The 72089-nt window shown below is 32.5% G+C and overlaps 2 protein-coding genes and 1 long non-coding RNA gene across 5 annotated transcripts in view; 2 read left to right on the forward strand and 1 right to left on the reverse strand.

The window, feature by feature from the left end:
* The first annotated feature begins 7366 nt into the window (after positions 1–7366).
* On the forward strand, positions 7367–31868 carry LOC143229473 (delta(9)-fatty-acid desaturase fat-6-like). The gene is made up of 5 exons (XM_076461839.1): positions 7367–7712; positions 26591–26774; positions 28359–28489; positions 28711–28916; positions 30467–31868. The coding sequence occupies exons 2-5, from the start codon at positions 26594–26596 to the stop codon at positions 30927–30929; spliced, it is 981 nt and encodes a 326-aa protein (XP_076317954.1). The 5' UTR covers positions 7367–7712; positions 26591–26593; the 3' UTR covers positions 30930–31868.
* Positions 31869–36296: 4428 nt separating this feature from the next.
* LOC143228094 (uncharacterized) lies at positions 36297–40231 on the reverse strand. The gene is made up of 2 exons (XR_013015187.1): positions 40094–40231; positions 36297–37885 (listed from the first exon to the last, which is right to left on the reverse strand). It is a non-coding gene; the product is annotated as an uncharacterized LOC143228094 (long non-coding RNA).
* A 17230-nt stretch (positions 40232–57461) lies between these two features.
* Positions 57462–72089, forward strand: part of LOC143229474 (acyl-CoA Delta-9 desaturase-like) — a 15240-nt gene continuing 612 nt past the window's right edge. Inside the window, exons 1-6 of one of the 3 annotated variants that reach the window (XM_076461840.1) lie at positions 57462–57634; positions 58153–58288; positions 60715–60887; positions 64050–64180; positions 65261–65466; positions 71096–72089. The exon at positions 71096–72089 is cut by the window's right edge and continues 612 nt beyond it. In XM_076461840.1, the coding sequence (XP_076317955.1) occupies positions 60716–60887; positions 64050–64180; positions 65261–65466; positions 71096–71519 (933 nt within the window). In that variant the 5' untranslated portion in view covers positions 57462–57634; positions 58153–58288; position 60715 and the 3' untranslated portion in view covers positions 71520–72089. Of the gene's footprint in view, positions 57635–58152; positions 58289–60617; positions 60888–64049; positions 64181–65260; positions 65467–71095 lie in introns of all 3 variants that reach the window. The other 2 variants (XM_076461841.1, XM_076461842.1) reach the window with 2 other exon arrangements.

Consider the following 72089-nt stretch of genomic DNA (forward strand, 5'->3'; position numbering starts at 1 on the left):
AAGTGTAAAGTTTTGTGAAGGAGGAATGTTCTCGGTCAGTTTTTCATGGTTTGAGCTAAACTCTTTAATTTCAATAAAGAGAAATATTAATGCTACAACATACAATGACATTCTAGAGAGTTGCATGTGCTTCAAACTTTGTGGCAATAGCTTGGGGAAGGCCTTTTTTTGTTTCAGCATGACAATGCCCCCGTGCACAAAGCGAGGTCCATGAAGACTCGATTTGCCGAGGTTGGTGTGAAAGAACTTGACTGACCTGCACAGTAACCTGACCTCAACCCCATCGAACACCTTTGAGATGAATTGGAACGCTGACTGCGAACCAGGCTTTCTCGTCCGACCTCACTCATGCGCTTGTGGCTGAATAGGAGCGAATACCCGCAGCCATGTTCCAAAATCTAGTGAAAAGCCTTCCCAGAAGAGTGGAGGGTGTTATAGGAAGACCAACCCATGGTTTTGGAATGAGGTGCTCAACAAGTACATTTGGGTGTGATGGTCAGATGTCCACATACTTTTGGTCATGTAGTGTATTAGCACAGTGGGAGTGCAGAAAGATATTTCCATGCCTGTAACAAAGTTGTTCTCACACTATAAGAATCTATTGCCCTCTATGGATAAGCCAGTTGACAAGTCAGCCTCCACTTTTATCTCTGTCAAAACTATTCCTTCCACTGGCTCTTCGGATCCACTTCCTTTAGCCACGACTTCTGGCATCTGCTCGGGTCCATTTTTCGTTTACACCCTCAGTCGCTGGTATCTATGTAAAACGACAGAAACCTGCCCACTCGAACGAGAGCAGAAATCATAGAGGTCGACGGACATCCTTCTACTGAAGAAAAATAGTGTGGTCGAAAACAAAAGAATTCTCTGTCCATTTCTTTTCCACTTAATTAAACATAGGCACTTTAATGCCGTGCAAATGTTAAGCTTTCCATTCTACTGTAAATGACGTTAAGGCTTTGATTTATTCTTATCATCCTGTGTGTCTTTCTTTATAGGAAACATTTCTAAAACCTGCCGTTTCAGTCACCTTTCGACATTTTTATTTACAGCGGAATAACAAGTTGTGTGATAGATTAGTGCATGAAGGAGCGGCACTACTGTTCGACCGGCATGTACCCACCATATCTTTGTCATTCGATACACTTTTGTAGGTCGTAGCCATCCGTGTTTCCCAGGGTCGTACCATCACTGTTTGTTCTCCCTACCTGTCTTCTGAGAAGACTTATGATGAATCAGACCTTGATGCTCTCGTTGAACAGCTGCCATCTTCCTTTATAATCTTGGAAAACTAATGGGCACAATTCAATATTGGGTGATGCTGATATTAATAGAAATAGTTGCTCTGTAGCTTATATTCTTTTGCCTCTCAACTTGATTTTCTTCAATACTTGTTTCTATATTTATTTTTATGCACCTACTCTTTTGATGTTTTTTATCTTTCTTACTATTTTCTTTCACTTTTCTCTCGCTTTTCTTGGAGGGTTGACAGTGAATCACTGGCAGTTATCACTTTTTTATAGTTTTGAAGAATGTTAGTCGTAATCTATGTCACCCGACCCTTGTGCCAGAGAGAAACGTGAACAAATACAACTGGCTCTCTTTCACTGTTTGTTCGGAACTTGATTCTGCTGTTGTCTGTCTTCCATCGATAGACGACTGTATAGTAACAGTGACTTACTGCGTCGTCTAGGCAGCTGCTCAATCTATTCCTAAGACCTCGACACATTTCTTTTGGTATCCTCATCTTGCCTGCCAGGAGGCATGGACAGCTCAGAAACGAGCCTTGAATACTTTCCTGCAATATACTGCCTTGATTCATTTGTTGAAGTGGACCACACAATCGATTTTACTGTTTGTATGCACTGTCGTCACCATAGTATATACACACTGATCCCCAGTTCCGCCTCGGTGATACTGTTCTTCGCGAAGTTCCTGAAGAAAATTCTTGGGGCATATCTTTGGCCATATGCTTACTTTCATTCCTCGTACGAAGCTGCTACATTTTGTGTGTACAAGGGCACTAAACTTCCTCCATATCCTCTCTTCCATCTCTTGAGGAATGGATTGCTGTTCTGTATTCAAGATCTATCATACCCTTATTCACTTAAAAGTGGAATATGTGTCTTTAGTTATCCAAAGACATGAAGATGATCCACCCCATCATTATCTAGAACTTCAGCTCTGCCGAAGACCTTTCTGCACTTCTGCAGTCCAGAATTTGTACCCTAAGTCCCACAAATCTCCTCCTAACCTCTGCCATCTGCAACTTCCTTTGTATTATGCTTCTAAACTTCGTTCCTTACCATACCATCTCAGTGAGCTATGTTTTTTTAGAATAGACGGTTTTCCATTTTTCCCTCGGGCCTTCGTATCCAGGTGCAGCTGGCCAAATTGGGTTTGACCTTGGTTGACGTTGCTGTCTCCACTGATCAACCCATCCTGCCATGGCTTATTATCATCCCAACCTGTGACCTTTCTTTGTACCATCTTCTATTTGCTAAACCTCTTTTGAACTATTATTCTGTCCCCGTGTATATGAATTGTTCGAAATCAGGTGACTCTTTCTGCTCTGCCATGCTCTCTTGTGGCTCAGTGGTTGCTCACAAGATCCCCTCTAGATATTCCGTGTTCACTGCCGAGTTGTATGCTGTTTCTTTTAGAGCTCGTAGGAGTTATGCAGCTCACCAATTTTACTATTTACACTGCCTCTTTTAGCTCTCTACCGGCGTTGGAATCGCTTCACGTTAGTTGTCACTTTGTTCTCACCGATATTCAAAACCGACTGTCCTGTTTTTCTCTATCTTCTCTTTGTATCCGGTATTTCTGGACACCTGGCTACGTCGCTATTCACGAGAACGAGTTTGTGACACTGCAGTTCATTTGTTTCTGTGTTGTTACACTACAAATATTCCATATATGGACTATAGTTCTCTATTGAAGGCTTGATTTCGTGCCAGTTGGCAATCTACTTGAAGTGAGCAATGTCAAAAGAATTTCTTTCAGAACAAACCTTCCGTTAATATTTGGCCGTCTTGTTTCCATAAGGATCGGAAGGAGAAAGTTATCTCGGATAAAGTACACATTGGTCAGTTTTTAACCCATTGTTTTCTTTTATCTGTGACTGATCCACCATCGTGTGGCCTTTGTGACACTCATGTCACTATAGCTCACATTCTACTTTCGTGCTGTTGTTACGACTCTGATGACGGCACCATTTTAGGCACGTGTTTTATAAAGGCTTAACCCTGGCATTGATGGTGTCATTTGAGATGATGACACTATTAAAATATTAGAATTTTTATATTTTAAGAGCCATTGGCCTTTTTAATACTATTTATTTTTTCATCTGAATTTTGAACATTGTTTAGATTTAATTCATTTTTACATTTCATAACAATTTTACTTTTACTGTTTTTACCATTTGTTTGGCGCAGGTAGCCTAGTTGCTTTGCGCCAATAAACGCCAAAAAACTAACCTACCAATAAAATTATTTATTTTTCTTCATTATAATATACTATCTAAAAAGTTTCCCACTATGATGATTAGTTTTGGGTTCGGTTTAATGCAATTTATATACATATAAAACAGATTATAAATGAAAAGCGACATATTTACTTGTGTTTGATGTTCATTTTAGTGAATGGTTGCCAGTCAAGAAAGAAATCGTTTCACTCAACCTCTGCTTAACTTCTTCACAGCTACGATGAGCAGATGAGCAACTTCTCCGATGGGTCCGGCATGGCCAGGTGGTTAAGGCACTCGACTCGTAATATGAAGGTAGCGGGTTAGAATCCCCGTCGCACCAAACATTGTAGTATCAAAAATACATAAAAACAATACCAGTTTAGGCCCATAGTATCAAGAATATATACATTATGTTATGAAATACCAACATTTATAACACGAACATATTCTTTTTTAAGAAACAGAAATAAGTATACTGTAAAAAATTTTTTAGATTTTGTAGCGAAGATCATAAACATAAATTATAAAAGGAAGGTCTTCTTGTATCAAGGCCCGGCGTGGCGAGGTGATTAAAGCGTTCGACTCACGATCCGAGGGTCGCGGGTTCGAATCCCTGTCGCACCAAACATGCTCGTCCTTTCAGCCGTGGGGGCGTTATAATGTGACGGTCAGTACCACTATTCGTTGGGAAAAGAGTAGCCCAAGAATTGGCGGTGGGTGGTGGTGACTAGCTGCCTTCCCTCTAGTCTGACACTGCTAAATTAGGGACGGCTAGCGCAGATAGCTCTCGTGTAGCTTTGCGCGAAATGCAAAACAAACAATCTTGTATCATTTGATGTGATATTCTTATTTACTTAAACTCCGGTTAAAGAAACGATCAGATATTTTGAGGATAAACCAACACAAAACAGAATTCCATTATTTTAAATTACAGAAATATTCAAATTAAGATGAGTGTGTGTAGAAAACACATTTCTCCAAGTTAATCAAAATTATTATAAACATAAAAAGGGTTTATCTATGGGATCCCATTTGTCACCGTTATGTAACCTTCATATGGATAGTTTTGAAAATGAAGCTTCAAATAATTTAAACGAGAAAATTAGATGTCACATTCTTATTATGGCCACATGGCAAGAATAAACTACAAGAAGTTTCTAGTTATTTAAATCGAAGTATTCCCTGGTTATATGTACGAAAACACAAGTTGTCAACAGCTGCATATGACAAGCACAGAAAAACATATTGTCTTAAACTAAGCTGTTTTATGGCTATATTTCGACCTTGTGAGTGATAACTGCTGTGTGAAAAAAAAATTCTGCCATATTCTACAAAAGTTAAAATACCTAAAATTTCTATCCACAATCAAAAATAGGTTTTAAATCGATATTTCTAAAATATATTAGATGAAATGATTTGTAAGACAATTTCTTCCAATTTATTTCTACGTCTGCTACACTTCAGAACGCTCAGAAATAACTCTACAAACAGAATGAGACATAATAAGTCTACAAAAAGCAGGTCGACGATCCAGCAACGTGTGTAAATTATAAGGTTTAAGAAAAAAACAACATACGTGTCTCCACGCACGAGAAATGTGTGTCACGTGATCACGTTTACATGTACGACCCAATAACCCGTAAGAAAAACCACAATGAAAAAAAAAAAAGAAGCAGTAAGTACAATAAACTATAACAACAATCCTAACTCATTTAGCTTGTGACCTAACTTTCCCAATCATGAAATGCATAGGTCATTCTTCTAGGTTTATTCTACACAATTTTTATTTTAAAGTTTCAGTGTTTCGAGACTTTATTTCCATCAAAATTGCCATATATTTTTATTGTTGTTCTTCAGGCATACTAAACAGACATAACAACAACTACTTAGCGAATACTTTACAGGTCTATTATAATCAGTGATGTCGAGAAAACCCACTTGTAGAGAAATATATATGCAAAAACGGCTCGTTTGGGTTAAGAAAATATTTTACATAGAAGAGCGAACAACGTTTCGACCTTCTTCGGTCGGAAGCTGACCACAAACTGACCGGTCAGTTACCTCTTTCTTTGTAAACCTGACGATGACCGAAGAAGGTCGAAACGTTGTTCGCTCTTCTATGTAAAATATTTTCTCAACCCAAACCAGCCGTTTTTGCATATATAGGTCTATTATAAATAATGTTACTATTATGACTTTACGACTTTGCTTCTAAACTATTAAATTCATTCAGTAGATCATAGCGCAGCTGGCCTGTTCTGCTCACTGTGTATCTTTGAGCTACAAAACAACAACGTTTCAGTTCTCTTACAAACTTTATATGTATTTGATAGTTAGTGATTATGGTACCGTTTATAAGATATATAATGCATGCCTATTACATTCTATATTCAGCATATCACATACTAGATTGTTTGTATACTATCTTTGTGTATTTATATTATTCTACGCATACGTTGCATATATATATATAATTTATAGTTACGTTGTGTGTATTTAGTCTCTATAAGATGCAAAGTATACACAAGCTGTGTATGTTTAATATTTACCAGTTAAATTAGTAAATTTATGAGCTTTACATATAAGCTCTTATGTTTCTAGCATTTCACATTTAACACCGTTTACATTTACAAGTTCAGTAGTTCTTTATTATATACATTGTTAAAGTTGTATATTAACATTCATTACAAGTTTAAGTGACTATTACACTTGTAGAAAACATAAATTTGATACACTCGTGGCACTTAGTAATCTTTTTGTTGATACCCAATATTTTATCACATTTATTTTTCTTGGCTATATGTGTATAATTCTTAATTTTTATATTTTAATTATATTTAGGGGAACAGTATTTGTTAAATTATTCTAAATAAAGTTTGTTTTCTGTTGTTTTTCTTATTCATGTTTAACGAAATAAAATCCAAACATCACAATATTGGCAAAATGTTAATGCTGGTTATCTTGTTGTAACGAGATTTTACGAGAACACGAACTTGCATTTCTAAGAAAATAACGATACAAAAAATACTGATGCCACTGTTCTGAGCACGTTCTTAAAACGTCTTGCTATTAGTCATTTGATACAAAGGGTACTTACACCAGTGTTTTGAGCACTATCTAAATATGTCTGTTCTTAGTTATTAAGTCTTTAGCATATCTTATGTTCTGTGTCCAGAATCAGCCTGTGTAACCAGAATATTCAAGACACTTGTATTACGTTGTTGGTTTTTGCTATAATGTCTTACATTTATTAATAAAATGCTAAATCACATATGACTACATATACTATGAGATTGGACAACATTCAGAGGTTAGGAAATTCTTGGAAGTTATATTTTTCATGTCTTTAAAAAAAATCTTTGTATTTCGTTCTGAAAATCTGATATTTCGATTAAAAATCAACATTTATTTGGACGAACAAAGAAAGGACATGTAGCAGTTTTTGTTTAAGCCAGTTGTTATTGAACTTATGTAACATAGAAGCTGAACTTTAAATGAAAAAAGTTTACTTCTGATAAATACTCTGCCTAAACAATCTATTAAAAGTCTACTCTTATATAAAAAATGATGACTAGAAGATATTCTGTTACAGTTATCTTCGTGAGAATTATATTTTACCTATACATACATAAAAATAAAGATAAGCACTTCTGATCTTTTCGTTTTGATTGTTATCGAAACAAGATGCGTAATTGAGATTAAATTTATCACATTACCTTAAAACACTTTTACATTTACCTTCCAACATTTCTCTGAAGGCATTATAATATATATGTAAAATGGTTATTAGTGTTCTATTTTCAGAAAATTGGGTAACACACATATATTATATATAATCTTTATGGGCTTCATGCCACAAATGTAAGATTTGGAGAAAAGCCAGCGACTATTTTATATGACATACCAGTGCCTTAAACAATCCTGTTTCAAGAACTTTACAAAATTTGAGAATGTGATCGTGTACACGTAATAGCTGACTTCACCCGTAGTAACTATTCTTTTTTTAGCAACGAAAACAACCTCTAAATAGGTCAAAGAACCTAACAGCTTCAGGTAGGCACGCTACTAAGACATATTTCTCTGTTCACGTTTCTGTTAACACAAGTGTTTTCAGTGTCGACCAGGACGTATGACATAATATTCTATTAGCAAGGGAAATAAATATTCAAGGAAAATTAGTGAATTATTGAAGGGATTAGCGGCTTAAAGAAGAAAAAATTGTTGTTTTATTTACGTCGTAACCGTAAGTTCTGTTCCATCTTGTTTGTATTGATAGTTAATTAAGAGATTAATTAATTTACCAGACTAAAGCTGTCGCTATTGAATTTATGAATATAATGATCAGTTGGTAAAGTTTCCTGGACTGATTTTAGATCCATTATTCACTTTTGTTTTGGTTAACATATATCTCCATTTGTATGAGGTAAACACTCTTTTAAAATAATATATTTATCCGGTATACCATCAAATATTTTAAGAACAATGGCTTAGGTGTTATTTTATTAAGTAAGCTGCAAACATATGGTTGTAGCTTAAAATATAACATATAGAGAGTTTTAATTAACCAAATTATTATTATTACATTATACATTAACTTTCGTACGTTTGCAGCTTTACATATTAATTTAAAAAATAAACTTATTTCCTCGTTTTCTTCTATTAATTGATTTTGTAGCCAGTGTTCCATTCAAAGGTGGAACTCATAAACATGATGGCCCCGCCTATTGGATGTCAAGACGCATATAAAAATTAAAGCAAAATAAATAGCACTTCAGCATATAAATAACGTCACTTTTTGCATTATAAGCTTTGAATAATAATATTTTATGACATGTTTTGAAAGGTTTATACAGTTTAATGTGATTTTAGGGCTCAGTAATTCTGCTACACTCATTACGTTATGGAATAGTACATGCAATCATCTCACTAAATGAAGACATTATACTCGCAAATATTTTGTTAATGTTTCAGTAAATAACATACCTTGTTTAAATGAATTTAATCATAGTATTTTCACGAGAATTTATAAACTATTAAATGCTCGATTGAAACAAATGAATTTTAACTTTTTCAAAATTTGATGAATTTAATGTTGTTGTTTTTTCGTTATGCCAATGTCACATTCACTATTTAATTTTAACAAATGATGCTAGAAAACTTAAACTTAAGAAATGATTGCTTGCAGTAACATTTGCTACTTAATGTAGAATATGTTATAATACATACATGCAGCTTTATTCTAGTTCATAGAATAATGTAAAAATACTTTAATATTTCATCATCTAACTTCGATGTAGTGATATTTACGAAGCCAGAACATGCAGAACGTTTAGGAATTCTGTTGTTAAGTTTTTTGCTCTTTCGATTTCATAATTAATTTAAGTGTTATCTTTTTTTGAGTTAACGAACGTTTCACTAATATTATTTCTGCTACAGAAGAATCCCCCACTGGGACAGCAGTAAATCTTCGGATTTGCAATGTTAAAATCAGGGATTCTATTCCTCTCAGCGGACACAGCACATAGCTTGATGTGGCTTTGCTATAAGAAAAACACACGCTAAGGGAGAACAGTGATTTGTCTGCTGATAATGGTCGACCAGGAATTTTATTTTTTTTAATATATATATATATCAACAAAAGTGAAAACTTATAAAAATATAAAATCATTATTTCCATAACTTCATAGGATTATGCGGGTCCTGTAATAATATAATCCTGTTACTGCACGTAGTATTCTATGCAGCTTATTATTTAACTGGATTTTGTGATACAGGACTTTTACATTTGAGTAGCTATGAAAGATAATTAATTTCAGTTAAAGAATTGTAAATCGAATTCCATTTTCTAAAGTTCACAGTCACGTTTTACAACTTTTTTATGATTTTTATTTTTACTCAGACACAAATGGAAGAAAATATAAATAAAAGAATTAAATCTACAGCGTTCTTAAAATGAAGCTAAGCAGTTTCTACTACATGATATCATGACCGTACAAGAAGAGTGACACACATTCGATGTTTATTTCTCAATATAAGTTTTAAACGTCGGTGAAGAGCTATATAAATTTTTTCTGTTCATCAAACTGTACAAGACTTCTTCGTCAATAAACCTGGATAGAAAAATATATATATTATTTGCATTTGTAAAATATTTTAGGTTTAACATCTCGTAAAGTCGTACTTAGTAAGTGGATTATACATGTACAATTAGGCTTAAAGTATTTTGAAACTTTGGTGTACATTCAAATTCAACATGGAAATGTTTATCATCACGAAATCCTTTTTTAGTCCAAGTTTCACAGAAGAGTGTTGTTTTAAAAGTAATTTTTTTTGCGACGAGAGCATACAGTTTACCAGAAGCACTAAATTATTAAATGTAACAATATAATTATTATAATTAAACTTGTACATCGTTGTAACGTCCTAAAGCAGTATGGTAGTTACACGTAAGCAATTATGTGAACAAGAAATATACAATAAAAAACTAGAAACAAAACATTAATGTGTTTCAGTTCTGTATTTTATTTTGTTTGTCTTTATATATGTTGTCAAACTATGAACAGTATAGCAGTCACAAGTACTGTTTTGGCACAACTAGTTAGAAAAACGCTAATTTATATAATTGTATTTGATACAAAGTGAGAAAAATCCTCATCAGACAGCGTAATAAAATCACAGATCTGAAAGCATAAATTAAAAGGAGCTTTTATTTAAATGTTGTCATCAAATGTCCTTACAGTAGCTATAAAAGTAATTAGGACTATATTTCAAAAGAATCTTCTTTCTTGGAAATTATTGTTACATATTTGTGTTTGAACTAACATAAGAGCTTTTGTGCATCTCAAAACAGCTGGTATGGGTAGTAACACTTTTATTGAAAAGGAGAGAAAAAATTTCGACCTTCCTTGATCATTCGTTTTCAGGTTAGGAAATATGACCTTAACCTTGACCTAAAGATGACCTAGGAAGGTCGAAACTTTGTTCTCTCCTTGAAAATTAACGTAATTTTTGTGTTTTATAAAATGTCAGAAATTATTTATTAATTGTTTCTCCGCACAAAAAAAAAACATTTTTATGACATCTTATTTTGTTTAATATCTGCGTTGGCTGTTTACATTTTTTTAATTGAACTGCAAAACAGAAATGTCTGTAATTTTCAGCAAGAAAATTTCGGCGCATTTAAAAAAGTGTTTTGTATGTTACGTATTCTTACTATATATTACACCTTTATCTAGTTATTGAGAGTAAAACGTAAACTTTTATCCTCAAATATTAAATTTTCAACACGATTAAGAAATTGTATTTGTCGAGTCTATTAACATGAAATAAGACCGTTTGACTCGACTAACATATATATATATATTAAAGGTTAAAAATAGTTCATCAGCAACAGTACATTTTATAGTTTTATTTTTCCTAGTCATTGGTGTCCTATGATACTTACCAAACAAACACATGGTAATTAGTTTTTTCGCTTATATTTTAAATAAACTCGAAGGGTTATACCTGCAAAAAACAAATTCTTGTTTCAATTTTCATCCAATCTCACAGCTCCTTGTGGTAATTGTAAAACATTGCACTAAACATTAAATATCATTTTTCATAACTTTTTAAAGTGATAAGACAATAATAAAAATGGCGTAAATTGATTGTTTTGTTTTCCCTTCATTTATGGCTTATCCGTTTTATTTTTTTAATTTGCTTATTTTTTCCCCTTTTATATTTCAATGCTCCCTCCAGGCTTTCGACGCTGAAGTTCAGATTTCGATAGCAGATGCCGTGGTTGGCAAAATTCAGGTATCCTGATGTGAAACGCTGTTTTTAATAGTAAGAAACCCAAATATTTCAAAGTTAAGATGCTCTGAATGTAAATGATTCAGAATTTGTTTCTTTATTCGGAACGCTATAGAGATTCTCAACTTGATGAAGGTGGGGAAAAAAACATCCTTATGAACTTCATAAACATTTACCTATATTTACTTCAAATATTTACATCTTGTCCATACATTCATATGATAACTCATACATAATAATAATAAAAGTTTCAGTTAAGCCATTAGCTAAGACAGCTTGTCGTCAGGAATGACACGACATCAAAACCTGCACCTAATCAAATAAATTAGTCAGCGAAAAACAAATATTGTTAATGTCTATTTTAATGTATGGTTGAGTATTAACTTGAAATCCCAGCGCCCTCAAATTACCATAAGACCTAAATAAGTGAAGTGTTTACTTAAAATAATGCTGTATTTACTAAAGCATATATATGACACATTCTGGTATAAAGTAGATGAAGACATGAACTAATTCTCGTATACGCTCTGTTGATATTGCATCTTTTTATTTCTTTCCATGCATATATATATATATATTAATTCTGTTTCATGGTAGCAGACTGGGACTTTTTATAAACATTATTAAACAAAACTCTTTCATTGAAACCGACAGTTTGGAATGTACATCATCTTTATATTAGTCCAAATAAATACGAATAAAAAATGATGTGGCGAGAGATTACAATTTAATATTGACCACAATGGTAGGTTATTTTTTGTTGAGATGGTAATATTCGCCCCATTTCGATCCCTCTATACACATATTTCAGGAACCTCCATTTCAAAGGGATTTCTCCATAGATCTCCAGAAAGTTACAGGTACTTTCAGAACACATAAGTACAACCATGGTTTTAGGGAAATAGTTCGCCTATTAATACAATTCTAATATGCTCGCGGGACTCTTAGCAGGTCGAGCCGACTAAACAGGATGATTTCGAAATACGGTGAAGGTACATTTAAAATGATTTATTCTGAACAAAACAGAAAGCTCATAAAAATATTAAGACTTGTTTTAACTTCCCAAAATATACCAACTTGAAGCAGGTCCTATGAATATTTTTACATGTATTTCACATTACGCATTGCTATTCAGTACCAAAAAGAACTAAATATGAAGTTCAAAGTTTGGATTTAATAGTTATATGTTGCATATTTGTGTAGATGAGCCCATATACATTGGATAACAGCGTAATGCTGTATTCATTTAGTATTTGGTTCTTACATCATAAGTTCAGTTTAAAATCCTGCTTGTTTTTTTATTGATTTATTATTGAATACATCAAAATCAAACAGCGTTTGATAATATCCAGTATTATAACGAACACATTAAAACAAAGAATTTTATTTGTGTAAAATATAATAAAGGTTTTTTTACTACTCTTAAATCAATAAAAGAAATAATTAAGCTCAGAAAAGAGTAAATATTTTTATTTTGTTATGGAAGTAGTAGAAACATATTGCTGAATTCCACGTGCTGTTCTGTTCTATTAACCTAACCTACTGTCATAATTGCTGACTAAAAACACAACTTGTCTAGAATATTTTACTTCAAAATATAGTTTTTCTATTCACACACTCAAAGCATTACGTGAATTTCACATGCAGTTTGGAAAGAAAACAATAGAAAATTTTTCCGAACACATTAAAGCAACTAAGTTGTGGGACTTAGTGTGTCCCTTTTTATTTGTTAAGGTAATAATTAATTAATTTTATAGCCCAAAAAGTGTTTTTTTTCTGTTTTTGACCCATTATTATTTTCAAAGTAGCTTAAATCCTTCTCTGTTCTCACGCATCTTTCTTCGTAACTTGTATCTCAGAACGGCTGGTATGGGTATTAACACTTTTACTGATAAGGAGAGAAAAAGGACAGTAAAAGTGTTAACACCCATACCAGTCGTTTTGAGATTCATTTTTTATTTCGAGTGGGTTTCTCCTCATCAAGAATTTTTTCATAACCTGTTTTTATTTTGTAAAGTTATCCGACATTAGCATAAGTTTATTATCAATGTCATTTTAACGTAATATAACAACAATTACTAACTGTTTAGTTGGCTTTCACTTTATAAACCATAAGGTCCTGCATTCTTTTCGTTTTAATTTGCTGCACAACAGATAACTAACGTTAAGTAATTATTATTTTAATCGATTGCTCCACATGGACACCTTTACATTTGTGTTGGTTCTATAGACGAATAAAAATATGTATTTGATTCTTTTTGTTTTAACTTGCAGACTTGCGATGCGTTGACTTTAGATATAAGTTTGTTGATACAGTTGACGTGAAAGAAACAGGTAAAGGGACGTGTTGAATCTGTGAAATTCTCTCGTCTGATTAATGGAAATATTTCATTTACAAAACTTTAAGATACAAAATAATAATGCCCGACATGGCCAGGTGGTTAAGGCACTCGACTTGCAATCTGAGGGTCACGGGTTTGAATTTTCGTCATACCAAACAGGGCATTATAATGTGACGGTCACTTTCACTATTCATTAGCAAAAGAGTATTACAAGAATTGGCGGTGGGTGGTAATGATTACCTGCCTTCCCTCAAGTCTTACACTCCTAAATTAGGGACGACTAGTACAAATAACACTTGTGTACCCTTGCGCGAAATTCAACCAAACCATTTACACTATCACCATTGGCATTAAGTTTAGAATTATTTACACTATCATAATTGACACCAGCTAAGAGTTATTGAAATTGTCACCGTTTACAGGGCAGAACGTTATTTACATTGTAACCATTGATAAAGAGCTGTGACTTATTTACATTATCACAATTAGCATAAGCTGTGAGTTATTTGCATTATCACAATTGGCATAAGCTAAAAGTTATTTACACTATCACAATTCTCACGGGCTAAGAGTTTTTTTACACTGTCACCATTGACACAGGGCTGAAATTGTTTACTCTTATCACAGCTGGTACAACACTGAGAATTCTTATAGTGTTTCCTTTGTTACAGGCTTGAAAGTTATTTAAACTATCGTGATTGGTGCAAAACTGGAGCAAGAAAAAATTCTGTAATGTTAGTAGAGTCAGAAAAGAAAAGTTGTGTTTTTCTACCTTTAATCTACACTTAAAACATCGCCAAATGACCACTCTGTGTTCCAAAGGGACTAGGGAAAGTAATTTTTCATCTAAGAGCTCCAAATAAAGTTAACAAGACAGGTGTGCCTGTCAAAAACACCACGACTTTGTCGTTAATGTTTTGTAGTTGTTTTGTTTATGTGAATCTAAGAATAGTACCAAACTAACGAGCCCCATTGAATTGCATTAGTCTTCAGTAACTGGTCTGAAATGCTGAGGCTGAAATGTTTCGGATTTGTTTTATATAATAGAAACTTACTTGTATAAGTAAATATTTAATTTGCATTAGTTGGGATCGTGAGAAAAAGTTAATATTTTATTTTTTTTTCTTGATGTTGAGTTATTCATTTGACACAAATACATGTCGTATTTGTATCTACTCATATAGCATCAATACGTTTCAATTGAAAATACGGTTTGTCCTGTTAAACACCTATTTCATTGTAGTTGCAGGTTAAGGTTGTATTGACCCAGGAGCTAATAACTTTTGTGGGCCCTACATCCTATGTAATTTTACATAGAATAAAATTATCAATAGGCCCTCATTGAGACCATGGGCACTAGAGCTGAGCTCCCTCTATCCCCTAACTAAATACATCAGTTTTATTGTCGGTTTTATTAATAAGAAGCATATAGATCTAAGTAAAAATCGAATTTTCCGCATTTTTTTATGGAAATAGTTGACCCATTTTAAAGCTTATTCATAGATACCAAAAATGTTAGTCATCCGGAAATATTTAAACATTTTCGTGGCTTATTTTGTAATATATCTTCTTTTGAATGTTTGCAATTTGGAATTGTAATCATATAGATCCATACATTATAGAGATACTACTTTAGAGAAATTGTGGTCTAAGAATATTTTCAGCAATTAGAAACAGTTTATCCCTAATGCAACAACAAAATGTTAAAAACATAGTTAATTACAAACTACCTTTTGTCGCGTTATTTATGATGTTTTAACACATAAATCTTTTATTATCATTTGAGCAGAAACAACGAAGAGAAGCTATCCAGTTTACTCCAAAAAATCTTATTTCTTATTGTATTATTTGACATATCAAACATTTTATATTTCAATAACAAGGGATTAAAGATTTCTCTTCTATCTCATACTTGTGTGGGACTAGTGTGGTGTGTTGTGATATATAAGTGTGTTTGTGATCGTATTTGTTTTATGGTTTTTGTTCAGCGTTTTCTAATTTGATACGAACGTAAGTAGGTTGTCCTTAATAACGTTTCATTCTGTACAAGTCGGCATGTAATAATTGACTCATGTTTGATTTCAAGTTAATAACGTAAACGTTCATTTGAAACAACAACTATGTTGTTATGCAAGAGTGCTTTGGGAAAACTCGGACCTGTGTTCCTCATTCTTTGCCAAATTTAAACGTAGAGCTCGTATGATATTCAGTGTTTTCCCCCAACCAATTAGCACCAACTATCGTCCTCATTTGATAGATAGCTTATATCTACGAACGTTATTTCCGTTATATAAAAAATAAATTGAAAATTCCCTCTTCAGTTAAACATCTTAACAAACCACTACTACATGATATTGAATGACTTGATGATAACATTGCACATTGCTTAGCTTCAATAAAAACTTTGTAGCTGACGTTTACACTATTTAAGAAACAAATAGTAACAATTATCAGATTTCAAACCATTGTTATTCATCAACAATTACAGGATTTCAGACCACTGTTATTCATTAACAATCATCGGATTTCAAACTATTGTAATTGATTCATTAACGTATGTCAATAATTTATAGATGTTCAGTATTTGTTTAAATATTTAGAGTGAATACTATTTACTGAAGAAAACCTATGTTTCTAAATTATATTTTCATTTTTTTACACACAACGTTAAAATAAATAAACAGTTAAAAAGGTTTTTTAATTCAGCCCCTAAACTCTTTATTTTACATATTTTAACGTTTTTCACGACATCATCAGAAGTGTTTCTGATGTTTTTAATTGTGTATTTATTTTAACATTATGTGTATATCTATTTGTTATTCTAATATTATACACAAGTGTCAAGAAAACAATATCTAGTTATTTTCGTAGCACCCCAGTGGTACAGCAGTGGTCAGTAGACTTACAATCCTTGACACCGCATTTCGCTCCCTGCTGTAGACGGAATACCGATAGCTTCTTGTGTAACTTTGCGTTTAATTAAAATCAAACAAATCTTTTTGGTATCTTTAAGTTCCGAATTAATAAAAATAATTAATAAAATTAATAAAAATAAAAAAATATAAGAAGATGATGAATTTCATTTATATATAATCAAGCTTTCTGTCTTATAGCATATCCCTTATGTAGTCCATAAGTCATTTAATATATAAGTAGGTGTTTAAATAGCAGTGTGTTGCAACTTTCTTTCGATGCCTCTATTTTCTTCGACTTTACCTGATTTTTTTAACACATGTAAGGTCCCTGCATGCACAGGTGGTTAAGGCACTCGACTCGTAATCTAAGGGTCGCGGGTTCAAATCTCCGTCACACCAAATATGCTCGCCCTTTCAGCCGTGTGAGCGTTATAATGTGACGGTCAATCCCGCTATTCGTTGATAAAAGAGTGATTATGACTAGCTGCCTTCCCTCTAGTCTTACACTGCTAAATTAGGGACGGCTAGTACAGATAGCCCTCGTGTAGCTTTGCGCGAAATTCAAAACAAATCAAACCAAACACATACAGGTGAATAGAGGGCTTCAGAAAACTATTCGGTCTTTTTTGATACAGTTTGTTGAAAAATTGAACATGTCCATTCAAAGCAGTGAGTCATTTAGTGAATTGTTTCGCTTCAAATACATTCACAACATGATAATTTAATAGCAATTTTGAGGGCATTCTTGAAATTTATTATCTGAGTCATTTCATGCCTAAGACCACCTATTTTAGATGAGAAAAACGTTTCACTTTGTTAAGAAAATTTAGAGGATTAAACCGTAAGCCTTCTTTTGGTATTATAAAGTATTTCTAGACAAATATTGGAATTAATAATAAAACGTGCTTTCCAGAACTTAAACTTTAAAAGCCTAACAGGTAAGAAACAGGTCTCACGTGTTTATGTTTTTGATTTTTAAAGCATAAAAAGGGTTTTAAAAAAAGCCAAAATAATATAAAAATACCGTTTGTTATTATACACTTTGGATACAGTTTGATGATATAATTTCTTTAATCGTGAAAAATTAGACCAGATCGTTAAATTTAGGCAAAAAGCTACGCAAACAAAATGACTTACTGAAGTGAAAAACCTTCAAAGCAAATAAATGTTTTTGTTTTTCTTCTACTAAAAGAAAAACACTGATGGTATCATTTTTGTATTAAAGAACATTTTAGAAAAAATCTTTTATCGAGTTTCGCTTTCTATAAATGATATGAATGATATTCTAAAAGATCACTGTATGTTTGCCCACCAGAGGTATCAAAACCCAATATCAATGTCATAAGCCCGCATACGGAACCACTGCAACGTGTCAACGTTATATTAAAACTCTTTTGAATATATTAATAGGCATGCCACATAAGAATGACCTTTGACCTCAACTTTGCGAATTATCCCCATGTATACCGCAATGGGGTTGAAGTGCACATGTCTCGACCTTTTTTTTTAATCTATAAAATTATATTTAAAATTAAATTAGCTTTATTTTCAATACATGCCTTCAAAGGTGGCATAGGAACGTGATTTATACTTCAAATTTCAATATTGTATGAGCTTAAATTTTAATTCCAAAAGGAAATGTTTCAATAAATTCTCAAATTTTACTTCTCTAGAACATGACTCTTCTTTTTTCTGAATTACCTGAAATGATCTTCTGAGTTCAGCACATATTACACACTTATAGATACTGCTGAGCCATATGATAAGTTTATAGTCTACAAGCGTCTTGCATTATTGACAAATAAAAAAGGAAGCCAAACTCGCGTGCTACATCCCTCCTACCACATCTTGCCTGACAAAGAAAAATCAAAGATGTTCTCTAATATTTGCTGATTATCTATAACCAACAGAAAGAAAATGTTCTGATTTCCTAACTTTTTCAGGAGGCTAATTCGTTCGTTTGTCTTATTTTAAAATATTTGGTTTTGGTTTCATCATTACGGTCAGCTTTTGTAGTGTTTCTCGCGATCGGTGAGCGGGATGTTTTACTGCATTTATGGAGTAATTAGAAAGCCAGTTGAATTATAGTAATTTTAGGACATTCGTTTGTGTACGTGATAATATGTTTTTTTCTAAACTGTATATTTTAAATGTAAAAAGTGTTTTTTTATTTCGCGCAAAGCTACTCGAGGGCTATCTGCGCTAGTCGTCCCTAATTTAGCAGTGTAAGACTAGAGGGAAGGCAGCTAGTCATTACCACTCACCGCCAACTCTTGGGCTACTCTTTTACCAACGAATAGTGGGATTAACAGTCACATTATAACGTCCCCACGGCTGAAAGGGAGAGCATGTTTGGTGCGACGGGGATTTGAACCCGCGATCCCCGGACTACGAGTTGAACGCCTTAATCCACCTGGCCGTGTAGGGCCTATGTAAAAAAATGATATTTTACAATACCAACATCATTACAAAAGTAGGCTTACAGTGCTTCAGGAATCTAGAGCAAAAGGCTTGAATTCCAGTACTGAGTATTAATTGTCTTGATTTTTTAACGTACATTTTTTAGTTATTGTTATAAAATTAACTAAAATGTGAACATTAGAAACTTACTAGACTATCTGTCCAAAAAACTTAAAAGAAAAATCGTAGTATGCTGTGTGGATGTAGTGAGACATGTTTGTAATTCAATAGTGTTGAACTTTAATTATTATTTTCAACTCGGTCGTTTGTTTTACATAAAGCTGACCTGATCTCATAAATAGTATTTGGAATGCTCTGATAGTGATAGGGTATAAGAACAGCTGAAAATCTATAATACTAAATGAACCCAAAACTGAAAAATGTTTTAGCTTTGAGTGTAATAATAATAAATATGCAGTCATTCTAGAAAGAAAAAGAATGGGGGCATTTTAAATATATTTAAAGTTTTTCAACATTTAATTTTACAAACATTGCTGATGTTGCTACAATCAGTGTTAGCATAGAGAAAATATAAATTGTTTTGATTTTCATATCGATGTTTATATGATTTATGCAAAGGGCATATGAAAAATGTAAGATTAAATCAAAATTTTCATTCTTAACACGAATAACACTTTTCACTTAGACTACTTAGAGCCTATTTAAATGCCACAGGATATGTACATCTGTGCTATCCACAATTCGTCTTACATCTTAACATGGGCAACTTACGTTACATGTAGGTCATTCACATACTTTTTCAGAAGCTCCTGGAGCATTTGTTATGGTATCCTATCTTTAATGGAATCTCCTATTGTACAAATAATTTAAATAAGTTTAGCAAATGTTAAATGATGTGGGGATGACAGTGCCAATAAAAATGCAAATGAGAATAAATAAATGATACAGCTGTACATTGAACATCTGTTTAAAACTGGTTTAAACTGACGTTAGTTATAAACTAGTTGTAGAGCTATCTCGAGTAAAACGAGAATAAGAAATATGAACAGTTTCGTGGGTTGGTCTCTTTTTGGTTTTCTATCTTAGCGATGGTTTAATTCCTTATTGTTGCGCTTGTTCGGTACAGCAACAATTTAAAGTGAGAGAAAAATCCATTCTTTATGGCCAAAGACTCTGTCATTGTTGACTTTTTAACGTGTATATTTGTATTATACCTATTCAGTACCTGTGTGTGTGTGTTTTCTTACAGCAAAGTTACATGGAGCTATTTGCTGTGTCCACTGAGGTTAATCGAATCCCTGATTTTAGCATTGTAAAACCGAAGACTTATCGCTGTCCCAGCGGAAACTTTCAGTAAATGTTGAACCATGGGTTGTTAACTCTTGTCCTGAGCTACATGACATGAAATATTTGTGTCCATGGTTTCTGCATGACCCTATCTTTACCATGACGTAAAGTCACACCTTTAATAATAAAGGAGCTCTCGAGTATCCAATAGATCACCACTTTTATCAGTTATTTCTCTCTTTCTCAACTACTTGAAAAATAGTGTAGACTGATAGATGCTATAGGTCAGAAGCAACTCTACTTTTTTTCTTTATCAATTTGTCTTAGATGGCACTGACTAAGATATTGATTGGGACTGGGATAATATAGTTAGTTAATGCCTTGGAATCGTGCAAATTCTTACCTATATGGTCACAGACTCACCAGATCAAAATGACCCTCAATCATACCTTCTCTCCACCAAGAATGACCCTCATGAGTGAAACTTGATCAACAGGTCTAAAGGTCCCAGGCTGTAGCACTATCCCCTGAATCTACTGCTGCAGCAAGATTGCTATAAGAACCTTTGTAGCATCAACGAAAGTCTGATTTCTAGAAGAGGAGTTCTATTAGATCTACCTAATCTCTCAGACAGCCAACTATCTTCTGTGACAAAATAATCTTTCTTTTGGATGTAAATACTGCTTTTGGAAAATGTCATTTTCTCATTCTAAGGCAATGGTGGAATGTACACCTTGAGAAAACAGAGAAATATAATAATCCGTCCTGTAGTCACAACTAACATTTCTCCTTGAAACTTTAACCTTCGATTTTTCTAGATATACATTTCTCCATTGCATATGCGAAATAGTAACCAAAAATAATAAAATAAAGTACATAAAAATATATCACAGAGTTAAACTGAATTTCTTTAATATGAATGTTTTTAAATCAGAAAGGAGACTGAACATAATGTTAAAACAAAACAAGAACAATTTTTATTACTAAAAAAACAATGAAAGCCAACTAGTGCACAGAATTATGGATGACACCTATACTGGAAATCTCGAGATATATCTGTCTATGGTTCAATGTCTACATTTTTATATATCTTAGAGATCTAGACTGATATATTATGACACTATACACACAAAAAGAATAAAGACATTCTTCTTAGTACGCAGGTGCTATCCACGTGATCGCGTATGTCATGTCAAAGTAAAAAAAAATTAACCTCCGTGCATTTGTCAATTGAAACACATTGTATTATACAAACCCTGAAGCACCTTATGAGTTAAAACTCAATGGACAGTACTCTGCAACACAATTTAAGAACCACATTTAGACGCTTCACATTAATTGCACAATGCACGTTCATGCTCTTTTAACTTTGATACAAGTGCCAGAAGTTATGTGCATTTGTGTTACACTTCACAATCCATGTTTCATCTTGCTGCATAGTCATGATAAATCCTGGACCTTCACCTGCTCTTCCGTCTGTATGATTCCGTGTCACTGTTGTAGAAATGACCCTAATGTTGAGAATGGGGCAGTCCATGAATGAATATGACAAATTTATTATCACTCCATGTTGTATACCTCAGAAATGATATACAACAAACTCTTGCACTGTTGTGATCCAACATGTAATAATCCTTTCAATATTTTTAATTTCATGGGTCAACTTCAACAGTGTGTAATCTACATGAACGGTGAACTTTCTGCCATCCACACAGTTTCAACAAATATTACAAATGTGAGCACTTCTTTCTTCAGTGTATGCAGGAACCATCAATATACAACTAACATTCGTAAACATACGATCCATTCCCTTCTGCAAATATGCACATTAACAAATATAATACATTATATTGTATTATAACTTGCATTTGCTTATTTAAAAAGTGCGTTGGTGGAGTTATCCATTAAAACAACAGAAAATATTTTTTCGCTCAAAGGCACGTGGCCTCTACAAGTGTTAACATAAGAACGTGAGCATAAAACACAGAATCGATCTGTAAAACGTAAAGTTTGCTATGATAAACAAGAACTACGAGAGAAATACATTTCTTTTCTTATACATAATTTATGTATTTTGATGTCAGTCGAGGGAAATTTAGGCAAGATGCGTTTTTGCTTCTTGAAAAGCCAAAAACCCTCAAAAGAGAGTTTTGTCGCAATATGTCGTAAATGAATAGAAATTCGTCTTGATTAAACAAGAGCCGCGGCTCATGAAATTCTTTTACGAAGGATTACATTAATCTATAAGATATTAATCCTAGTCAAATAAATAAATAAAAAGGGTTTGACTTCCTGAGTCCAAAATTGTAATTAGATCTCAAATAGCTTAAGAGATGACGGAGCTATGAGCCAAAAGTTTGTACTTGAAAAACAAAAAGATTACAACCATTCTATGAGCTGCTATGTCTTGGCTAAAAAATATAATTTTGGTAAAGTAGAAATCCCTTTTCAGTATCGTTTTTTCCATAAGTTATAGATTTAAATATATTATACACTCTCTATTCCTAATCTGCCCTCCGCTAGTACAGCGGTATGTCTCCGGATTTATATCGCTAAAATCAAGGGGTCGATTCCCATTGGCGGTCTCAGCAGAGAGCCCATGTGGCTTTGCTATAAGAAAACACACACATATAATTCCTAATCTGAAAAAAACACACAGAGACAAACGAAGACACGTCAGAATAACAAACATAACGTTTTTCATAATGGAACACGACTTTATGTCAAGAATTCCTATTCACGTATATCAGTGACAAAATTGTGTTTTGGCGTACTCAATCGAGAGTTTGTAGCGACGTCATTTAAAACAATTTCCATACACTACTAATGCGAGGTAAAAACACGTCATACTATTACGTAAATGTGTAGTCGTATGAATTATATGAATGATTAAGACATTATCAAAATTAACAATCCATGTGAACAGATCGGTTGTTTATTTAAGGTTTGGCATATTTAAACTGCTAGCTGTAATGCTTTCCTTGGTAAACTAGTTCAGAAACTCAGTTTCTGAACATCAGAACACAAACAACTACTAACAATTGTTAGAATACAGTGAGAGGTAAAACCTGTAGCAGCTGCTTTTAATGGTTTACTTCAATAATTTCTGTCTTGCAAGTGATACTGATTTTACGTCTTATGATTCCTCAAGATTATGTAACACTGAAAGGTTCGAATATATTAAGATTCAAATTATGTACCGAACGATTAAAGCAAGTGAAAGGTGCATTTGTTCATGGCGCACGTACTCTTAAGCCAGTTCACGTATGGTAGTTATAATATTATACTAAAGTTGTTGTTTTTTTTTGTTTTTTCATTTAAAGTTCAAAGTCAGGGTTGCGTTTTATAACGTTAAATAAAATTTAACTAGGAATTAATTATAAGTGTTTCAGCTGTGGTATTCCAAAACTTATATTCTGTTTGTTGAACTTTTAAATATGTTGATAAAAGTAAAGCAGTGGTAAGAAAAAATATTTAATTCTTTCTATCATTATGAAATAAAAAACTAATTTTGAACTTATTATAAAGCTATAGAATTAAAGGTGTTAAAAATTGTGATATTCACTATGAAGTTTAAACTAGAGCATTTTGTGTGCCTGCTTATATGAGAGCTCTGTTAAAACTTGTGCATGGCACCGCGTTGTATCAATACAACAGTAAATTAACGAATGACTTATAGGCCTAATAAAAGCGAATTTATTTCGGGAAAGTGTTAAATGTTTTAACATGGATATGACCGAACAACACATATACTAGAAGCAAACAGAACTTATTACTCCTACAAAGATGTAATTGTTTTCGAATATTTCATGAAGGAAGTTAAAATTATATATAATGAAAACCATATTTAGTAAATAAACGAGTTACCACGACGATCCATGTGAACTGCAAGAAGTGTGCTAACACATACGTAATAAGTTGAAAATCAACTATTTATAAGAATAATTAAAATGATTTTATATAGAATGTTTCAACAATCACTGACTTGTATAATTCAGTTGTAATTGAAAGGGAACATATACTATAAACGACAGACCAACGTTCTGTTAAAATGCGCAGTATGTTTTCAACATACAGTAATTTTCAATATGCTTACAATTTGTTGTTTAATAGTACATTGTACGTTACCAGCTACATCACCGTACACATATTTCGCCATCTACAAACTAACTAACAATTTACCTTTTCTTTTAACTTTTACCCGCCGTTAGCACAGCGGTAAGTCTACGGATTTACAACGCTAAAATCAGGCGCTCGATTCTCCTCGGTGGGTTCAGCAGATAGCTCGATGTAGCTTTGCTATAAGAAAACACATCTTTTAACTTTCAAAAAATGTAGTATTTAGTAATAGTGAAATTTAACTTCTTTTACAAAACAATCGAAAATATTTATTATTAGAACAATAAGATAAGGAAGACATTTTATATCGTTAGGCCTTCTTTTCGCAAGATAAGCTAAAACAGCTAATTTTCTAACACGTTCGAGCATGATGACCTTTATACAGCACACACTTAAATGACAGAATTACGAACAATAACTGCATAAAGCGTAGCTCACAGATTTATAAATTCCAAATATCAGGATACAAGCAGCTCTAAGACAGAATATTTCAAATGACAAATAAGCAGAATTTTCTTAATACGTCTTCCAGTATTCTGATAGACATGAGAAAAATCATAAAACTATAGTTAGAGTATTTTTTAATGTGTTTATTAAAGTTTTATGATCGAAATCTATATGCTTTATCTAACGTATGAAATCGAAACCCAGATTCAATTTACGATCATAGTAACTGCTTTAATTAAGTAAATTTATTTTTTAATATCATGAACAGAACTGATTACAGAAATATCATGCAAAATATCAATCTGTTTCATGCCATAGAAATACAGATTATATCTTTGATTTGTCATTTTATTTTCCTGTTTCATCGGCGACTCAACGATAAGGTTTGAAAATCTATAGAGTTAAATTCAGGACTCGCTTTCTGCAATAAGCACACTTTAAGAAGTCCATTGTAATTAATAGTGAAGAAGACTTAAATATAAACATATGTTTATTCTTTCATAACTGTTTAAATATCCAGCAGTTAAATTTATGCTCACAGCATAATAACAAAAATTCTGCTTTGCCTTTTTCCTAGATTTAAATATTTTTCATTTTAATATATTAATATTTGTTTTTGCTTTAAGAATAACATAAACCTTATATTCTCGTGAATATTTACTTCTTTAGTGCCAAATATAATATTTTTAGACTTTGTTTGTTTGTTTTGGAATTTCGCACAAAGCTACTCGAGGGCTATCTGTGCTAGCCGTCCCTAATTTAGCAGTGTAAGACTAGAGGGAAGACAGCTAGTCATCACCACCCACCGCCAACTCTTGGGCTACTCTTTTACCAACGAATAGTGGGATTGACTGTCACATTATAACGCCCCAACGGCTGAAAGGGCGAGCATGTTTGGCGCGACACGGATGCGAACCCGCGACCCTCAGATTACGAGTCGCATGCTTTAACGCGCTTGGCCATGCCGGGCCTCTTAGACTTTAACGCTCAAGAGTCGTTTATTATTCTATCTGTCTTTGGTACTTTTCAACACATTCAACAAGACATCTTACGTCTCAGTGTTTAGAAGTCTTCCAATATTCATCAGTACTGCAACATAAAGTTATATGGTGTACTAAATAGTTCTGACTTCGAAATTGTATGCCATGCAACAGATTAAGTGACATCATGCAATAAGAAAATTAGCTTTGTTTCTTCAACTTTTGAAACGAGTTTTAAAAACGAAATGTGAGGAAACTTGTGCACAGCATGAATTAGTTATTGTAAGGTGTGTATATTCAGAGCATCATTAACTTGCAAACAAATACTCTCTCAGAATATGAAGTAAAATCCATGTCCTCGTTTGTTTTTGCAAGAAGATAACAAGTAAAAAAACACCTTATAATTTTTAACCAAATGCTGAATCATTCACTTCATTGCTTTCAGATCTATAACAAATTTCAATATTTTTTGAACTCTTAACAGTAGTTTATAGAAATACCCCTCTTTAAAGTAGAAATTTAAATCTAAACATAACCTATTTTTCGTTTATTATTCGAGTATGAAATACAAAAATTAATTATGTTAAGATAAGAGTTTCTTTATAATTCCGTTTTTTTAAAAAAAAGAACAATTCGTTTCCAGTTTCAGAAGGTATCACTGACTAAATGAGGTTTACCTCTTTATATTTTCTAAATCAGTTGAACATATAAAGGAGTATTGATGTTGAATCTAGGTATTGTACAATACTGTAAACTTTCTTGACAGTTTTAAGATCTAATCGTGAGCTGTAATTCTTGTAGTTCTGTTTTTTTCAGGAAATGACTCCCAAAGCATCAGAGAAAATGTCGAACACAGTAGCAATGTCAACAGAACAACTCAAAACTGAAGAGTTGCCACTTGTATGGACGAACGTCACTATATTTATTTTCTTACATGCTACTGCCTTCCTTGGATTGTATGTTGGCGTGACTCAACCCACATGGCAAGGATGGGTCTTTGGTAAGTAAAAATTATACATACATATGTAAGACACCTAAAACAAGCTGTTATTGAAAACAGTCGTTCATCGTGAAGATACAAATAACAATGAAATGTAGATAAAGTTTGTTAAAATCTAAAAACTTTGTTTGTTAGTTGTTAAGTGTTAAGTGTAAAGGTACACATTGAGGCATCTGTGCTCTGCCTATAGCAGGTATCGAAACTCGATGTTTAGCGATATAAATATCCTCCCGCTTATCATTGAGCCACCTGGGGAAAGGGGCAAAAATCTAAAAGCAATAGCAAAAGTGTTTAAATTGTTATAAGGGAACAAAAATTAAGTGGTCTATATTTTGACCAAATAAACTTCATCGGATGTAATGAAGGTGTCTAAAACGATGACCCCTTCATTATTTTTCTTTTATATCAATTTTAGCTATTTGTTTTCTCACTTTCCAGGTCGTTGTAATAGTCCTTTTAACAAATAAAAATTAGGCGTGGATATCTAATTTATCCTTTCAATGTGGTAAAAACAAATTGTATTAACGGTCCTGAGATTCGATAAAAAAAACGTTCAGTTGTTTTCGAAAATAATAAACCAATGTTGGAATAGTGGTGCGTTTTAAATAAAAATGTGACATAAATATTTCAGAAAAAACATAATGAAAAGTATAATACTCACACACATTTCAAAGCCAGATAGTTGTCAGGGGGAAATAAGAATGACACTTTTTCATATCTCCCTCTATGTTATTGAATCACTAGTTAAACTACCCGTCCCCTAGACGGAAATTGTTAAATTAATAATTAATGGAAGGTTATCTGAGGACATGAAAAGTTATTTCCCTTATATGTAATTGTGGAAAATGCCCATAAGAAATGCAAAACTAAAAATTTGTATGTATATCCATATGGACCCAACAAACCTTCATACTAAATTTTGTGAAGCTCCATCCATGCACGTACATCAGACAACAGTATTACATTTATATAGATACATACTTATGCAAAGTTAACCACATGATTAAATTATACTTGCTCGGGTAATAGCAAAATCAGAGAGAGACAAGCTCCCATCGTTTCACTGTTTAGGTATGAGTATAATATATAATGTTTATACTCTTAACAGCTCTAAAAGATGTACTACAAATGCAAGGACTTGCTGACTATTCCATGCTGTTTGTGCTGCCATCTCTGATCTATATTAAAAACTAAAGTTTCAGAAAAACAGCTTATCAAAATGTGTATATTTATTCACGTTAAATATTTTTGCACTCGTTTACTTTCTCTTCATTGTTAGATCATTTTTAAATGACGTTACCCCGAATAACTAAAAGGCGCATTCTCTGCTTAGTTTTTAAAAAGCTTATCTCATTACTTCCAATCGGTATTTATTTCTTCATGTAATTAAACAAAATCTATGTATTTAAGAATTAACTGATGTATTAAATCCAACAAAGGCAAGTGGAACTTTCTCTTCAATTTTGAATCAGATGTTGCATTAAATGCCGAAACAAATAATAAATATTTGTTTAAACGTGTATGCACTGCTTATATTTCAAAAAACATTTTTTCTTCATTATTGAAATATGACTTCTTTTGTAGCTGTTGTATCGTCTGTTCTGTCCTGTCTTGGAACAACAGCTGGTGCCCATAGGCTTTGGTCTCACAAAGCTTTCAGTGCAAAGCTTCCACTCAGAATTTTCTTGATGCTTTTATTCTCCTTGGCTGGACAGGTAGGATAAATAAAAATACGTTTGATTCCCTGTAAATTATGCTATTTATTGTTGTAATATACTGTTAATCTACAATGTTTCGCATAAAATACTTCCATTCTTCATTTCAGTTAATCTAAAATGAATTTTAATGCGTTATGGAAATGTTGCGTTTTGCATAAATGTCAACTATTAGTTCGTTACCATTTTAGTAAACATATACATTATTATTTGATTATTAGAACGACATCTATGAATGGTCACGTGATCACCGTGTCCATCACAAGTTTTCGGAAACTAATGCTGATCCTCATGACATTAACCGTGGATTATTCTTTGCTCATATGGGATGGTTAATGAGAAGAAAACATCCAGAAGTTATCAAAAAGGGAAAGACTGTTGATTGCAGTGACCTTCTTGAAGATCCCGTCGTACGTTTCCAACGACGGTAAATTTCTCAGTCTATTTACTTACTTTTAAACTAATTAACCAGTCCATGCATCTAGCTTATATTTCTAAGCCAAAACACGTGAAATCTAGTGTGTTGTTCAGTTCGCTACGTTACTGATTTAGACCAGTTTCGGGGAATTCTATTCTTTATAAGTAACACTGGAGAAAAGCAATTCGAAAACCTAAATATTATTAAAGACATTTTTTTAGACTTATTTTTTCGTCTGTCGTTTCTGATGAGGGATGGAATTCCTCTAAATTGGTCAAGCTCAGTGACAAGTGCTGGAAAGAAAGATATATTATCAACATCACGTTTCATTTTCTTCAGAATTTAGGTAAAGAGAGAACAAAACAGCTTGGTTCCGGAATCATTTGAAAAAAAATGAATTAGTACCATCATTGCTGAGCATTGTTTAAATATAAATGCAGGTTTACTGTTGTAAATAAATGACAACTTTAACATCATACACAAACCAACAGGTATGTGCAAAGTAGGCTCAACAGCAAACATAAGATAAAACCATTAACACTCAAATTACATATTCTACTCTTTACACAAGAGAGTAAAAAGTTGAAAGATGCAAAATTAATTATTAACTTTTAGATTTGTGAATAGAAGTTGAATCTTATAAATCACACCTTATTACAAGGTGGATTTCACTTTTTTATATACCTCTACTACATAGACTATTTTACATTTCTTTTTCACTTTTTATATACCTCTACTACATAGACTATTTTACATTTTTCTTTCACTTTTTTATATACCTCTACTACATAGACTATTTTACATTTCTCTTTCACTTTTTTATGTACCTCTACTACATAGACTATTTTACATTTCTCTTTCACTTTTTGTATACCTCTATCACAAAGATGTAATTTACTCTTCTTATCTGAAACTTGTGGTATTTGATTTATTTGTCTCTTTATACAATTTCCTAGTTTCAATATGGCTGTTGAAATTGTACTATTATTTAATCATAGTTGTGAAGTTAGTTATTGCAGTACGATCTCTTTTCTTAATTGCTATAACTGTTTGTTTTAAATATGTCTTTGTGATGGAAAGTAAAACACATGTATCAAAATATTCAAAGTTTTTTTTTTTAGCATGATATTACAATAGGTCGGGAGCAAGCAGGACATGAATGTCTTGCGAGATACGCCCATAAAACAGTCATGCACTTTGAATATCAAAATGTCTTTATTTGACAAACTATTTTTAAATTGGTTTTAAAATTTTGATAAAGAGAAACTTTCTACGATATAAAATTGCAATCTCAATACAAATTTATCAATGTAAATAAACATTGAAAACAAGAGCAAAGAAAACAATTTTATCTCACTTTAAAAATCAATCAGTAGATGTCACTCCTTCGGTAAAATGCCAGTCCAAATAGTTATTAAATATAAGTTTTTGTGAAAGATTTAATTTGCTGTGTAAGAATTACAAAAGCTTTAAGCTAAAGTTGAATTACAATTCATTAAATGTGGATAATTAAAGACAGAGTGTAATAATAAACGTTTTGTTGTTGTTTTTTTCAACAGCTTCTATGTACCATTGGCTTTTCTGTGTAGTTTCATAATACCCACAATGGTACCAGTTCTATGCTGGGGTGAGAGAGTATGGTTTGCATTTGTAACTAATGGTGTTGCTCGCTACGTCGTTTCTCTTCACTTAACATGGCTCATCAACAGCATCGCCCACTGGCGGGGGAATAAGCCTTACAATCGCTTCTTGACTGCCGTAGAGAGCGCCAATATTACGTGGTGGGCACTGGGAGAAGGATTTCACAACTTTCACCACAGTTTTCCCAACCACTACGCCGCCAGTGAGTACGGATGGAAACATAACTTCACAACAATGTTTATCGACATCATGGCCAAATTTGGTCAAGCCTATGATCTGAAAACGGTGTCAGATGAGGTGATTGAAAAAACAAAACTGAAAAGTGGTGATGGAACTACTACCTTTGGGCCCTCTGTTGAAGAACTTCGGAAACGGTGTTAACAATATCATACAAAACGACAATTAGTTTTTATAAGTTAGACAAGAAGTGAAACTAAAACACGTGAACAGCCCAGAAAATCTCGGATTACACCTTTGAGCTAGTTTTAAATCATTTATAGTTGCATGTTGTGTATATGTTTTACCTCAGAAAAAAAACAACAACTGTGATATTAAACTTTCCAATGACTTCAGAGGTATAAGAAATTGACTCATTCAGTTAATAGCACTCGTAAAATAGACGCTCAACATAAGCTTGGAATATCACTACTACTGATCACACGGATATGACTTACTTTACATTTATTTGCTATATTATTTCTTACACTGAATATGCCGATGATACAAAATCCCAAAGATATACTTTGTAAAGTATGAAGTGCAGTGTATAAAGTAACCATAATCCCTTTATTTTCTTTGAAATTTAGTTTATGGTTAAAAAACAGACATTTCTATATAAGTCGTGACCTACAAAAGTTTAAACATTACAAAGTAAAACACTTAAATACTGAAAACTCAGAAAATGGAAAAATATTATTCATTCTTAATAGTATAGAAGGTAATGACAAGCAAACTATGCTGTCGGTAGCTAGGGACTTCTTATAAGCAATGTTCAGAAGAAGGCTAAAATGGTGCCTGGTGAAACTGGAATAAATTTAATTCGTGGTTTTCTTTTGCATCGTTTTGTGTGTTGCTACATCTAATAAGCAATGAGTTTCATCCAATTTGACAGACCTTGTGGATATTTTATTCTACATTTTTCGTTGGTTTTATATCATTTTTACTTTAACGTAAATAGAAACTCCATTTTGTACGCCTTTTTTATTAAGTTTTTGTTCTGGGAAATATTGATTACAAATATATCTTTTTTTCCTTAGATGGCAGCTTTTATAATATTCAAACCAGTTTATTTCTTTTTTATTACGAAAGAGTATTAAGAAATAAATTGAATTTCATTCAAATAAAATATAAATTGAGGCGTTATGTTTTTTTTTAATTATAATGTCTTTTTAACCTATACTGAAAAAAAACAACTTTACCGTGAATTATGTATTTACGAAATCCAGGAAAGAAAAATGCACAAAGGAATTAATATTTTTAGAATAACTATAATACCAATAAATGACAGCCAGAGCATCAACAGTGTTAAAAAATACATCACCCTTACCTGTGTTTCATGTTCGTTATGGTCGTTTGTTTGTAGAATGTCCGTCGTAATACTCGAGCGATTCCTTAGAAAGCCATCCTTAATTTTGAAGTGATAGACATGGGGAAGGCATTTAGTCAACACCATTCATCGTGAATTCTTTTCACCAACAAATATGGAATTTACTATCACACTATAATGCTCTCATGGTTGATAGCATGTTTAACGACGAGTTTCGAACACACTATCCACAATTTGCGAATTGAGTTCCCTCCTCGAGCTATGCCAAATGATAATTTTGAATATTTAACTGCGCACTTTCTTTGAAAGTATATGATAACTTTTGAAGTAATTTTCAAATACAAACCAATAATAAGGCGTGATTATTTTGAATCTCATTTACAATAAAGAAAAAATAATGCTTAAAGTAATATGATATATAAAATACACATACTTTTAGTACACCATAGTATAAAAAATGTTTTATAAAATTGACTAAATATTGTATTGTCCTGGCTATGGCTTCTAGTATCTTTTAATCCCACAAAAAATAATTGAAGTAGAACATTATTATTAAAATCATCATTTATAACAAAAATATGTTGCAGAGTAACAGGTGTTATAGTTTTAAGTATACTGACATTTGTAATGGTTCACTTGTTTAATTTGTTCTACAAATTGACTAGAAACTGGTTTTTCTTTCTCTGCAACACTTAGCCTCTCTAAACAACTGAACGTTAAATACAATAGTTTGCTCCCCAATACTTAGAAAAAGTTGATCAACAATCTCTCATTCAGCTAACGAGTGCTTTACCACTAATCTTCCGATTTAAATAAATGAACCAGAAATGTGTTTTACTAGCATATGTGCTTGTAAGACATTTTTGGCAAAAGAGGAAACGATTCATGAATACACTATAGTATTCCACCATGTATCAGCAGCAAGTTTGTACACTATTAGCTCCTGGGCTAGATAATATTTCCACGAGGGTTTTAAAGAAGATCAAAGATTGTATATTTAAATAGCTTGCCAAAATTTTTTATAAGTCCTTGAATAGTGCGTGTGGTATTAGTATTGGTGGGGCAAATAGGATTTTAAGATGTATCTACAGAAGTATTGAATACAACTCTTAAAAGGTTATAATTTCATTGTATAAGTCACTGGTTATGCCACCTTTGGATGTTGTTAAGGCAGTGAATTTAAAAGAAAGTTTTACAGATATATGAATGGTAAAGGCTGGCTTTAAATTTTCTATCTAATAGTTTTATTTTGACTTAGAGGATGGGACAGCCGAGGTAAGCCAACAGGTCCTTTGTTGTCCCTAAACACTGGGTTTGATTTCAATCAGTACAAAGAACAGGTGGCACAAAGCAATTCTGAGCCGAATTGAACATCACTGCAATTTGTAAAAAATGAATAAATTGTTTGTTTGTTTTTGGAATTTCGCACAAAGCTACTCGAGGGCTATCTGTGCTAGCCGTCCCTAATTTAGCAATGTAAGGCTAGAGGGAAGACAGCTAGTCATCACCACCCACCGCCAACTCTTGGGCTACTCTTTTACCAACGAATAGTTGGATTGACCGTCACATTATAACGCCCTCACGGCTGGGAGGGCGAGCATGTTTGGCGCGACTCGGGCGCGAACCCGCGATTCTCAGATTACGAAGCGCACGCCTTAACGCGCTAGGCCATGCCGGGCCGAAAATGAATAAAATCCTTTTGACTTCAGTTATACGGGAAACAGATTGAAAATATGTAAAGTTAACATATTTAAATTCATTAAACAGTTGCTTCAACTTTTTACAAAATCTTCAAAGAAAGACGAAAAAAATTGTTTTGAGATTTTGTAATGTGGATTCCTTAGTATAAAAAATTGCAATTAATTTGACGTGATTTAAAAGCGAAATAGTATACTTTATCCTAAATTAATTCTTATTTTAGCCAAGCCATTTAGAGTCTCGAACTTCACGCACTTCTTTTTCATTTTATACTTACATAGATCGCGTACGTTGTTTATAATTTTTACGCTACTATAGCATACTATTAGTATAATATAATAGTAAATTAATCGAAAGTTGAATGTATACAAATTCATTTATTAGAAACTTTAACTGGTTACCTCAAATCTTCTTGTTGCTCATTTTCTTCCTGTAAATTTGAGTATGAAACCATATTTTATAATATGTATTCTACCAAAGCCAAATATATTTTTCTCGTACTGAAGTTAAATATGCCCACTAGTTCTCACTAAATAGATTCTAAGCAAAATAACAAAAGGAATTTAAATTACTTTTTTATAATTTGAAACTTGGAAAGTGCAACTCCACTTACACACCAGTGTCCTCAGGCAAGGAATGAGTCAAATAACCTAATCGACAAACTGAGAGGACTGTGTATATAAAAAAAACACAATAAAAACATCTGCAGTTTAAATGATTTATAACACAAATTTTAGATCTATTGGTTACACATACTTCGTCAACTTTCGGCGTTTACATTGCACAATTTAATAGTTACAGCGTGTAAAAGTATTCACCCCTAACAATAATGTCACATTTTGATGAAATACAAATAACGTAAAGATTTTTTTTAATAAACTTGTTTATATTCAAAACTCTAATAATCGACCTTAAGAATTTTATGTGCGGATGAGGTTAAATGTCAGCAAAACCTGCAAAGAAATATATAAATTGAAATTTACTAACTACATAAGCATTCAGCCTTCTAAGACAGTACTTGGTGGCAGCATTATGTTGTGATGCTTCCACCACCAGTTGAGATGATGTATTATGTTGAGCTTGTGCCCGAAGAAATGCTTTGAATTTAGATCAAATAGCTCAGTTTGTATCTCGTATAATAATAAAACCTTCTTCTTTAGTGTCATTTACATGTATTGTCGGAAATTCTATATAGGCCAGCTTTGTTTAGGGACCGGGATATTGTCGATGTATGAGAAGATTCCCATCTCAGATATGGAACTTTGTAAATCTTTCAAACTAATTATTACCTTCACAGTAGCATCCCTAACCAGCTTCCTGCTTGCCTAGCTGCTTAGTTTGGAAAGGCAGCCTCATCTGGGTAGTGGCTGGATAGTATGAAGCATATTTCACTTCTTAATTATAGACTTCATTGTATTTAGAGGATAATCAGCGATATTGAAATTTTCTCTTAACCTTCTGTTGATCTGTGCTTCTCTATCACTATGAGCTTTCCGACTTGGAAAGCTCTTTCGTCTTTATAGTTGGTTTGTTGTAAAACTATAGTTGTGGATTAAACAAATGCGTTTACTCTGAAATCAAGTTAAACTACGTTGATTACACACAGACTAGACCATTGCATTAACTTTTTGACCATTCAAACTCTTTTTTTTTTTTTCACGTGAACTGATTTAGGATTGTCGTAGCAAAGGGGTTGAATAGTTGTGCAGTCGAGAATATACTAACTTTTAGTGTGCATTTTTTTAATTTTCCCCAGTTTGGAGTAGATTGTGTAGATTCTAATTATAAAGTATCATTTGAAAGTTCATACTAACACTCAGGCGGCAAGAAACTATGCAAACTTTGCAGGGGATAATAAAACTTTTGCAAAAACACTGTATTCCTCTTGAATATAGTTGTCCAGACCTCAAAATCAGTTGTAGAGCTTGCGGTATAATAAAATCAACGCGATTATTACAGTTTTCAATGCCACGTAGGCCTTTTTTCATTGTAAAAATTAATATAAAATTTTTACCACTTAAAATAGCTTTAAATTTAAAGAGTTAACGTAAAATTAACCTGATGATGCCTAAGCCTATTTCAATTTTCATAAAATTATTTTCGTGCAATACTAAAGTTGTAACTGGATAGTGGTAACACTAACAATTAACATATTTTAAAAAATGAAGACTGAAGGGTATATAAATTGCTGTATATACTATATAATATAGGCTTATACATTATTGTAACAAATAAAACTGGATAGGTTTTATAACCTAAATATACAGTTTATGTTTATCCATTTTATGATTTTTATCGCATTTTTGTGTAATTTAATCATTACTAATTTTCTAGTTACCTTAACAGCTCAGAAGTAAAATTTTGATAAGGTATACTAATTGAAAATAATAACTTATTTTTTAAGCAAGGTGTATACCAGTTACAAAATAGAAGACAGACCAATATATTGAAATGTATTACATTATTTCTTGTTTTATCCATTCAGTCAAATAATAAGTTCGATCAAGTATATTTTATGATGAAAAGGTAAAAATTATTCATTTTATTCTAACTTTGAAATAACCACTGTTATATGAAATAAATACTCTTAGTTCACCTTATCTTTTTGGCTTTTGTTATAACTGGTGCCCAGTCTCTATATTATTCTAGCTGAAATATTGATACATAAGATTTATTTTTTGTTTCGTCATAGTGAATATTACCATCTTCATACATACAAGAGATTCAAACTTTTTTTTTGGGATCCTATTATTCTCATTATACCAATTCTGAGGAGTCTTGTTCAATAACTTTACAATCCAGTGGGGTATAACGCTGTGATTCATATGATATTATTAATAGAGGAAACACTTTCAGAGGAGCCACTGTGCTAATGTTCCAGTAGAAGTGAGAAAAATAAAAACATAATTTATTGAAAATTCATTCATATCATGTGATAATTTGTATGATTTAGAACTTAGATTTTCTAATTCATTTGAACAAAATAATTAAACAGACATAATATAAAATATAAAGAACAATACAAACTATTAGCTCACAGTATTGTAACTTCTACAATTAAAGATGCATCTCAAATCAGTGAACAACAAAGGCATAGAAACAACTATTAGAAGTAGAATTACAAAACCAATGAATTCACTTAGAGGTAAACAGAAGACCAAACAAATGACTGAATTATAGTGTTATTGCATGTGTTTTACAGCTTCTAATAACACTTTTAAGAAAAATACTTGAGATAATATTTACACAGATCCAGTGAACAGACTCTGGAACAAATATATTACAGTTTTGGAAATACTGGTGAAAACTTTTCTTACTATTTATGTTTGTCAAAACAAATTAGATCAAGTTTACATGTGACAGTTCTTTAAATAACATTTGCTATGGTACTTATGTCACTAAGCACTTCATATTTAGCTCAGACAAGAGTGCACTTAAAACTTTCTTATGTACTTACAAATATTTATAATTGTCAACTCTCTAGGTCCAAAAAAGAGGGAAGAACAAAATTTGTGCTTTCTATTTTGCTGTGGGTAATCTTGAAAGCAAACATCCTTCCAAGCTAAGTTACATATATTTAGTATTATTGGTCCATACAAGTACTTATTTGTGAAGAACCACATAATATACAAAGGGCTTGGTCTGAATTATGGTAACTGACAATCTTGCAAGCCACCAGCTGAAGGGTTTCATATAGCATTTGTAATACATACAAGAAGTCTAAAACGTCTGGAACCACAGGAAGTTCAATGTTTCACATGTTTTCCTTGTAATTCAAAATAAGTTTAGAAACAGTATTTCCATTCTCTTTGAACATTGCAAAGAATATTCATGCTGTTGTCAGTGGCCCATATTTTTGGTCTTCTTACATTTAGCTCATAGCTATCTAACAGCACTGTGAGTGATGTTTCTCTCTGGATGACATGCATTAAATCCAGTAGTAACCTTCCACTGGGACGAACCTTCTCTGAAACACAGGAGGATTAATTCATCCTTCTCATGTTTTGGTAGCACCAAAGTCAGTGATATATCTGTGTTTTTTCTTGCATGTAGAGATGTCATTACAAAATTTTTCACACAGGAAAGTTTCTCTCTTGGAAAAAAACAGATATGTAAATACCATTTATCATCAGTGTATCAGATCTTTCACTAGCATTTGTGTATGGAATCAATGGCAGTTTTACATTTTTAAAATTAGAACGTTTGATTGATAAAAGCAATGTCTCCTGCTATCATGCATGATATACTTCAAAGTGTCATTCTGTTGGTAACCAAACATGTAGATTTAATAAAGAAATACATAACAAAGTTGAAGATTTTGAAACAAACTTGTAGAATTATCACACAAAAAGTTGATGGAAATGTGAGTTTCAAGAGAATAGTAATGGAGAAATGTTTTTGTTTTGTTTTTAATGTTCTGGAGCAGCATCAACAATAACCATTTTAGATGATGCAAAGATATTGGACATAGTATTAGTTCCAAGTGTATCTATCTTTTGTTAAAGTATTAGTAATTGAATTGCTATTGGAGCTCAAAGAACTATTTTCAGTAAAACAAAAATTTCAGAGATGAGATTTGAAAGCAAGCATAATTATTTCAAGCAGATAGCAAATAAAATTAAAATTTTTCATAAATTATCAGCTATGCTTACAGTATGGTACCAAATGCATCATTTTTTTTGTTATCTGCTGATAAACTGATTAGCATTAAGACACACACATACAGCTGGATTCAAATCAATAAACATGGAAAATATTCCTGTTAACTTGTTTGACTTGTTACCAAAAAGTTTACCCAAGATTGTCGGGAGTAGTAAAAAATTTACATTCTCACGAATCACATACCAAGTATGCACAGTACTGGTGATCAGCAAAATATGAGGAAATGCTCATATTTATGAAAATACTGGAAATGGTGTTAATAAAAACATGTTTATACCTTTGTAAAAATTGTAACTCAGTAACATATAGTGAAAATCTTCATACATATGAAGTTAATGGAATAAAAGAATAGATTGTAAAAATTATATTCCCTTGTAACAATATCTATTATTTTGACTGAATTAATGTAAAACTAGCTGTCACATATGGTTATTTTCCTTATATAACTTACATTTCTTTGCATATATAAACATATAATGACAAAAGTATTTGAATGTGTTACATGGTTCACAAATAAATTTTAATACTTATGAAATAGCTACCTAAAGATATGAATTAATGTGCACTTGATATGAGTATATATCATATATAATGTGTATTGTTGCCTTACTATCAGATTTTCATCTGAAAATAAAATCATGCTACAAACAGTTTATCTGTTGTCAAGCAATCTGTGTTGTATTCAACTGAAGTATGAAAATAGGATTTTTAACTTTATGAGAGGGGGAGGTGTTAGGGAAGACTGTGGGTTGCCACTGGTATACATAAGGTAGAAACAAACAGAACCTCTTTCATTCCTGTTCAATTCGTCTTATCAATACTTTTAAAATTTAAAACTAAATCGGTACTTCTTACATAATAACACTTAAAGCATATCATAATTATTTGTTTTTACTGTAAATATCTAAAATAAGTCCCAGTGTGCCATCCATTATAAAATTGATTTTTTTTAATAACTGACAGAATGCATGATATGGAATTAGGTGTGTGTTTTCGTAAGTGTGGACAATTTTTATGTCTTAAAAAAGAGCACTTTGAAACATAAGAGCAAAAAGACATGAACTTTAACCCTACTCCTGCATGCAAATCCAGGCAATAAAGACAAGAGTAAAAAATGAGAAAGGTAAAAAAGACAAAATAATTTACTTAGGTAGAAACATCAAAAATATATTTTGGAAAACAGTATCAGTAACAGCTGAACTAAGCCTAAGCCTTAATAATGAAGTTTTCTTAATTTGTCATTTTATACTATTCCTAAAATATAGTAGTGTCTTTTTTCATTGTCTTTATTACTGCCATTGTTTCTATGCATGTCATTGTTTTCCAGACATGGAATATTTTTTATACTATATCATTGATTCTTAAAACCAAGAGGTGGAAGTATACTAGTAAATTAATTAGTTGACAAAGTTTCAACTGAGTTTAAACAAAAACAAACAGCATTAAATGTGTTGTTAAATATATTATTTTAAACAGGTATGCTATTATTTACAGTAGTTACACACGTTCAATAGTAGAAAGAAATATTAACCTTTAAAAATCTCTATTACTTTTTAAAACCAACAAAACTAGTACTGCTGTTTTTAAGTGCCAATATGGTATAGGAAATTGATCAAATTATTAACAAACCATTACTCACTACCAATCAATATCAGATGTGTGGCATAAAAAAGAAATGTATATCTTCCAGAAAGTATGTGACCACACAGAGTAAAGCTTTCAAGAGGTGATTCAGGTAAGCTAGCAGAACAGTTTTGAAATAAGAAAGTGTTTTTTTATGCAGCTACAACTTATGGAGTAGAATCAGTAATATACCAGACATTTGAACAAATGTTAAAGTTGTAATTATAGGACTTTTTATCAAGCCCTGAATTACTTTAAATATTTTGTTCCTTGAAAAATTTCTTTAAAAAAATGGGGCTATATGTTTGTTAGAAATAAAATTTCCATTTTCATATTATGGAAAGTAATTAATTTTTAATAAAAATTAATCTTCAATTTCTGGTAGTCAATAATAAATCTATTGAATTAAGAAAAAAAATAATGTGTAATTTACAAAAATACAAGCTATTACCTACATCTTTAATATAAAAAAACAACATATTTTTTGTATACAGTAACAAACAAAATTTCTGTATAAACATAGCCATAGGTGACAGCTTCTTGTTCTCCCTAATACCAAAATCACAAAAGATTTACTTTGAATCTTGTTTGGCAAAAAATTATAAAATACTTGTTAAGTTTATGCAAGTTGTTAATTTTTAAAATTATATTATACTTGAGTACTTTTAGAAACACTATTCTTAGCTCATTCATACTTTCGAAAATACATTTTCTTTCATAAAACCTTCTGTAGTTTTTTTATTTTTTTTTTGCCTGTGACTTTGGTTGGTTTGTTTTGAATTTCGCACAAAGTTACTTGAGGCTATCTGTACTAGTCGTCCATGATTTAGCAGTGTAAGACTATTGGGAAAGCAGCTAGTCATCAATACCCACCGCCAACTCTTGGACTAGTCATTTTACCAACGACTAGTAGGATTGACCGTCACATTACATTTTGCCCCCACGGTTGAAAGGGCGAGCATCTTTAGCGTCACGGGGATTCAAGCTTGCGATCCTTGGATTATGAGTCGAGTGCCTTAACGACCTGGCCATGCCGATCCTGCCTGTGACTTGTAAACAGTACATTAGTATATGTACATACTATTTTCAGAAATAGTTTCTTGAATAGATTTAATAAGCATTTGTTTATATATTTTATAATTATTTTATGCTTGCTAAATAACTCCAATAATTTTGACTTGGACATATATCTAACAACGTTTTAATTACTCTTTTAGTTTGAATAAAGGTGATTTTGATTATATACATTTGTGGTTTCTCACACTTTATTTTAAAGCAGTTACTAAGAGTGCGTAACTTGAATAAGATGACTTCAAATTGTCTCGCAGTGTTGTTGTTTTTTTCTAATTACTACCTTTAGGGAACAAGAATAACCAATCTTTACATTCCTTACAGAAGTCTGTAAATATTTTATAAATCTTTCTGCAATTGTTTTGCAAACTTGAAACAATCCATCTAAAGCTATAAAGGATCATGCCGGAGAGTAAATTTGTTTAAATTCTAAAATCCTTTTGGTGATAGTTATCAGAATTGAACAAATTAAATCAAATATTGAGAACGTTACACCAACACAACTCGAAACTCCATCATTTCTTACAGACTTATACCTAAACAAGTTCTGTGTGATAATTGCTAAAATTTTATCCATTTAGACTTTATTTTTAATGGAATATTGCAATTTGTATATCACACTTCTTGTGAACTTTCTCTTTTCTTGGTTCTGAAAGGATAAGCTTCACATGAAGAACTGTATTTTCAAAATTTAAAAAGTATATTCAACAAAGCATAATACTTTTTTTTTACTTTTGAATACTATCAAATAATACAAAAAAATAGTTAAATATGGTTGTAGTAACAATTTTCTCCCCATCAATGTACCCCTCGATGTGGATGCCTGTACATGCTGAGGGGACCTCCAAAAGTAGGTTCTAGCTTTTCAGTTTAACTCCTCTAGGATCTGAATATGCACCCATGTGTTTGCCGTGTATGGTTACCTGTGAAGGGGAGAGTGGCCATAGATGATACCTCAGTGTGCCTCAGTGAAAGTTAGACCAGGTCAACTGGCCCTCTCATTGGTCTCTCAGAATTTGATCCTGCCATTATCTGTCTGCTATCAATAGATGATTGTGTGGTAGCAGTGACTGACTATATAGTCCAGACAGCTGTTCAATCTATTTCTAAGACCTCGACACATTTACCACGGTATCTTCATCCATGGTGGAGTCCTGTCTGCCAGAAAGCATAAAAGGCTCAGAAACAGACGTGGGATATCTACCAATGGTATCCTGCTTTGCAGGTCAAACATCAAAGCCAAATTGAATCTTGAAATATGTTTACAAATAGCATCTCTTCCGCCACCAGTTCCATAATCATCTGGAACAAAAATCGGAAGGTTAATGGGAGATATGCCTCCCATTCCCTTTCCATCTTCCTCTCCGATAACCAGAAAGTTTCTGATGTACAGAACATTGCCAATACTCTCCATGAGAGCATTTCTCACGCATCCACAACTTCTCTTTCTTCCCCCTCTGCCTTCTTGGCTATCAAGTCTCGGAAAGAGCGATCATCTCTTTTCTTTTGGACCAATCATGTCTATGACTGTAATTTCCCTTTTACGGTGCTAGAACTCAGTTATGTTCTTCATCTGATGATGTTCACTATGAGATGCTGCATCATCTCTCTGATGCTATTCTTCTGGTTGTTTTTAACTAGGTCTAGCAGGAGAATGCTTTCCCTGATGTTTGGCACCAAATTATTTTCCTTCCTTTCTCTAAGCTTGAGAAGGACCTCAAGAATCCTTCTAGCTATCTTCCCATTGCTTTGACTAGCTGTCTCCATAAGGCCTTAGGGATGATGGTTAATGCTCGTTTTGTTTGATTTCACAAATCAAACAACCTTCTCTCGCCCACCTAGTGTAGGTACTGTCGACAGTACTCCACTATGAACTCTAGTCTTACACTGCTAAATTAGGAACGGTTAGCGGAGATAGCTTTGCGCGAAATTCAAAATAAACAAACAAACTATCTAGCGGTGAGAAATTTTCTTTACTGTTACAGAATTTTATACAACTAACGGTTCTGTCCTTTGTTTTACAAAGCAAAATGTAAAAGTGTTTACAAATTTTCCTTTAACAACCTAGAGTATTTTCTTTCTCATTGAATAACGTATTACAAAAAGAAACACTTTGCAAAATTTGTGCAAGAGGAAAACCGAAAATCGCCTTGTTTTGCTGAACTCGATTTATTTATGTTAATATTTAATTTTGTTATTCTACCTTTACTTCGTGAGAAACTCTCAATTATCTGCTGTTCCAACTTGTTGATGTAATTTATAATAAGTGAGCGAAAAGTAATAGTTCATTTATCCATATACTAATCTTGTCGTTTTAGTACAAAGTTAAACAACAGTCTATTTGTGTTCTTTCTGTGTTGGAGATTCGAGTGCTGGATTCTTCCTTTATGAATGTGTTAACTTACCGTTTAACTACCGGTATACGTAACAATGATAATGTTATGTTAGGCATTCAGAAAGCTGATAGAAAGGTGTAGGTGTAAGTGTTTTCTTATAGCAAAGCCACATCAAGTTATGTGCCGAGTCCACCGAGGGGAATCGAATCCCTGATTTTAGCGTTTTAAATCCGTAGACTTATTGCTGTATCAGCAGGGGATTGATAAAAGTGGACAACATATTTACAGATACGTTTCTATTTGTTTGCAGTATGAAAATATTTAAGATAAAGGTAATAATTGAGAAGAATAAAATTGTATAATAAAGATTAATTATATTACAGGGTTTTACAACTCATTAACAATTTATTTAAACTATAAACCTTTAGAATAATCAAAACGATTAGAAACTTAGGGTTTTTATTTTATTTTTGACGTATTATCAAAATGCAGCTTGCGCTTTCTGGATTCTTTTGAGGTTGAATTTTTTATTCAGCTGTATTTGTTTCCAATCTTTTTGTTCCTCCGCTAATTTCTCCCACAGTTGTATACAGAATCAAACTTTGTTGGCTCAGGACACGATGTAGACATGTTAGCAGATTTTCAGGGTCGCTGGACCCGCATCTGGCATTAGAGTTTATGTTCCTGGCCCCACTAGGGCTCCCAAGGTGTCATGTTTGAAACTGCGTTCATAACTCTAGTCGTCAGTAAGCGAGACCAAACGTGGTACATGTGCTCAGGTATCCCAGATGGTTTTCTGTTGGTTTTAATTTGTGTGTTTTTTTGTTTTTGTTTTTATCTAGATCTATTGAGGTAAGTATAGAACTAACTGCAATTAAAAAGAAGCCTTCTTAATACACCGGGAATCTGTGAATCATGAAAGGGTATTTACTCTCTGCTGTAAATAGTGAACGTTTCATTCTAATTTTATAAAATATTTTCAGCTGTTTTAAACTTTTTTGTCGCTTAATACATGTACAATATTGGTCTAGAGATCATTTAATAACACTGAGCAACAACGAAAAATTATTTTTCTCTGCTACTAAAACATGCAAATGTTTCTGAGTAATATGATGATGCTGATTCTAAAAGTAATGTTGAGAATTACTGAACACTTCTGGTTTTCAATTTGTGAAATATTTATTCAAAATATTCTAATATATTACAAAAATGACAACTTTGCTTTAAAAATCATACTTATTCATTGACAATTAATTGCAGTTAAAAATGTTCAAACAATACCTGACAGCAATAGCAGTTTGAAAACGCAATAAGTATAATTATTATTAATAATAATAAGTAATAATGAGTGCAATAAGTATTATTTTTTGCTTGACTTGTTGTGCCTTTTTTGTATGTTCTCAGTTTCGTGCTGTAAGAACAAATAATAATTACAAGATTCCAGTGTCCTTGATATTGTTGTTTCATTGTACAAATATCTTGTAGTTATCTAGTATATCATCAATTATCACAGAATAATTTTCATCTCTGTGATTTCCCAAGATTTTTTGAGAACCAATTTCAATGTCTTCCAGGTAGTAACTTCTTTCTAATTGAGTTCTGTTTCAAATTCATCGTCCATCAGCACTTCCCAAATCTGTGGTCCAACAAAAACATCTTCTTTTGCTTTTACTTCACTAATTTTTGAAAATATGTTAAACAGATATCCGAAATCATTAATCCTTTTGTTCATTCCTTCTACAAAATTCTTCGTGAGTCCCAGTTTAATATGAAGTGGAAACAGAAACAGGTCTTGAGGATTCATTAAAGAGTGGTACTCGATATTCTCTTTTCCTGGTATGTAAACCTCTTTCACTGGCCATTCCTTCTTTTTCGAAATTTTTTTTTATAATATCGGCTGTACCAGAGACACAAAAAGAACAACATTTGGTATACCCACTCTGTAGGGCGAGCAGATATGCAATATCATTTAGATCATCACATATTTTCCACCTATGTCGATCATGTTTGATTACCTCAAGTGTAATTTGCACACTTTGATAAGATTCTTTCACATTCACAGCATGTGCGACAAGAATTGATGGCTTAATACTCACATTGTGCAAAAGTACAGCTTTCAGACTAACTATAGATAAGTGGATAATATTCCTGGGAACTGCAAATCGCATTCTTGTCTTCTTTTTATCTAGCCATTGTGTCAAGCCAGATGTGTACAACACACGTATAGAGCCCATTGTTTTTCTTGCGCACCACTTTTACATCAAATATAGTGGTAATGAGCTACTTCTACCTCGTAAGTGATGTTTTACCTCATGAAATTGTAATACATTTTCCACAAATACAGCAAAATATTTTGGGTGATTTTTTTTCATTTTCAAATAACTTGCTTAAAATCATAAGATAATTTAGTTTTACGGAGCTAGAAATAACAAAAATGTTAAAAACAATGTTAGCAGTATTTGATTATATCTCGAGTATGGTGCGAGGATAAATATTAGACTTTGTTTTGACTGTGCACAGAGCTAGGTGAAGTGACCAACTGAGTGAGTGAGAGACAACTGAAAGGGAGACATCTGAATCTGCCCTTTTTATGCTTAGCTGAGAGACATCTCGAGTGTCATAGCAAACTTAGCACCTGTGTGTTTCGCGATTCCCGAATGGAGCAGATGAGAGTGGGAATGAAACATCAGCAGTGCAATTCGCTACATATATTGAGAACAAATAGTATATATGAACAATATACTTGTAATTATAAACCAATACAATCAGTGTTTAAAGTTATCAAAAATATATTTCTTTAACCAATTAAACTGTCCAAATAAATTTAACTTCACAGTAAAATAAAATAATTATTGTACTGAGTTGATTGCATGGTATTTCGCACAGTGCTAATAAAATATTGATATATTACAATAGCACAAAATTTAGAGATGATGGACAAATTCTGATTACATTTTTCAATTTCTCCAGTGGTAACTTTTTTGTTGTCGAGTGTAGTCATGAAGACTATTGCACATAGAGCTCATTTAATAACCATACTGGTTACTGCAGTACACTAAAGCTGGTTTAACAACCGTAATGGATATCCCAGTACCCTAAACTTAATTCAGTAATTAAGCATCATATCCCTCTACCCTATAGTTTGTTTTGAATTTCGCTCAAAGCTACACAAGGGCCATCTGCACTAACCGTCCGTAATTTAGCAGTGGTAGAGTAGAGGAAAGGTAATTGGTGATTACCACCCACCGCCAACTCTTGGGCCACTATTTTACCAGTGAATAATAGAATTGATAATCACATTATAACGCCCCACAGTTGAAAGGGCGAGTATATTTAGTGGGACGAGGATTTGATATTGCAGTATCCTAAAAAAGGTTTAAGAGCTATGCAGAATATAGGAATATCGTAGAGCAGGTTTAATAACGATGCAATGGGGTTAAATTTTTACGAACGAATCAAAATGAAAATAAACTATTTTATTATAACATATATGACAGCAGTTTAATTTTTTTTACATAAAAATATATATCTTAAAGTCCATGACGCCAAGTTATTGTTTAAAAGTAATGAATAAAATAAATATCTTCAGCCACTTGTACGTTATTTTGAATTTCGTGCAAAGCTACTCAAGGTCTATCTGCGCTAGCCGTCCCTAATTTAGCAGTGTAAGGCTAGAGGGAAGGCAGCTAGTCATCTCCACCAACCACCAACTCTTTGACTACTCTTTTACCAACGAATAGTGGGATTGACCGTCACATTATAACGCCCCCACGGCTGAAAAAGCGAGAATGTTTTGGTGCGACCGGGATTCGAACCCGCGACCCTCAGATTACGAGTCGAACACCTTAACACACTTGGCCATGCCGGGCCTAAAATTGCTGAATCCACCGAGAGAAATCGAATCCCTGATTTTAAGCGTTATAAATCCGTAAACTTACCGCTGTACCAGCGGGGAACCCATTTGTACGTCTTACAGCATCAAGTTTTCGGAACTAACATTATATTGATCGAATTGTATTCTGTGAAGCAGCCATCGAATCTGGGCCGTTGTATTAATTTTTACAATCACAGTTCCTCAATTCTCAACTACATGCTTTCGACTTATATCTCTAAAAGTCTCCCTCAGAATTGTCTTTACTTTGTGAACCCAATTCTTATTATCTTTTGCTGAGATAAGCATTGCGTAGCTGCTTTGTTAAATAATGCTTATAAAATGTGCTAATTGATTTATTTTAATTCATGAATGTAAACGTGATTGTTGATACTTAGATATACAGTCAGATGATTCGCTAGGCACTAGCACGCGCGACCCATGCTCTGATTCTATTTCACAATGTCCCGAACACCCGGTTGGTGTCTTGAAAAAATCAGAATAACAAAAAACCATAATTAATATCATGGTAAAACGCCGAAATTTCCAGCGCCAACAGACCCGAACCCGAAATATTTTACGCAGTTAACAACACCTCAATATATAGAACAGTTTAATATCACCTTTCGTTTCCACATAAACTACGAATAGACAAATGATTAGCTGGGATTTCTCAGAGCACGTCGAACGCAAGAGGTGGTCAGCAGTTAATAAAAAAGAAACATACTGTTCTCTTACTAGGCCATACTGGTTTGTTAGTCTTTTCAAAACACATATATCTAATAATTATAAACAGGCTTTGAGCATGTGAAGGACAATTACTTGTTTGGGGGTCATTTAGGTAATACTAGATAAAAATAATGATGAAGGAAACAGAAATATAAAAAAAAAAATTATCTAGTTTTTGCTACATAAATAAGTAAGGCTCAGTATTTGTTTTGTTTTTGAATTTCGCAAAGCTACACAAGGGCTACCAGCGCTAGCTGTCTCTAATTTAGCAGTGTAAGATTAGGGGAAGGCAGCTAGTCATCACTACCCACCGCCAACTTTTGGGCTACTCTTTTACCATCGAACAGTGGGACTGACCGTCACATTATAACTCCCCTACGGCTGAAAGGGCGAGCATGTTTGGTGTGACGGAGATTCACACCTGCGACCCTCAGATTACGAGTCGAACGCCTTAACCCACCTGGCCATACCGGACGCTAGGGGAGGAGACAGTGAAGAAAGATTAAACATTTATAACTTACATCTGAAATAAAAAGTGCCTCCTTTCTGTAAACAAGAACAAAAAAACAGTGAAATGATTATATCTGTTGCTCGACTGAAGACTACAAGGAAAACGAAAGCACGTCTTGATTATTACAGACTATTACAGATTCACGCTGTGAGGTTATTCGAATTGACTGACTTCTTAACCATTCTGTACTCGTGAATTTGACAGTGCAACATAATACGTAAAGTCATATACGGATAATCTATTCACAACTATATCATCTCTACATTTTTTGTTTGCATTCTTTTGGCCATTACCATCCTGAGATCATTTTACATTTACAAAATATTTGTTGAGTTTAACAGTAGTGATATACAAGAACGTATAGACTCATACATGAACGTATATAAATTTATAAGCAGAAGAGAAATATATTAAAATATAAAATATAAATTTACACATACAATTTGAGGCAAAATGTTCATTTTAATTTCCAAGAAGTTCTAAGATCTGAGTTCATTGCCATCTACAAACTATGTTATTACATACCTTTATAATGTTTACTCACGTCTTCACACCTTCTAAATTTTAAGATCCTTCTTCCTGTTTATCATCCAAATATTCTTTGTGATGACTATTTTCATTGCAATATTTTCTTTGTACGAATACTTCCGCTTTTTTCTCCCATGTTTTTTCTGTGTGTCATCAAATAGCAGGTGTCATCAAAGAGTTATCCTTTTCCAATTTTAAATCGTATATGCTTATCCAGCCCATAAATACAAACAATAAATTAACTTTTATATATAGAAAAAGTTAAAAATTATCGATACTGTTGTTCTGCATTTGTACGTTTTAGTGGCTTTTCATATAAGTAATGAAAACACTTTTCAAAAAAGTAAGTGTAAAGATGGCTTGTATCAATCCTTTAAAAATAATACAAATAAAACAGTATGGATGGCATTTGTATTATCCATATACAATAGCATAGGCACACAGCACAGTAGAATGTTAATAGACAAAAATGGGATGAATAGACACAACTGTGATGGAATAGTTTTATATATATTGCTATATGCTATTGTGTAGGGATGATACAAACGCCATCCCTACATCTTGCTTGTATTATTTTTAAAGGCTTAATATTAGCCATCACTATATTTACTTCCTTTTTTGAAAAGTTTTTCTTTTTTTCTTTGATTGCTTTTATGCAGTATTTCAGTACACATAAAAAATTGTATTTATAACCAAGATTTAAGTATAGTTAGGTTCCAACTGTAATAATTATTGTTTATCTATTACTGACGAGTAATTCCTGATTCACCTGTACATAAGTTTTTTTGAAAGGTCAACATATATCTGTAAAAAAATCTAACAAAGGGGTAAGATAACATAGTTTACACTAAAATTACGATTTTTCTAAATTACTTCTAGTTTATATGACTTATCAAAGCGGATAGTTCGTTTGAAACTGTCACCTCAGTGCAATTAGTTGACACCATTGATTTGATTGTTTTTAGTTATACTGTAATAAAAACAACAACAATAAATTTCTTTTTTATTCTACGAAGTATGCATATATTCTCCGAATTTGTGACTCACTCACTACATTGATATTGTTATAAAAAGAAACACTGTATAGAATTGTATAGTTCTGATGATCTATAGAGCAAATATTTAAAACACCATTTCGATCAATGATTCAAGCCATCCCAACATAGACAGTGCTGCCCACATATATTATAAATATAGCATAACAACCAAAAAATTAAAATGTACTAGGATAAAATACGGCTAAAGTTTATTCTGTGTGCTTGTTTATCGTAAAGCACAAGGCTACACAATGGGAACATCTAAACCTAATTTTTTGCATCATACGCCTACAGACTTACCGTTGAGTCACTGGTATTTGGGGGTTACTTGTGCGATAAGAATTTTTTTAAATTGCGATGTTGTAATTGAGGTTTTTGGATTATGTTGTTACATTTTTGTTTAATAAAATTAAATAACAAAAAATACATCAATAACATTTAAAATGCTTCATTAATGTTTCTCCTATCGCTTTCGTTAAGGTAAATTGTTTACAACAGTTACCGAGTTAATATTTATCAACGTTAATTGTTTCATTTACTTTAGCTAAAAATTCCTTTCCAAGGTTGCACTTCTAACAAGTATTTTTGAATCTAAACAAAGGCTTGCGTATAACTATCTGGAAGAAATTTACTATTGGAAGGATTGACTGGTCTTGTACTAACACTGCCTTTCTAAGTTGGGTGTAGATGGGCCATACACACTATTTTGTTAAGTTTAGAGTGTCTTTTAAAACTTTTATAGTATCAATAGTGTCCATGTTGAATATATTCTCCCATTTCTTTTATTAAATTAGATCTAGGATTATTCTTACAAGATACAAAACTTAAACAATACAGTTTTTAACCTACCCAAAGGCAGTCTTAATCAAGTCCATCTTCCTATGGGATTGTGTTCGAAAATCGAACTACAACTAATCATGAATGTCAAACAGATAAATAGATAAACATGTTGACGGAAATAGCTTTTACAGCAGACGTGTAAATTCTTACTTAGAATTTCAACACCTCCTCGTTAAACCGGAACTTCCGTATACCCGAATGTCACCTAAATAAAACATCAAACTCTGTCTCAAATGAATGTATGCATATATATTTACCAAGGAAACATTAAGAATTATTAAAGCATTGCTGTCAATGACCTCAGTGAGTCAAGCTAATAAAATAAGTAAATACAAATTTACAAACAAAGTTAAACTTGAGTCGCAAAGAAGTAAAATATTATGTTCCTTACTTTACCTATTTTAACTTTAATAAGCACTTCAAACTCCTTCAGTTTTCTTGTTTATTTCTTGGTAAAAATAACTGAAATAATACAATCTTCCAGCTTCACTGAGGTCAGAATCTGACATGACCTAGAATGTTGATCTTCCCACAAAAGATTACCATATTTTTGCATTTTCTGGAGCTTTACAATTATGTTTCACACATTTTTTCCGGACTTTTTTACGTGCTGATTTTTAACACTTATTTGCTAAATCCTTACATTTGACACTGTTAGTTAATGTTTCCTAAGGTTTTAATTTAGATATGAAACATATCAGTTAGGAATGTTTTCATTTTAATTATATACTAATTTCATTGAAAGTGGAGGATATATAGTTTTTGTTTGGTTGGTTTTGGATAGCAAACCTGTTTAAGGGCTATCTACACTAGCTGTCCATAATCTTGATATTTTAGATAAAAAAGAGAAGGTAGCTAGTCAAAAGCACATACCGCTAACTCTTGAGCTTCTCGTGTCTGACTGAATAATCGGGTTTGACCGTCAACCTTATAACACACCCACAGCTCCAAAGATGCAGAACACGAATTCTTGTTTTGGTGGTAATAAGATGCCAACAATGAAACAGGTTAACAGTAAACTGTTTTAACGCATCTATAGCTCTAAAATGATAATCGTATGTTTTTTGGCAACATGAAACAAATTTAAAATCCAATATTATTTACGATGCATAAATATTGGGACGTAGAAACTGCCAATAAAACACCACATTTTCAGTTTCAACATACAGTAAATGGGAATCTTAAAGTTTATGGTTTGGCGTGACCAAGTAGTTAGAGCACTCGACTCGTAATCTGAGGGTCGCGGATTCGAATCTTCGTCACACAAAACAGGATCGCCCTTTCAGCCGTGAGGACGTTATAATTTACAATCAATCCCACTTTTCGTTGATAAAAGAGTAGCCGAAGAGTTGGTGGTGGGTAGTGATGGCTAGTTGCTTTCCTTCTCGCCTTACACTGCTAAATTATGGACGGCTAGCGCAGATAGCCCTCGTGTAGCTATGCGCGAAATTCAAAACAAACGACCAAAAAACAAATAAATACAAATACCTAAAGTTATATGAGAACTATAGATTAATTATTACACTTTTTACTTATGAGATAATTATAACATTGTACAAACTATGTAACGGTTACTACAATTTTGACTTTACAACAGTTACTTCGTTTTAAGCTATGTACAATTATTAAATTAAGTTAATATGTTTAATGAAAACTACATATTTGCAATTGAATTTGCAGTTTCTTAAGCTATGACCTGGGCCAAGTGAATGTTGTTAAATTAAATAATTTAATTATTTTGAAAATAAATTTACTTTTGTACGTTTTTACGTTTCGAGACACAGTATGTTGATGCACATGACCTGATTATCAGTTATGAAGTTTTTATAACTGTAACAGTTAATTTCACTTATCATTTAAAACTAGCTGCGCGAGCGGCACGTGTTGATTGGTTGCTCTTCCTCTAGTAAGTAGTTCTGTATTAGAAATTCAATATCTGAATTGTATTTGTGCCTCTGATTTGGTTATTTTGCATATGTGTCACATAAAATACCGTCCATTTTGAAAAACAAAACAAAACAAATACCATTTACATATACTAGTTGCGTTTGGTCTGGCATGGCCCGATGGTTAAAATTCTCCAGTTGTGATCTCCTTTATGGGTTTGAATCCCGTCACTGAACATGCTCACCTTTCACAGGGTGGAAAGCTTGTTTGTAGTTAAGCACAAGGCTACACAGATATATCGTTGTGTCATTGTTGAGGGGAATTAGGCGGTGGGTGGTGTTGTCTAGCTGCCTTCTCTTTAGTCTGAGACTTAATTAGCGACAATTAGTAAAAGAGCAGCCCAAGCGTTGGCTCTGGGTAGTGATGACTAGCTACCTTCCCCGTAGTCTTACACATCTAAATTATGGACGTCTAGCGCAGATAGCTCTCATGCAGCTCTCCCTCACCTGCTCTAAAATCAAACTAGCTGTAACGACTCTATTATTCTAGCTTTTTCTTTCCATAAAATGCATGAGATATACAGTGCTTTGCAAAAGTATTAGAAAAAGTCAACACTTACATTTCAGGCTACTTTGAAAGAGCAATGGAAGGTAGGTCACAGGTGAAACCTCAAAATTTTATTAATTTTCATATTTAGTACAACGGAGACTCAGAGGAAATGCCTAATTTCAGCAAACAGTTAATATTTTGAGCCTACTCATTTTGCTTTAATAATTGCAGACAGTCTTTCAGACATTGCTGCAATGTATTTAATCGAAGTGTCCTTTGGGACTCTATCCCAAATGTAATTAATACACTCTCATAAAATTTCTTTGGAAATACCTTTTGATTTGTGAAGTTTATGATCTATCAAATACCAGATCTGCTCAATTGGGTTGAGATCGGAACTCAGTGGGGGTCATTGCATAATTTGAATTACTACAGCAGCTTCTTTCTTAGCTAAGTAATTTCTGCATAAGCCGAACGAGTGTTTGGAGTCATTATCTTCTTGGTAGTATAATCCTTTACCAACAATACACAAAACATTTGATCAACATGTTCATTCAGGCAAACCTTTATAACATGCTTAGTACACGTATATTAGAATTCTAAAGATTTATAAGTATTCTCACATCGGCACATTCAATTGTCAATAGGAATCAGCGAAGCATTACCATAGGGTTGAAACTTACATTCTATTATGACATGGAAGAATTAGCCTCATAAAATGAAAAGAATGAAAAAATATTATCTTATACTAACACAGTTCTGTACGTCAGACAGTAATCACTTCGAAATAAATACTTTATCGATCTATTAATAAATATATAGATAAAAGTAAAACGTACATTCAAGAGAATTATCTGGTATGTGAGAACGCTCATACTTTTAGAAACTTTAAAATTTTTTAAGGTATAAAGCATGATTTCATATAATGTATTACAGAATGCAATTAGATAACCAACAACTCCTGTAGTCGCATTTCCAATTTCCTTCCTGTTGTATAATAACGCATTTTTTATATTGACGAAGAGTATGTTCTAATGAAAATCATATTTTTTTATACCTTTAAAATAACAATCAAGAAGTATAGACTGTGTAAAATAGCAACAGGATTTTAGAAGGCGCTTAAGAGCTTTTACATGAAAGGGTTTGTTTGTTTTTATTTTCGCGAAAAGCTACTCAAGGGCTATCTGCGCTAAACGTCCCTAATTTAGCAGTGTAAGACTAGAGGAAAGGCAGCTAGTCATGACAACCCACCGCCAACTCTTGGGCTACTCTCTTACTAACAAACAGTATTGATCGTAACATTATAACGTTCCCAAATCTGAGAGGGCGAGGTTGTTTGGTGAGACAAGGATTCGAATCCTGCGACCCTCAGATTACGAGTCGAACCTTAACCCACCTGGCTATGCCGGGTCTATATGAAAGGGAAACATGAGTTAACAAGGACATTCAGTAAGTTAGAAAGAGAATTATTAGAGTAAAAAGCAGTGAATTTAGTTATGATAAGCCTATTCTGTTAAGCCACAAATTTCAGCTTTTGGCATCTGCAGATGAGGAAATATTGAAGGGAAGGAAAACAAAAAGAGTCACAGAAGGATTTGGGTGATAAGAAGATTATAATTATAGGTGGTTCCTTTACAAAGCATGTCAATAAAATAGTTTATGGGTAATTAGGAAAGGAAGAGTCAAATTATGCTACCCAGTGGCACAAGTGAGGAATATAATTAACAGAACAGGAAATATGACACAGGGGCTACAAGAAATGCAGTTTTTATAGTGCATGTAAGGACAGGTAGGCCAGGGGAGCTAATTAAGATAAAGGGTTAAAAAAGGCATTTAATTTTGTTTAAGATACTGCCCAGAATTAACCGTGGGAATGAAATACTAAGTAAGTTATTAAGGCTAAATGCTAGGCCTAAGCTAGTATGTAAGGATGAGCAGATAAGCTGAATGAACTTGTGGGATCGATTCAGTGGAAAAAGGAACTTCTTTTGAATTATGGTTTACATTTAGATAGGGTAGGAGCTGGCTTGATTGCTAAGGCTATTAACTCAGCTGTAAGTGAAGTTTTAAACAAGGGTTAGACAGTGGTGAGGATCAGGTAAAAATAAATGTAAAAAGAATAAGAGTCAGAGAAAAGATTAGCATAGGAAATGAGTATAGAAGTGATTAAAAGGATAGGCTTAATTGTTACTGTTGAAATGCTAGAAGTAATTGAAATACAATAAATGACTTTATAGCGTTATTAGGAATGGAGTATTCTGATGTAATGGGAAAAAGTAAAAATGATTAAACATCGATTATTTTGATAACAAAAGTTTATATGAAATACAGGACTACAGACTATTTGATAGAGATAGAGTATTAAAGAGGAGTGGCCTTATGTGTAAAATTTGAATTACATCGCGTTGAACTTGAGGATATCAAAGATTATATCCAGAAGAGTGAATCCAATTGGACGTTTACTAGTGGATGTAAAGAGAAAATATTTTTTCTTTACAAGAGAGGTTTCTCGTCATCACTGATTATAAAGGGAAAAGGCTTTTATTGAGAATTTGTTACAGATCACAAAATACTACTAAAATAGTTTTGCGCTAAATTCAAAATAAACCAAACCAAACTTAGGAAAGACATCCAATTGTTATAAATGGCCAGAGAAGGGTTACTAGAAGGGTGCTCGGGATGGAGGGGTTGTCATGTGACGCGAGGCTGTAATCTCTCAATTTGTTTTATCTTGAAAAAGAAAAAAAGTTAGGGGGGATCTGATTGTGTTGTTTAAGATTGTAAAGGGAATTGCTAGTACTTGTGGATCATCTTTTTTCGTATTTAATAGTGAGAATAGTAGGACTAGGAGACACAATTACAGAGTGTCCATAAAGTCCTTGTGCAGTTTGAATCTTTAATAACTTCACTTCTATATAAGATAAAAAAAAACTATAAAATGAAAAAAGAGGTAATTTATTCAAGATGTAGCACATTTAATTGTAAGAATGTTAACTTTTAACATATGTAACATCATTTTTGATACAAAACCGAATGCGATTTTGAAGTTCCCCGAACACATTCTGTTGTTGTGTGTGAGTTATAGCACTGATCAGATTTGTTATCCCAGTTCGAAGATCGTTTAGAGGAAGGCTTTCTTGAATAAACTTCAGTTTTTACACATCCCCACAGTAAAACATCTAACAGGGAGAAGTATGAGAAGCGAGGTGGCCAATATGTATAGTAAAAGGTTTGTTATCTGGAAAATAAGAGAAATAAATTAAAAGAAATAAATCATTAACAATTTTATTTAAATTCTAAATAAGTTCCTATTATTATGTCATTTTACAGATTGTTTATATCTTATATAGAAGTGAAGTTATTAAAGGTTAAAACTGCATAAGGACATTATGGACACACTGTGCAAATTCTGGCAGGGTAGAAGTCATCTTCAGCTAAGATAGCTTTATTTTTCTAACAGGATAGTTGGCCTTTAGAATGGGTTGCCTTCATATGTTGTACAGGCAGTAAAGTTAAATTACTTTCAGAAAAGCTTGATAAGTATATGAATGATAAGGGCTGGTTGTAAGTGTGTGTTGTTTTTTAACTTTAATTTTTAAAGTGCGAAACTGCCGAAATGGACCTATATGCCCCATGTTGTCCTAAAACTTTAAGATGATTTTATTTCAAATTTCCATTTTCTCTTTGGTTGCAGGAACGCATAACCTTTCATAGATTGCTACTTAAATTTAAAAGTATTTCAGTTTGCTAGTCTTTATCCACAACAAATGAGAAATACCACGCCTTGTTTGTAAACAATCTCTCCATACACGGAAACAAAACACTAAATGGTCGAGACATAAATGTACTAATATCACGTGACCCTCTCCTCATATCTCGTTATTTAATCTTTCACAAGCTTATAAAAGTGTAGGTTGGCAGTTTTAAGTAGGCAAATAAATCGAACTTGTCAGATTGCATTTAAAAATAAAACAACATCAAATAAGAAACCTTAGAGCAAGCGCACTATAAATATCATTTTTCTTCAGGATCATCTGCGTACATATATCGCTTCAGTAACTACAGTATCACGCCACAAGGCCTCGCTATTATCACGCCACTAACCAGGCATGCGTTCTACGTTGAGTGCGCAGGCGATATAATCTTACGTAATGTAATGTTGAGATAGATGGTTACCTGCTCTCGTTTGTCGTTACCGGTAGGTCCCGTAATTTTCTATTAAATTAATATTATTTTTATCGTCGTTATAGAAGGAAAAGCACGATTAAAGAAACTTTAGTAAATTACAGATGTAATGGCTCATGTAGATTTTTCGTGATATAAATATTAAAAGTGTAAAACCTCAAGTGTTAATATTATATTACTATCGCAGTATTACTACACTTCTGAGTATCACTAACAGTGAATAACACTAACAGTATTATGATAAACGATAGACAAAATTAAATAGTATTTCTAAAATATTACTATATTGTGCTATTTGTATAAAAACGCGGTAACTAGTGGGTTAGCTTTGAACTATTTTGATGTTTTTGTGGATTTGAATGTCATAGTATTTATCGTTTGATTATTTACAGTTTCATTCAGTCATTGTTCAATAAACGTATAACTATAGATTTCATTCTTCCATTGACTAATACATGTTTAACGGTCTTTGTAGTATATGTAAAGCATAATTACTAACATTTGTTCAAGCTACTATTTCATCATTATCAGGGTGACATTGCTGTGAAAAGAAAGTGAGTTAAACTTGCATCATTCTCTCGGAAGTACCATTTAGGAACAACTTTCTTCGCACACCGTAGTTTAGTGAAGTGACACAGACTGGAGTTGACGCAAAATTAAACTAAGAGTAAGGAAAGCTTGTTTATTTATTCTGTTTTGGAATTTGACTACTAGCGAAAGAATAAATTGTGACTATTTTTAACTATAATTTTTACATCTTGTGTGCATATTTGATTAGACAAAATAATGTTTGAAAAGATATTTTTCAGATATTAGATTTGTGTTATGTCGAATGTTGGAAATTGTGGAATACTTAACATATATTTAATAATAATATTTTAAAATTCGATTCGTTTTTATTTACTTTATGAATAAATCCAGTCATACATAAATTTATACAGGTTGCTATTAAAATATTTTTACAACATTATTATTTTAATTGTGTATTTAAATCTTAGAACTTTATGTTTAATGTGAATTACCTTCGCTCTGGCGTAGAACTACTAGTACTACTACTACTACTACTGGTAGTACAAGATAGAGGCATGGGCAATGGCAGACTAACTTATGAAGTATTTTCATAAGTATCTTCTGATGACTGAATATATTGTATTTTTTCAATATCAAATTAATAAAAACGCAAAAAATATTTACAAATTATTTGGGCTATTAAAGTTAGTTGTTATTCGAAACTTTTGCAAAGAAAATAATTGGGCGCGAGCTGGCCCTTTGTTAGAGCTCTGGATTTTGGAGGTGGCGAGCTAGAATCAAATCTGTGCGTTACCACAAAATATTCCCTGCACGTGTGGGCGCTTTATAAGAATCTCATTGATGTCTTTGGCCTAGTCGGTAGGGTGCTACTGATTGGCTGTATCCGCTCTGGACTGTAGTTCAAAAGTAAGGGCAGCGGCTTAAACAGGTTAAATCGTTGGTAGCTTAGTCATAAATACAAACACGGAAAAAGTGAATACTTCTGGTTACAGTAGCAGAGTTATGTAAAAAAACAGCCAACATACTGACAACACTGAAATTTAATATATATATACATTCCAAAAACTTATACTACTATTCGGAAAAACTCGTAGGACACATTTCACGATCCAAACCAACAGTTGTAGGAAATAAAGCTAGTGTCTAAGTCTATAAAAACATTTGGATTCATAAGTTATTCTCAGGGCATTCTTATGTAGAGTTACCCAAGAAAATGCGTCCATGCACAAGTAAGAACACAGACGGAGGAAAATTCCATTTGCAGATTGTTGTAGCATATGTCTAGGTAACCAAGAGCACGTGATCTGAATCGATCCGAGTTGGAATAGAGAAGACAGATTGCTGACTATTATCGCCCACTCACATTAAAGAAGGAGGTGGGGTATAGTAATCGATTGCTCTATACCCATATCATATAATATTTCAAAATCCACCACAGAGAAAAAACGTGTGATTTAATAAATTATTCACCAAAACTATAAACATGACTAGAGGCACATTTACGAAGGTGAAGTCGCATGTATAATTTTATTTGCTTAATGTAAAGCATACATTCCTAAGTGTTTTTAGATTTAACGTATTATATATTTATTTTAAATCTAGAAATACTTCAAATATGCGACTTTTTTAACGTTCAGGCTTATGTTTTTATTTTCTACGTACAGTTCCGTAGTAAAATCGATGTAAGAATTGTAATTTCAGTATTCTACGATTAAGGCTATTATCAAATATTTTTTAATAATTTGTATAAGAGTTTGTAAAGCTGCAGGCTAAGTAAACTTAGTTGCCAAGTAGCTGTCGTCAGCTGTTTTAGAGTAAATGTGTAAGATAGACTAGATATATAGAACTACTTAAGTATATATATATCGTAAGTTGACTGTTAACTTTCTATTGTGAATGTAAGGAGCTATACATTTTTATACTAATATTTTTAAATTGCTTGTCTTTATACATGATAATTTAAAATCATATTGGTATCAATAGAATGTTCTCTTATCATATAAATACCATTTTTAAATTTGTGTTGGCTTACAGCCTTAAGTAAAATTTGTTACTTAAGAATCATGGAGTTTTTTTGTTTCATTAGATTTCTATGCCATGCAGATTTTAGTACAATTTAAAAGTATGGCTTAGTGGTTAACATGCCCAGCTGTGGATCCGATAATCTATGAGTATGTAAGAGAAGTGGCGGTAAAACACACCTATTCGATTAGAGTAATCAAATACCGTATTTTACGCCTTGTAAGATGCACTTTTTTTTTTTAAATCCCCATACGTCTTCCAAGACAAAAGTGATGGGTTAAGGCTAGAGGTTATCTTTGGGTCTACTCAAAACAGCTTCTCGTACAGATCCTAATCTCATCACTTACCAATCAGAAGTATTTTCAAAAGCATAAAACATTCAGTTTAACTAATATTGTCGATATATTGTGCATAATATAGTGTATTTGACTGTATTTACTCAGTAGGTTGAAAAAGAAGTCAAGACTACATCAAGATGTTGGTTGCTGAGTCAAGGTTCTAAGGTTAGAAAAAAATATGATATAATGACTATATTTTTAGGATGACTTCAACTTCGATTTCTTCGACGGTAACAGAAACGGAGAAACCAAATAGTTCTCCAAAGCTTCAAATTGTGTGGAAAAACGTCATCATTTTTGCTTTTCTTCACGCAGCTTCTTTGTATGCCATAAAACTGGTGTTCACGTCGGTAAAGCTAAAGACTGTTGTTTTTGGTATGTTTGTCATTTGTTGTTTTTATTGGGATTTTGTTTTATTGTTGGTTTAGCGTCTTTTAATGGCAGAATTTGAATCAATTTTTAAACAAAAAATAGTGATAAACACGTCAAAAGATACTTAAAACCTTAAGACTGGACATTTTATGTATTATAGCAGCGAACTGAGCACAGAGTCGTCTTTAAAAAAGAGCAAGGGCCCGGCATGGCCAAGCGCGTAAGGCATGCGACTCGTAATCCGAGGGTCGTGGGTTCGCGCCCGCCTCGTGCTAAACATGCTCGCCCTCCCAGCCGTGGGGGCGTATAATGTTACGGTCAATCCCACTATTCGTTGGTAAAAGAGTAGCCCAAGAGTTGGCGGTGGGTGGTGATGACTAGCTGCCATCCCTCTAGTCTTACACTGCAAAATTAGGGACGGCTAGCACAGATAGCCCTCGAGTAGCTTTGTGCGAAATTCCAAAACAAACAAAAAAGAGCAAAGACGGCAAAGTTATTTTTTGGGTGACGTACGTCATTTTCACGTGCAAGCTACGATTATTCTGTCCTTGACATTGAGGACTTTTCACTCATATGACACACTGACAACGTGCTTTCTGACGGATAAAGATAACAATAGACTACATTTGCTATGTTTGATGGTAACACGTTTTGTGTCCTTTCACATACAGTAGTAATTCTAACTAATTGGTTATTTGTGGGGTGCGTTTATAGGGAAGTGCTAATTCGGAATGCTATGTAACGCTAAATCCATTTTTCTTATACATCTACCACGTTAGATCTGTTTCTCTCTGTGATGACGGATAAAACTTTGCTTTAATGCTTTTTGAGACCAGGATTTTTCTGATGGTTTGCGCAACGAAATGTTCTATTACATTTGAAAATATCAAGAAAAACGGACATTATTATATTCATTCACAATCGTATCGTGCCTCATAAAATCCCACTTTATATTGAAACAGTTGAAATCCACGACCACAGAGTGCAGATAACATACAGTTATTCCTAACAAATCGAGATGAAAATTCGTAATTTCTCTACTTTTCTTGTGCCTTGTTTTATTTCTGAATTAGCGTAAGTAGAGCCACATTAGCTTTTACTTAAAAATGTGACCTCAAAATTTTACACAATAACTGTGTTCGATTTGAATTGCTAATCATTTACAAAATAATCTTTAATAACGAATATACTGTGGTTGAGCATAGCCGTTTATGCCAGTTAACTGCAGACAGGATTTTGTTAATTGTCTCCACAGCTACTCGCAAAGAAATATTGATCACGTGCGAATATTTTTTTTTTATATATTTTTTTCTCCGTTTGTCTGGACATGTTTCCATTGAAAAGTAATGCTCCAATTATCTGTCGTTATTTGTCCACGTGCAGCTCTCTCATTTCTGTTGTCAAGGCGTTAAAACAATAATGTATATGAGCCTTCATGCTGATAGACGAGATAAAATACAGACTTTTGGAATGTAAAGTGAAACGTCTTGATTTGCTCTTAGATAACGGAAGTGTAACCAGTATCATCTTTCGACCTGTGATATGGGCAAGACTGGTATAATCTGGCCAAGGAAGTAAAAAAAAGCGTTTTAAGTCTACGTGGCTTTAATAAGAAATATGTAGCTAGTATAGTGCTTATCGCAATTATTTTTGCACATTAGGGCATTGCGGTTTATAAAAAAATATGTACTTGTCAATAACACTTTTATCAGTTTAGGGTTTGGTATACATGATAAGAAGCTACCTTACTGTACACTGACAAGTTTCAGTTAGGTGTAAAATACATCATACTAATGTTTAGTTTAGTGCAGGAATCAAACCTCGAATTTTAGCATTATAAGTCTTCCAATCTGTTTCATTTGATTGCAATCTGAGAATATTGCAAATTGGTGTATAATATTGATTTAACAGCTGGTCTAAAAGCCATCTCTTTTGTTTTTCTACTCCCTGTTTATCTAAACAGGAAAAAATATTGCCAGACCTTAAATAGATTATTTAATCTACATTATTTTTCTTTTATATTCAAAGGAGCTAAAAAATATCTTGTTATTTATCATCAGACTATAAGAATTTTAAGATTTGACATTGAAAATATAATATTATATCGATGCCATGTAAAACATTAAAAGACTTATTTGCATAATGGAATCTGTTTTGCATGATATTTGCATTAGCTAAAAACAATCTGGAATTGAAATGAAAGCATTACAGTATGGTATGTTGTTTTATAAGTGAAAAATATTATTGAAGAAATTTAAAATAAATGTATGTTCTTTTATGTGAATTACTTAAGCTTTAAAGACATATTCTACCTGTAAAAAATCAGAAAGTATTTTTTTATCTATTTTAAATTATCATATATTTAAAAACTCGTAATTGTATTAAATTCAGTTATAACTGACCTTTATATAAATAATTAAATTGTGATGTGAATTAAGTGGCAAAGTTTTAAATAAACATGTCAAACTTACTAAATTCATTTTTAATGATTGTAAATTGGTGTTATTGTTAAAATGTCTATTTTAGGAAAAATAAATATTTAAAAGGTTGTATTTTGTACTAATTATTGAGGTCATTGTGTACATTGAAATGTCTGAATATTGTGTGCATTTGAACATGTTTGCTGCCACTAGCAGTATTGATAATTTTTACCCTAGTACCAGTTGCACTTTTCTGTTTTTACTTAACGTAGGTGTTTAATTCACTTGTTGAAGCTACTTGCAATGTATGCCCCACCAGTTTGTCATGCTGCATATAGCAAAAAGTTTATTCTTAGTGTGATTTTTAACCCACAACAGGGCATGACTAAATAATTCATAGTAGTTCTTTTTAATTCATTATGTGGTTAGCTGTTCTTTTCAGATGTTAATTTGATATAATTTTATGAGATATATTCCAAAGAAAAATATTCAAGAGAAAGTTCAGTATGCCACCTGTAAAAGTTGACTTGAAACATAATTGTCTAGTTGTGATCCTCCAGTAGGGCCCATGGCAGTAAGCATGTTTAAGGAGGTGGGTGGAGTGTGTGTGTAGTATATTAAGTTATATGTAACTAAAACAAAAATATCTCTAATAGCATAAATGTTTATTAAGTTTCAAATATGAAGAAATACACCTAGATCAATAAAATCAGATATGTTAATAAACCATTTTTTGTTTCTGTAGCATTTTTGCTGTATGTGGTATCAGGTATAGGGGTAACTGCTGGAGTTCACCGATTATGGGCACATCGAGCATATAAAGCAAAGTGGCCATTACGTCTGTTGTTGGCTTTCTTCAATTCAATTGCTTTTCAGGTAAGAAGGCAATCAGTCATTTGAACTCTTATAATCCACACTAAGGGATTGATTGGCACTCTTATAACTTGCCTTCAGTATAAAGTGTAAAGAATACTTTGTGGTATTACACATTCATACCTGAGTTACAGGCTTCAAATCTTAAAGCTCCCAACCTATACAGAAAAGCTTACTAGGATATTAATATTTTAAGAAGGTAATGGAGTGCACTATTAATTAATTTTTTCAATATTTTTTTGTGTGAGTATTGCAAAAAAGTTAAAAATTTAACAAAAGATAGGTGACTTAAATAGTTTTTGCCACTTGCAAACAAAATACGTCATTTCTAATACTCTGACAAAGGTAAATAAGTTGCATGGTTGTTGTATCTAAAATATGGATTCACACTTCTTTTGAGAATAGTGTTTACTACATTTCTTTATGCTTCTGTGGTGATAAACAAATTGTAATATTTTTATGAGTCCATGTATTTTGACACCACCTAAATGAAATATGTGTCATGGATCAGTTAGTATGCTGTATACTGACTACAGAGTGATTCATTCAATTTACATGGCCAAGTATTTTGTATCAATATTTCTAACTGACATATGTTAACATTATAATCAGTTAATAAGATCATTGTTTATTTTATATTTTTATACCTTGTTAAAGTCACATCCAGCAATTCCCATGTAAAATAAACTGTTAATTTTATGCTATAAATATTTTATCAGTATCATTATTGCAGCTATATAACCTGAATTATGATACAGACTTCAAGCTTCATGTGACATTTTTACATCTTTAAGCTTTCTACACACTCTTTAGTTTTGGAACAATACAGCTTCTCATTATTAGTTTTGAAATTTTTATCTTGTATTTAAAATGCTAACATAACATTAACATATGATTGAAAGGTTGTGATTAACATTTTTTTATGTAATGAAAGATAAGTGTCTCAAGAAAACTAGTTCATATTCCTCATGGATAAATATTGACAGATGGTAAGATGAAGTACCTCTAATTAGTACTTCTTTCAATAGAATATCTTGTAATGGCCTGGAGATGTAGTAAAATTAATTAGTACTTTTTCAACAGAATGACATATATGAATGGTCCAGAGATCACAGGGTTCACCATAAATTTTCAGAGACTGATGCTGACCCTCATAATGCTAAGCGAGGATTCTTTTTTTCACATATTGGATGGCTAATGGTAAGAAAACATCCTGACGTCATTGAAAAAGGAAAGACAGTGGACTGCAGTGACATCTTGGCAGATCCAGTTGTTAAGTTTCAGAGAAAGTAGGTATATGAGTTACTTATTTTTTGAGTATGTTTCTATCTATTTACATGAAATCTTATGTAATGTTCTGTATATAGTTTTATTGCCAGAGGAAGCAATTGTTGAATGGTCAGACCATTGCAACAGCTAAACAGTGTAACATATGATGTGTGCAAGTTAAACTATAGGAGTCTGGAGGTACCCCCCACAAAAAATTGAAAAAAGTAATGGTTGTTTAATGGTAAATTATGATACACCTTACATACAATATTTTTTATGACACCTAAGTTTTACAGTTTTAACACTAATAAATAGTTTATACCTTTCAATACAAAATTTATATTTTTTATTGTGTGCTTTTATGCTTAATTCTAGGAGTTACTGGGAGGATATTATTTCATAGGTTGTTGTAGAATAACATTACAGTTGAAGCCTGTATAAAATACTAATGTGGTTACTTCAAAATAAGGTATATTTCTAATGAAAGAGTAAACCCATATTTCAGTGAAGAAAGAGTATGCAGTGGTTATGCAAAAGAGATTTAAACTATATAATTTGATTTCAACCTCAATTTTGAGTCAGAAATGATTTTGGAAATCATTTGAAGACCATGGCTATGGATTTGAAATGATTTTGTTACAAAGTACATGGATTTTAATATCGGATAAAAGGTTGGCTAAACTATAAAAATACTTCAAAAATATCTGCACAACTTACAATGATAAAAGAGTTTAATATTGGCATAAAATCTTTTGAATATCTTGTTGAACATTATAACTGTTTTGTGTACTTCCCATAAAACTGAGGGACAATTTTACGTTCTCCTTTAGCTCATTACTAGATGATAAATCATGAGAGTTGTAACATACCATGTCTATATTGCTTTGTACTATTTCTTATGAGTAAGAATAGGTTATATCTATCAAAGTGTATTAGGGTATCTGAATTTGGCTAATAGCTTTTTATAAAGTCAGGAATTTTTTTTTTTTTTCATTTGTGACTAGTTCAGTATCCTTATCAGTGAAAGTTAGATACATTTGTATGTGTATTTTTTCAGTCTTGTTTCTTATTTTTCAGTTATTAATATGCTGTATTTTCAGACTTGGTAGAACAAGGAGGACATTAACCTTTTTGTGATGGGTCAAAGGCTATGTCATTGCATGTGTTGACTTGAATTTTATTCAACTACTATTATATGAACTTATGTCAATAAGTTTGGAATTAAATTGTAGATTATAATTCAAACTTTGATATATATGAGTTAATTTCTTAATTTAAAAGTAAACATATTTAAATATAGATTTTAGTGAGTCACATGGTATGTTGAATGTAGCACTGGTTAAAATTAGATGTTTGTGATGTCAAAATACTGAGTCAATACTTTTGTACAAATTAAGAACTCAGATTACTGATACTGTCAAGCTAGAACATAAAATAAGAACCTCATATCATTTTACTTTGCTGAGATATGGCTTATGTATTGAGTCAAAAGTCCATTCATTTCTTTCCATTTTATGAAACGATCCCTTACATATTTTTACTACAGTATATGACATGTGAATAACCAATCAACAGCTTAGTGTGTCCTAAGAATGGTTTTGTTTTTGGGATTTTAATCTGTGAAGAGCCTACCATGTTCTTTCAGTCCAAGTCTTCAACGAGGTAGGTTGTGACTTTAGTCTGCTTGAAGTTTCATATATTTTAAAATCTAAATAAATTTTAGTTACTAAGCTTAATAAATTACAGTGGAATTCTGTGGTATCAGTATAGTTATTTATGATTATTTGTTTATGCATCTCTATGTATATATAAAATCTAAAAAAAAATGTGTTTGATATCCTCCACATTTTAAGAGGTTTAGCAACCTATGTCCAGCAACAACTAAGTACAAAGGTAACAACAATAACAGATAATTGTTTGCTTTACTTCATGATTTATTGTTCTACATTTTAAGAAAAATAAGTTTAATAATTTATTTCTGAACAGTAATAATCTTTATGCATATAATGTAAAATAATTGAATAATTACAAAATAACAGTCCACTAAAATACAGCCAAGACGGGGCAGACTATAGGTCAGTTTTATATTACTGGATATGTGATCTGAGTGCATGTGTACCATGTTGATGTAAGTTATGTAATGTCAGTTAGGCATAACTGGAAGGTGAATATAATAAAAAATAATAGATATATATGTAATTAATTATATAGTGTTATGAGACGTAAGCTACTTAGACTAAACATTTGTATTTTCACGTTATACTCTATAGTCATGCTAGCATGAAAAAGGCATAATTTATATTTATTTCTTAATTTTTTATAATGTTTTACAAAGTTGGTTAAGTGAAATACCCCACATGGTTAGAGTACAGAAAATAACATAAAATACAAAGTTTTAGTCAAAACAAGTGTTTGAAATGTGTATTTAGTAGGTTCTAGAGATTATGCAAATAATATTTGAGATTTTTGGGAAGAGGATTTTTTTTTTTAATCATAACATGAAATTACTTTGCACTCAGACTAATAATACAGACTATTTCTATAAGCAAATCTTTAGTAAAAATATTTCATTAAAATATCTGATTGTTTGTAAACAAAATAGTTGTAATTTTGTGAAGATACACATACTGTGTCAACAGTTAGAGAGCAAATGCTTGTGTAAATGTCTAGAGGAAATCGTGTATTATACTGAGCAAGTAGCAAAGGGATTAATGGACAAGAAATTGATCTCTTGGTCTTTATGTTTGAGATCTGTGACCAATATTTCATATAATATTTTAAATCCATGTGCAGAGTGAATATTTTTCATGTGCAGTGTGTATCAAGACAGTGTGAAAATGTGTTCTACCAGTTTCTTTTCTTTTTTTTGTTGGACGGGGTTATTTTTAAACCATCAACTCTTTAGATCATTGGATAATTAGGCTGCTTTGCAGTATTACAAGTTAGTTATTTGTGGTTTAGGCATATCAACTGCCAAGATCATTGAGGCCATCACTGTGTTTAGACTCCTCACCATTACTGAAGATGTTCATGGGTGGAATAATGAATTGTACAGTACTTGATTAGTTGTTGTGTGACTGTGCAACTTAGAGGGATCACTGCCAATGACTCTAGCAAAATTATTTGTTTCTGAGTGAACCTAGCAACATAAGTTAGAGAAGCACTGTAGACATTGAATTTTAAATTTGACTTTTATCATGATTTTAGTCAGTTTTTCTCTATGACAGCATTTCTGAAAGTGGGATTCACAAATTATGTCCACAATTTCATGAAAATATTAATTTACATAAAATAAAATAAAATTTTTCATAAAATTAAATTTATAAGAATTAAATCATTTTATTTTGGAATATGGCTTTTTATGTACATGGAATCTTTTTTTTTTCAAAACAAGAACAAATATTAGTAGGTTTAGGGGTCTTCAAGTTAGTAAAGTTTTAAGAAATACTGCTCTATGATGTTTAAGTATTCCATTGCAACAACTTTTAAGCAAAATCAAGAGAAGTGATGGTGTATATTGTTTCAGATGGTCTAGGGCTTTACCTGTTAAAGAAACTTGTTAATAATATAAAGATACCACCACTGGTTACAATGTTAAACAACTAGAAGTGCTTAGTAGTTATTGGTCAGAAACACAAAGCCAGGCTGCTAGGAAATACTTTATGGCCTTCAATTTTTTTCATATCAAAGGAAAATAAAGTATCAGAAAAATTCTGCATTTCCTAAAGGATGAAATAGCCAGTTATCTTGGCCTTTTTAAGTGTATCAAATGTGATGACCTAAATGTCAACAGAACCATTTGGAATTACTTCAGTGATGTCTAAAAAAGAAGGTGACTGTGAAAGAAGTATTCTCACTTTCATCTTTCACATACTTTATACATAATACATTTAGAGCTGATTTAGATGTATATAGAACAACGTGTGAAAAGTTAGCTTCGGATCATGAAGTCTTTTCTAAAATACCTTGAAAAATAGAGTAATTCCAACAGATTAAACTAGAATTTAAACTAAAGCCTCTTACACCTGTGAATAGGATGTAGTTGACCCTAGTACCTAGTATACAGGGTATTATTAACACCTTAAATCCAAGTGGACACTGCCAACGTCGAGACGAAAATTACAATCTACCAAGCCATTGGACGGTGACATCATCTAATAACTTTGCCTTAAAACTAATCCAAACCATATAATCCACAAAATTAAGAAAATTGAAGTTCTACAAGATATGGTAATAATTATTAGAAAATTGTGAAAAAAAGTAGGATACAACACTTTAAAAATTACAGGATTTAAACAGTTAAGAAATGGTATGCCAAAATAAATGTTTCTTAACTTTACTCAGAGAAAGTTTAGGACAGAGCAATTACTCTTTAAATATGACTGGTACCAATTGACTGTCAAAGAGTGCAGTTAATTATGTAACAACTATGTTGTTAATGCCCCCACTGCTGAAAGGGTGAGCATGTTTAGTGTGAATGGGGATTCAAAGTGGTGACCCTTAGATTGTGAGTTGAGCCAGGTTGTCAATTTTGTTTTACTAATGCCTTTTTCTAAGTAACTTTATCTGCCTTGTTCTATAGACACTTGCCTTATGGTTTCAACAATAATACCATGTATTTAGCCTTCTTAAAGCATGCCATTAAATTTTAATAGTATGTTGGAAGTGAAAATACCTTTAATATACTAAGTTTAACCTCTTCTACTCAATAAAAGTTTTAAAGCAAAGAAACATTACTCAGTTTTATACTGTATTAAGTACTTTCAAAAAAGTATTTTGGTTTCAATCTTTTCTTTTAAATTCTTTTATTTTTTTTACTTAAAAAACTTTAACTAACTTGAAACATACAGCACTAATATTTTAATTTTTATGTGCAATGCTACACAAGGGGTATCTGCAATATATATGTAAAACTGTCCCAAATTTTAACTGCTAGACTATAGGACAGGCAGGAGTTCAAAGCGAATACTGGTAAATCTTGACAAAAAAGAGAGAGAGAGAGAGAGAGAAAAGCTGGATTTGATACATTTACTCGTATAATACATCCATGGCCCTAGAGTACGTAATGTGATTTTGCACCAACGTGAATCAGATTCTGGTTCCTTAGATTCACTGTTTGGTTTGCTAATCACTATTAATTGTTTAAGAAGTTCATTATTTTCCTACTAATAAATGATGTGTCGTCACTGCCTCTATTTAGTTTTCAATTTTACAAAGAGATCAAATATATCCGATATTTAACTCAACTTGTCAGAAAATAAACAGTTTTAAGTTTACCTGCTAACTTGCATTTGCAAAGCATAACATTATTTACATAATGTAACTCGTACACATAGAAATACATAATTGAAAGGGTTGAACATCCTGAGTATAAAACTGTAATTGAAAAAAAATTAGGAGCCGTTTTATACACCGTTATGCCGGGGATAAAAATCACCATTCCAGTTCTACTGAGAAGAACCGATGTGGTTTGATATACAGTTTTTAACGTGATACATGTTAGTTATTTAGCAATAGTGAATTTTACTAATTTTTGGTAAGTTGGATTCAGAGTTTTACAGTATAATGTGTTGAAATCTATAGACATATATTTTTGTGTTTCTAAACTTACATTTGTATTGAAATAAGAAAAACTTTCTCTTTTTGCAGATATTATACCCCTATGGTTTTTCTCTCGTGCTTTGTGATACCTACTGTTGTCCCAGTTTGGTTGTGGGGGGAGTCTTACTGGAACGCCCTCTACGTCGCTGGTTTCCTTCGATACTGTTGGACCCTAAACGTTACTTGGTTAGTAAATAGTGCAGCCCACATGTGGGGAAATAGACCTTACAACCGTTTTATCAACCCAAGAGAGAACAAATACGTCGTTGTCAGCGCATTGGGAGAGGGTTTCCATAACTACCATCATACGTTTCCATGGGACTACTCAACAAGTGAATTCGGAACAAGGTTGAATGTATCCACAGCTTTTATTGATTTTATGGCTGCAATTGGTCTGGCTTATGATCGAAAAACCGTCTCACCAGATGTGATTAAGAGACACAGAGAGAAACATGGCGATGGGAGTTATTAAGAAATTCATCAATGTTTGGTTACGGATTTTTTGAGAAAAACTTGTTGAAATTAAAGGACAAAATCAAATGTAGCTAGGTTTGGCATCCTCGAAGATTTTCTATCTTTTGCGATGACACTGATGATTTACATGGAAGTAAAATTTTTGGCAATATTATTGTATTTGCTCTTGTTTACTGTATGTGCCACTTAATTACAACGTCAGGTTATCTAACTTGTTTTTGTTTTTTTCTTTATCTTCATCAAATTAATGTTTGGTGAAGATGCTAAAGCAGTTATTAAGTGTTTGAAACGTAGTGCTAAGTGTTCTGCTGTTGTCTTTCAGCATGTTATACTGACCGGTTATAGGGAAGGTTAAAATAATTTCACACTTAAGTATTATATTAGAAGCGTCAATTTGATGAGTATACTTATGAACGGTATAGATTTGTTAAGAATCTTACAAAAACGTTTACTAAAAAAGCCTTAAATAATAAAATAAAATATTTAAGTGTAGAAAAAAAGTGCTTCTTCTTTACTCTATACGCAGAAGAGGAACTACAATGGCGAAGATTTCGATCTGGTGCGCATG

Source organism: Tachypleus tridentatus, chromosome 10 (genome assembly GCF_004210375.1).
Source record: "Tachypleus tridentatus isolate NWPU-2018 chromosome 10, ASM421037v1, whole genome shotgun sequence".
Classification (NCBI taxonomy): domain Eukaryota; kingdom Metazoa; phylum Arthropoda; class Merostomata; order Xiphosura; family Limulidae; genus Tachypleus; species Tachypleus tridentatus.

Coding starts and splice junctions, on each gene's coding strand:
- LOC143229473 (XM_076461839.1), top strand. CDS start 26,594: ATGACTCCCAAAGCATCAGAGAAAATGTCGAACACAGTAGCAATGTCA. Junction 26,775..28,358: donor ATGGCAAGGATGGGTCTTTG/GTAAGTAAAAAT, acceptor CTTCTTTTGTAG/CTGTTGTATCGTCTGTTCTG. Junction 28,917..30,466: donor GTCGTACGTTTCCAACGACG/GTAAATTTCTCA, acceptor TTTTTTCAACAG/CTTCTATGTACCATTGGCTT.